The sequence below is a fragment of the Mixophyes fleayi genome, chromosome 6 (genome assembly GCF_038048845.1).
Source record: "Mixophyes fleayi isolate aMixFle1 chromosome 6, aMixFle1.hap1, whole genome shotgun sequence".
Taxonomy (NCBI): domain Eukaryota; kingdom Metazoa; phylum Chordata; class Amphibia; order Anura; family Limnodynastidae; genus Mixophyes; species Mixophyes fleayi.
The window spans coordinates 138,074,738-138,146,826 of record NC_134407.1 but is presented as its reverse complement, the minus strand read 5'-3'; the positions used below and the strand labels follow the sequence as shown (position 1 = coordinate 138,146,826).

General features: G+C 40.2%; 1 protein-coding gene and 2 long non-coding RNA genes across 4 annotated transcripts; 1 reads left to right on the top strand and 2 right to left on the bottom strand.

The window, feature by feature from the left end:
- Positions 1 to 11,449: 11,449 nt before the first annotated feature.
- Positions 11,450 to 27,876, bottom strand: LOC142094405 (uncharacterized). Of its 2 annotated transcripts, none has more exons than XR_012677658.1 (6): positions 27,632 to 27,876; positions 27,176 to 27,299; positions 26,045 to 26,144; positions 11,893 to 12,015; positions 11,724 to 11,804; positions 11,450 to 11,634 (listed from the first exon to the last, which is right to left on the bottom strand). It is a non-coding gene; the product is annotated as an uncharacterized LOC142094405 (long non-coding RNA). The 2 variants fall into 2 exon arrangements; XR_012677657.1 differs by having other exon boundaries at positions 27,218 to 27,299.
- On the top strand, positions 27,027 to 46,216 carry KCNK1 (potassium two pore domain channel subfamily K member 1). The gene is made up of 3 exons (XM_075176501.1): positions 27,027 to 27,887; positions 37,233 to 37,628; positions 41,935 to 46,216. The coding sequence occupies exons 1-3, from the start codon at positions 27,533 to 27,535 to the stop codon at positions 42,204 to 42,206; spliced, it is 1,023 nt and encodes a 340-aa protein (XP_075032602.1). The 5' UTR covers positions 27,027 to 27,532; the 3' UTR covers positions 42,207 to 46,216.
- Positions 41,864 to 61,912, bottom strand: LOC142094406 (uncharacterized). Its single transcript, XR_012677659.1, has 3 exons — positions 61,812 to 61,912; positions 46,009 to 46,058; positions 41,864 to 42,111 (listed from the first exon to the last, which is right to left on the bottom strand). It is a non-coding gene; the product is annotated as an uncharacterized LOC142094406 (long non-coding RNA).
- Between the last annotated feature and the right edge of the window lie 10,177 nt (positions 61,913 to 72,089).

Below are 72,089 nucleotides of genomic sequence, written 5' to 3'. Positions count from 1 at the left end.
CTCTCTCCACCTGGTGCATTCCTGCAGTTTGCTCGCTCTCAGTAAGGAACAACCCAATCTGCCCAGCTGCTCCCATCAGACAACACAAATTCTCACACTTCCGTAGTTAAAGTCATTAACACACTAACCCATATGCTCATTTTCTGGTTTGCAAGTAAGCTTCATAATCCCTCTTTCTGTTACTACTACTGACTCGATTACCAAAGTACTTTTTCTATTTTGAATCTTAAATGCTTTTGCTCCACAAAATTCTGTGTATATGTATATAGATTGCATTTTTTAATAGAATTCAGATTAGGGGTTGGAAGATCTGTGCATATGTTTCTCTGTGTCTTAGTGGGCCTGTGCGCAACAGTAATGTTTGTGATCCCATTTGTGGCAAGGGTAGAATGGTGGGGAAACACATGTAACTCTTCCCTTGTCACATATTGGCTACTACATTTAATAGAGACTGCACATTGCATTATTAGCCCCACCATATATATTAATAGCTCCCATCAACCCCAAATTACATTAATAATGCCCCACAATTAATGAAAAGAGAGCTTGTTAAATTAGTAGTACTAATAATTAGCACATTACATTATTATCCTCTAATAACACCATATTACATAAGTAGCCCACACCAGCAGCCACATTACACTATTAGTCCCCAACTTCTACATTACAGGGCATACATATGATTTGTTTAACACAGAAAGAAGCTACCAGATATTATTGATTATTATTGCCAAGAAAAGGCAGTTATAGTTTACTTTAATATAGTTTAATGTGAAAGCAATGGGAATGGAAAAGTCATGTGAACCAAATTTAATAAGTATTTTCTATGAAGTATATAATTTTGGAATCAAATTGTGTGTTTGATCATTCAAATTATAATGATGATACGTCCTAGCATTTATTTAATCTTTGTACATGATAGCTATTGTGTTACATTGAAAGATTTAGAGAAAGTTTCAATTACATTAACAGTCTCACAAACTATTGCTGTTTATTTTTACAAAATAGCATTATGGGTAGATTTACTAACATGTCTAAAAAAGAAAAGTATATTTTATCTAGTGCATTCTAGAAAATGATAGTTAGAATCTGAGTGGTTACTATGGGCAACATCCAGGGGCAGGCTGGGCTGGGGGGCAGGGGGGCATCTGCCCCCCTGTGCCAGTCCCATAATGGGCTACTTTGGGCTGGCTCACTGGGCCACCTGCATTTTTTTCCTTTAAAATTGGTTGCTGAGTCGAGTCTTGCCCCCCTGGGCCAAAATTTGCCAGTGCTCCCTTGGCAACACCTCCACTTTTCCTTTTAGAAGTTTTAGTAAGTATAGCCCTTTGTGTCTATAATATTATCTCCTATATAAAATGAGTTCTGGTTGTTAACTCTAAACTCATAGGACATCTAGCAGTTGTACTAAATTAAGATGATCTGTATGTTATGACAGCAATGTAATTATTTGATAGCTACAAAACTATTTTATTACTAATGATAATTTAGTATTATGTTTTTAACATATAGTGATGTTTATAATATTTGACATCATTTTTTTTTGCTATACAGCTGTTAATTAATTAGTGTTATATTATGAATGGCTAAACAGAATCAGCACAGTAATTGTTGAAATCATACATAGTGATGAAAGGAAAATAGTAAATAGTCTTAATTGGATCCGGAATAGACCATACTTGGCTCTGCTACCTGTCAGGAGTGACGAGCTTGAATACAGTAAGCTAGTTCATGTAATTGTGACACAATTAAATGTAGATGCATCCGCAGAAGAGGCGTATTTCATGTGGAGTTCAAGGGCTGGAACAAAGATGTGCAATGATGATGTTAGTGATCAGCAGCACTATACAGCCACTTCTTATTGGCTGATTGTGGCTATATTATTAGAAGTCACAGCCATTTATATGCAATTTTATGCAGCCATGTATATGGAATTAATTGACATTTCCATTTGGGCTACAACAGGAAAGACGATTCCCATTACGTTTTTAAAAGGGAAAAGCAACAAATGCTTGCATTTAGCAATAAATGAGGACCTGACTGGGGATGAATACTGTTAAACACTGGCTTGCATTCTCACCACAGCGCTTACCTCATAGTTGCCTACTTTCCCAGTATGTCTGGGAGACTCCTGAATTTCTGAGAGTCCTCCCAGACTCCCAGGAGAGCAGGGCAACCTCCCAGATCCCGGCCATTTCGGTAAATTAAATTGAGGGGACGGAGCTTAGTGACGGATTCATGCCTTAACGTTGCCCCACCCCCTGATGTTATAGGTCTGTCAGTATCAGCCTGCAGCCTTCTGCATTGCATGCTGCTTCAGTGCCGTAGCTAGACATTTAAGTGGCTTGGGTGAGACAGGGCACCGGTGTCCCCCCATTGAAGTGGGAGTGACATTAGCCAAGTGGGTGTGGCCAACCTAATGTGGGGGCATATATACAGTGGTGGGATTCAAATAAATTAACAACCGGTTCTCTGCTCTAATGACCATTTAAAGTATACAAAAATATATACAGGAAGGTGTTCTAATATTTCATGCATTTAATAAGAACAGTAAAAGAGATACACAAAACTAGATTGTTATAAGAAAGAGTTTTAAAATGTTAAAGAGAAAATATTAAAGAATACCTTACCTGACAAAAATCTGTTATTTAATATTATATTCATATTATGCCACAGTAATGCCCCCAGTTCATAATATGCCACAGTAATGCCCCCAGTTCATATTATGCAAAAGTAATGCCCCCCAGTTCATATTATGCCACAGTAATGGCCCTCTTCATCACACTCTGCCATGTAGCCTTCCTTTGCCTCTGAAAACACTCTGCTGTGCAGCCTTCCTTTGCTCCCCTTTTACACTCTGCCATGCTGCCTTCCTTTGCTCCCCCTTCACACTCTACCATGCTGCCTTCCTTGTGCTCCCCATTCACAGTCTGCCATGCTGCCTTCCTTTGCTCCCCTTTCACACTCTGCCATGCTGCCTTCCTTATGCTCCCCTTTCACAGTCTGCCATGCTGCCTTCCTTTGCTCCCCTTTCACAGTCTGCCATGCTGCCTTCCTTTGCTCCCCTTTCACTGTCTGTCATGCTGCCTTTCTTTGCTTCGTTTCTTCACTTATCTTTTCTATCGGCTTCTTTCTTCTCTTTTCTTCTTGTCTTCTGTCTCCTTGTCTTCTTGCTTGCCGGCGATATCGGTCAGACAGTGCGCTGTGTGCAGTGATTGAGCAGGGCACAGAGGCAGGTAGCGGGTGGTTGCTGCACCCTGGGCGACAGCACCGATCCCACCTGTCTAGTTATGGCTCTGTGCTGCTTGCATTGGCAGCTCCTGCCTCCTGAATCTTGGACTTGTGCTTTAATTTATTATCTGCAGTGCCTCTGTTCACCAGATGTGCTGCTATTGTGCCTTTGCTTTCATCACTGGGGTTAACTTGATGCACCAATTATCTCTTGCACCTGGGTGTTCCCTATTTTTACGTGTCTCTCTCTCTTTTTTCTGTGCTGGTCATTGTTGTTTCGTTGCCTTCCTTATGGTTTGTTCTCCCTGCTGCTCCTGTGCTCTCGGACTTCACATTCTGCTACTATACCACTTCTCCGGATCTCTCTCCACCTACCATTCTACCTGCGTCTGCAGTGTTCCCTGTGCAGTTTCAGCTACCTTAGTTTCGTACCATGTATATGTATTTTCTGAGCAATAAACATCTTTATTCTTCATCCCATCCCGGGCTCTATAGCTGTGATTTATATTGAAGCGTGACCATATAACCAGCCAAAAAGACAGCTTTGGAGCCATGTGAAAGATCCTGCTTCATATTTTTTTCTGGGACTCTCACTGCAATTGTTTTCATTTGTTTTCTCCTGCAAACATGTCTGTCTTACAATTGACTGAACTGCCTCTACTATCATCATCAGTTATTTTATATAGCGCCACTAATTTCGCGCTGTACTACAGACATTACAAACGGACATAATTTTGTTATTCTCTCAGCTGGCTCAATTTTCTCTTTACTCACGGACCCACTCAAAAGACTGTCAGATTTTCTCTCTTCACCTTCTAATGCTGCTGAATCTGTACAAACAACACCTTTTTATTGTGTTACCACATACTTGCATTTCATCAAGAACTACTGTGTAACAAACTCCAGGTTAGCAGGTGGTCCATGTCCCCATCTGACTGAAGAGGAGCGGCGGCGCAGAAAGACTTACAAATTATGTCTTTACTGTGCCAGTAATGGACACTTCCTACAAGACTGTTCTCTCCGCAGGCAACGATAGCCTACAGAACCATTTTCTGTTTTTTTCCCTCCTCATTCTGGATTTGATTGCACTTCACTTCCCGTTTCCACAGTAAAACCTGTTCTGTTCCCTGGGAGGCCCAATTCACCAACTCTAAATTCTGCCACCAGTCCAGAGGTGCCAGTTTCTGCTGCCAGTTCAGAAGCACCAATTTCTGCCGCCATTTCAGATGTGCCAGTTTCTGCCTCCAGTCCAGACGTGCCAGCTCCTGTCGCCTGTCCTGAGGTGCCAGCCTTTGTCGTCTGTCCTGAGATGCCAGCCCCTGTCCTGAGATGCCAGCCCCTGTCCTGAGGTGCCAGCCCCTGTTGTCTGTCCTAAGGTGCCAACCTCTGCCTCCAGTTCCGAGTTGCCATCTAGTTCCGACGTGCTTTCCTCTGCCTCCAGTTCTGAGTTGCCATCCAGTTCTGAGGTGATATCCTCTGCCTTCAGTTCCGAGGTGCCATCCTCTACCTCCAGTGTTTTTAGTTTTCATAAATGACCTTTAATACAAGTGTAATTTAAACATTGCTTTTTTAATTGATATAAATCATGAGAATTTGCCATTGAGACGTGATAATGTATATGAGCCACTTATAGATATTAAATAATTGCTTTCATCATTTTTATTGTTGCAATATGTGACATTACATGTTGCTAAGGTTTATTGTTCTATTTAGATGTGCATTCCAGTAACAGGCAGTGCATTGTACTTGTAAGACCACAAGATGGTGAGAGCACTGTGCAAATTTATATATGTGTTACTATTATTATTATTTATCATTATCATTATCTGAATATATTGTTATTATTATGTATCACTATTATTTATATTGTCTGATTATCGTATTGCTATTATTATTATTGTGAACAATATGAAATATATCCAATTTTTCTTCTAATTTTATATTTATTATCCTTTATTAAACTCAGAACCCTATGGCTCCCATTATATTGAAATAAAAATATGTGATCTGACATTTGCTCTGTATATAAAAGCTAGTTTTTTCAATAACTGAAAAAAGTCTAGATGCAGTGTGCCTGTGTGGCTTGTGTATTTAATATATTAACATCCACTTTGTATATTTCGGTGAATTCGCTGACTACTTTTCTGTAATGCTTGGGAGATTCCCAAATAAGAGTGGAGACAACCTAGACTCCTGAAAGAGCAGGAAATTCTTCTTATTTAAAAATTTTGGTGTATGTACATAGTTTTGAATAAACACCCTGGCCGCTTGGATAACCATTTACTTCTGAGCTCATGCACATAGTGCAAAAGATGACAGTTGGCTACATGATATAAATACACTTCTTACAACACACTTGTAACGCCTACTTCTGCCAAAATATAAAGCAAAGTTGGTATTTTATATACAGTGACACATTGCTACACAAATCACGTCAAAGTGGCATCATGGCATCACACAGCGGGAGGTGAGGCCAGTATTACACTATTCGCTGTAAATTGCATCATCAAGCATTGTGCCCACCCACTTCACTAGGGAAGCAGGCAGGAAGCTGGAGGGTGCACTGCTTTCCTGCACTGCTCTTCTGGGAATTTGAGAGAAGTCCTAGAAATTCGGGAGTCTAGGAGTAGGCAACTTCTTTATAAAATAGCTCACATATACTATTGGCAACTATTTGGGCTATTTTATAAATATTAAATACTTATTCATTTAAATTGCTTTGCAATGTCATTTGTATATTATAACCACTGTGATTAGACCAGAAAAGGGGGAAAGGAGATAGATCATTGCATTATTTTCAGGCAGGCTTGTCAACCCCTCACTTCAATCCCTGAGCCCATCAGGATTCCCAATACAAAGACCACTGAGAGAGTGTAAGTGGAACAAAGAGGTTTATTAGTAACACAGGTACACATGACAGGTTGCAATAAATGGTGTGGCAACAAATGCAGCAGGCTATGGCAATTATAGCATAGATAACTCGGAAAGCCACAGATGCAGAAAATGGTCAATAATATGGTTCAATGAGTCAGTGCTGAGAAGCTACATGATAAGGTCTGGTTCAGAGGCTGGAGAAGCAAGATAACCCACAGTGGTCAGGATACCTGGATAATTCAAGAGGCACGAGGCACCGGACGGGACACAGGTTTCAGGACTCAGGAGACACAAGGCACCGGAGGAGTCACAGATGTCAGGATTTAGGTTATTCAGAAGACATGAGGCACCGGAGGAGTCACGGATGTCAGGTTTTAGGTTACACAGGTGGTACGAGGCACAGGTAGGCAGACAGCCAGGAGATTGGATCAGATTCAGTGGTGTAACTACTGCAGAAATGGGAGCCAGATAGCTGGATAGCTGCTACAGACTGTAGAAGCTAGACTGCTAGGGGAGCAATACACTGCAGACACAGAAACACCGAAGAGTCAGACAAGCCAGGGATCAAAGCCAGACAGTCCACCACGATACCAGGGAGAAGCCGGTGCGCAGTCACAACAAAGCCGAGTCAGGGGTCATAGGAAGAGGTGCCAAAATGGAGGGACTAGCAGAGGTCAAAACAAGTAAAGCAATCAAGGATTATACACAGGAGAACCAGCAGAGGTAAAGGCAACAGCTAAACTGGCAAGTGCTGCTGGGGAAGGCAGTGTTTTATAGGCCAGGGACAGGTGGTAAGAGTCCTGGAGTAACAAGCTTAACTCTGGCAGATAGGAGAGCATTTCAAGTACCACAGTGGCCCCTTTGGTGGATCAATGGTACTGCAGGCTGGATACATATAATGGCAAAGTCCAGCAAAGATGTTGGCAAACAGGACCTGCAGGAGGGAAGCAGCATCCACAAGAGAGATGCTGCAGGGCAGCTGGAGGCAGATTGTGACAGCACCCTTTTACACCCATCATAACCTTGTAACCTGGTGCAAAGTTTTTTGCTCCTAAATCTCCCACCTACTGCAGTTACTTGGTCTGAATTAATCTACTGACATTTGAAATCATCCTCCTTGCTAGTTAATTACATACTTGTCTACTCTCCTGGAGGTTCCCGAATATCAGGGTGTCTGCCCAGACTCCTAAAGGAGTAGGCATCCTTCGGGTCTTGGTGGAGGCGGGGCTTAATGACGTGATTTGCGTATAAACTCTGCAGGTACATTAAGTCATCACTGACAGTGCTGCACTCCACTCACCTAGTGCACATCCTACACGCATCGGGTGTGAACCCAGTCAAGCAAAGTACTCCATCGATAGGTGGGTATTTACACCCCTTATATGCTCCTGCTACTGAGGACCATCTGTGGGAGTTTGATTGCCAATATCTCTCTGAACAATCCCCAATAGCTCTTTGACTGCCTCCCTGGTTGCTGTTCTATATGTGTACATAACAGATTTGTTTGTGTGACTCTTACCTATATTTTAAGAGGGTAACAAATTTGAAGCTCTCAAAAGGGAGATTAAATCTCCTCAACATTTTGGAGGTCTGCAGTCTTGTCGTCAGCACTTTCAAGTTTGCTTGTAATCAGCTTTTCCTTTCCATGCCTGTACCACAAGAGGGCACAAAAGGACCAACTATATACTTGGTGACACAAATCTCAGCAACCTAAACTTCTACAGTTTCCTATATATGTATAAGAGATAATTCTTCCTATCTCTGCCCACCCGGAACTACTTCCACTGCCTACAGGGCCGGTGCTAGGGTCCACGGCGCCCTAGGCATTTTTAAAAAAACAGTGCCCCCCCCCCCCCCCCCCCCCGCAAAAATCGCCACCCTCCTCTCCTTACCTTGTCTCACCAACGCCGCCTCTCTGCTCCGTCTCCTCCCCTCCACTCACTGACACTAGTAAGTGGAGGGGAGGAGACGGAGCAGAGAGGCGGCGGTGGTGACAAAATAGCCTCTTCCCCCCTCCCCCGTGCATCTGATGATGTGCGGCGGTCGTGACAGGTATGGTCAGCGGTCGCTGCACAGTTTTAATGTATTTCAGAATTCTGTGGCACCCTCCAGGTGCCCTCCAGAGCCCGGCGCCCTAGGCAAGTGCCTAACCTTGCCTAATGGGAGCGCCGGGCCTGACTGCCTATCATTGTTTGATACACTATTATCTATGCAAAATAAAAGCTCCAGATGCAAACGGGATATTATAACTCATGATACGTCAGGACTTTCCTGACACCGTTTCCCCCCCCCCCCCCCCCTCCCTCATCGCAAGTTTCTCCTGTGGCAACAGCAGATACCACAGATGCCTTGGCTACTATTCAAGATATGATGGTGGCTCTTCTGAACTCATTTACAGTTGAAATTCCATCATCTGATTTCTCTATTTTCTCTTTACTCTCTTCTCCTTTTTCTCTCCGACATGTTGGGAAGATAACGGAGGGCCTAATGTCACTGAAATTTGATACCTTAAAAGCTAAGGGACTAAACTCCCAGCAGATCACAAATCAAAATTATCTTCCCGCAGATTTCAGACCATGGAATATGCCTTCTTGCCTATCAAGAAATGTGAAGTTGCCAACATGATTCATAACACAGTGCCATTTCAACTTTCCGCCTCCTCCCTGGACCATGAGGGTCACTTTATTATATTTGTGGGCCAGGTAAGACACCACACACGTACCTTAGCTAATCTCTCTGCTCCCAATTCAGGTCATATTAGCTTTTTTGACACTTCTTGTTTTTCACCTTTTTTTTTTTTTTTTTACACATAATTGTAAAAGATACGCAAAGGTCTTTTATTGATAGGTGATGATTTTAACACTATCCTTTCTACCGACTTAGACAGATCAGGATCTCGACACATCTTGACCCCTGAAGTTAACTCTGGAGCATTACTCAAACACATGGTTGGGACTGATATGTTTGATTCCTGGAGAGCCCACAACCCCACCTCTCAGTATTAAACATCCCCTCAAATCTTACTCCAGAATTGCTATGTTTATGCACTGTAGTAAGATGATCAAATTACTTACAAACATGGACATGCTCCCTTTATCCTTGAATGTAGCGAAAACCACTCTGTGGTTTCCGCTACATTCAAGCTTTTGAACACTACGAGGAACTGTCCTTCTTGGCGGTTAAAACAGTCTTTGCTTAAGGTCCCTCAATTCAAAGGCCAAATATCTTCGCAACTCTGAGACATATTTTGATTTAAATTTAACCTCTAAATCCATACTCACAAATCAGTCATCAGAGGTAACATTGTCAAATATGCCTCTTATCATAAAAACAACAATCACCCACTCTCTTAACACCAAGTTACAGCACTTACAGCAGATTCACAAATACAATCATTCTGACTCAGTCTATCTGCAAATCATCTCTGTTAGAGGTGAACTCCAATCACTTCTAGTGGAAAAAAATGAAAAAGTCCTTGTCATTCTTGCAAAAAAGTTGAAAGCTAAAAAGCTGCAGAAGCCATCAAGGCCATACGAGACAACAAGGGGAAACTTAGCAATGACCCTGTCGTGGTTAATAAATCTTTTATCATTTTTATAAATCTTTTTACAGTACGCAAAAATATGCCTCTCTTCATAGACGTCTCCCAAGATTATTCAACAATATTTGAACATTTGCTACTTACCTAAACTAGACTAATCTTTAGCTACTAAGACGAATTTATACATAATGGACGAAGTCGGAGGAGCAATATTTAATTGAAGAAGAGGTGACAAAGGCTCATAAGCCCTTAAGACTTTCTCAAAAATATTGCTCCACATCTCGCTTCAACTTTTAGTCATAATCTGCAGGTGGGTAAATTTCACCCGGATTTTACACACTCCACTATTATTGTTATCCACAAACCTAACAAGGATCACACAATGTGTGCTAACTATTGGCCCATATCTTTACTAAACATGGACGTCAAGCTATTCGCTAAAATGTTGGCAAACAGGCTAAACACCCATTTGACTCAACTAATTGACCCTGACCAGTTTGGATTTGTCCCCACAAGACAAGCTCAGGACAGCACCAGAACAGTGGATCTGATTACTTATACAAAAAGATTCCTTCTATGATTACAGCCATATTTGCCAAGAAGGCTCAGGGGCGGGCTGGCCCGGGGGGCATCGGTCCCCCGGGCCGCTCAGTCTGACCGCCTGTGCGTCCCCCGGGCTGAACTGTGCCAGCCCGCACCTGAAAAGGCTTTTAAAAGGCTGTTATGGTTATTTGTGTTCAGACACTTTAAAATTTTCTGCAAATTTCTCTATGCCATTTGAGTTTTATACCATCACCCGTCCTCTTCATTTGCAACAAATGCCTAGACTTTCACCATGCTTGGTATAACCAATGGGACTAGACAAGGCTGCCCCCTCTCTCTTTGATTTATGCGCTATGTATTAAACAATTAGCAGCTAAGGTTCATCTGAATCTAGATGTACAGGATAAACAGATTAAGGCCAGTCAATATAAAATTTTACTCTTTGCTAAAGATTGAAAGTACTCTTAACTTTGTCCTCATCTCAAATATTCCTCCCCAATTTGTTTGCAGAACTTGAGTAATATGGCCAACTCTCAGATTAACAATTCTAAAATCTAAAGTGGTTTCCCTTCACCTCTCTCCGCAAGCCCAAAAATTATTCAACTCAATATATAACTCAACTTTGCTTTTCAATGGCGGCCACTTGGCAATTTGACATTTGGGCATTTTACTTACTAAAGATTAGTAAGCTCTTCCTAACTAACTAAAGCTGGGTACACACTACAGGGTTTTTGTCCAATAATCGGCTCAACCAGCCAACACACGACCGCTCGTTCGAAAGTCGGGTCAGTGTGTGTAGTGATACAATGGTCAAAAGTCTGCCCAAATGGACAATTGTCGCTGCATTCGGTTGGTCGTACCGTTCCATATTTTCATTCCAATCTCCTTTCCGTTGTGTAGTGTGTATAACTTTTCGACCGATCCACGACAATCCTCCGATACTTCTACGACCTGGGGGGGCGTATGTAAATTTGTGATGCCTGTACCAGTCCCATGTGGTGCAGTATCCGCACATCAGTGACTTGTGTTTTGTATAGATGTGTATTGCACCTGTCTGGTTGCAGACCATTAAACTTGTGTAAAGCACATGTGTTATTACCCTTTGCATCTATGTTGGGAACCTATTCATATTTACCCTTTATAAACGTATACCTTTGTAAACTATTAAACTTATAAAATCATATTAACCTTTACTAACTAATATTTGTAACATACCCTGAATAAACCACACAGTGTTCATGCAACAGTTTTATTGCAGGGAAAAAAGTACAATTTTTTTTATTGCAGAATATGACAAGTGGAAAAATTAGATTACACTTTAAAGGTGCTACAGGTTTGTGGCAGAACAGTTCCAAACAGCATACACATTTCAACAAAATTTTTCTCAAGGTTTTTAATTTTTTTCTTGATATCGCTTGGGTTTCTATCCCATTTGATTTCTTTACCTATGAAACAAGGAAATAAAAAATGTTTACCATTAAACTTACATATCTGTAATTTATATCCAACATCAGAAATACTCTCATTTCCTCACCTTGCACACTGCTCGAGATCAGTTTATGTTGTGGTCCCTGTGGCGCACTCGCAATAATAGCGGACTTAACCTCCATATATTCTGGAAAACAGGCGCCATTTTGGTTAATTATAACGGTACAGGTATGTGCCCAAAGCATTTAGTTGTCTATACATGTTCACTGAAATACCTTTGTGTATAACTTCTTTCATATCTTGGTATTCAACATCAATTTTCTCTTGTTTGATAACAGGTATTACATTAGTGGTATCAGTGGTATCTAAACTGGCCTTCTCATCGATAATTCTTCGATCTGACAAAAAAAAAATCTATGTTACAAATTAGGCGTTTACATTGTCTTGTGTGAAACTAGAATGAAATAAAGTCCTTCAAACAGGTACACTACACGTGCTAATCACTTTTTTTAATGTCGTAGTTGTACTGGTCCAGTACTTTTACCATCAGCTCCACCTCTCTTGGACTCATTGGCTTTGCTCTTTGCTCTTCTTGAGCATCTCCATCCCCCACCTTAACTTTTTCAACATTTTTTGGCCCTTCCAGCACCATCTCTGACTGCAACCCCCATTGACACCTTCTCCTCACCCGCAACCCCCACTGACACCTTCTCCTCACCCGCAACCCCCAATGACACCTTCTCCTCACTCGCCATCTTCTCACACTCCTTGGCGCCAGACAGGCTCCTGTCATTTTATACACTCAGACATGGGTGTTCGTTTCTGCTATGGACCAATCAGCGATGATGCCCGCAGAGAATGGAGCATTCCATTACATATGAAGGGATTTTATTATTAGGTTATAATTATTGCATTGCACTTTACCAGTTAAATGTTTTTTCTATATTTTATGTATGGTAATAAACTTCTATTTTATAGGAATGAATGAAGAGACAGTGTTGCCTTCTCTTTTTATGTAGCTTTGGGTGTTAACTATAGTGATAGCTCTGCCCCTTTATGCTAATGTCTTTGGTATATCGTTACATGCCCCGCAAATGTTGCTTCAGTGTGTACAAAGTTACAATCATTGCTCACGAAAACATGGCTGTAAAAAAATTGGTAACTGAATGGCCACTCTTCCCTTTATCGTCCTAAACAAGGCTAGTGTGTATGCAGTCCATGGACCAAGCGATCGGACCATCGAGCAAATGTAAAATTGATTGGCATAAAAAGTTGGTGGAAAATTCTGTAGTGTGTACCCAGCTTTACCCCCCATAGCTATCCCTTGTTAAAAGTGACCTTAACAACTGGAGTTCCCTTTACATATCGTGGTTCGGGAGGATTAACGCTGTTAAGATTAATGTCTACTGTATTTTTTCTCCACTCACTCAAATACCTTTGTGGTACATTTATTTGGAATAGCAGGAAACCTAGAGATAGTAGAGCTTGTTTAGAGACGTCCAAATACAATGACGGTCTCCGCCTACCACTTTTTCAAAAGTATTACTACTCTAATCAATTGTGTCACTCCTGGCAGGCTTTGGTATAAAAAAATGGGTTGATATTGAAGACGCACTATACAGAGATCAAGGAGTGCGATTTTTGCCCTGTGAGTCTCAGGTCAGCCCCAGCCACCACTCTCCCCATGGTTCATTTTACACTAGATATTTGGGATAAATTGAACAAACGTCTGGAGCTCACTCCATACCCATTACTGCTCAAACCCACTTTTTCCTTTGTGATGCTCTGCCACTCTTGCCCACCCTTGACTATCCATGGGTTCGGATAGATTCCATCTTATCATGGGAAAGTATGCTCCACACTCTTTTGCCAATGTCTGTGAAAAGCATAATCTCCCTCAAACACAAATTTTACTATATCCAAATGAAGAGTTTTCTGCAGGTCAGATACAATCCTCTCAGCTCCGATCCCTAACTCCATTTGAGCACCACTGCATTTATACCCCTGGACACAGGGGTTGAGCAAAGCAGCATAGCAGAGCAGCCGTGAACGGGTGCAGTACCCCTGTTACTAGTCCATGCTGCAGTGTTAGGAGGGGATGGAGCTAGTGCTTTACAGTGCCAAGCAGTCCTCTGGTGGAGTGCCAACACCCCCATCGGAACATGACCACGCCCTCTCTGGATGTGGCCATATACCCTGCCCTGATATCAGGGAGTTTAATGTTGGGAGGTATGGGTTATGTAGACAATTATGCTGCAGTTTATTCCATAGAAGGAAATCATGAAATTCACTGTTTTCCCTGTGCCAAACACAGAACTTTCAACTGACTGTTCTGCATCAGAACCTAACTTTCTCAGCTTAGGAACAAATGGCTCGGGATCACTGAAGAGCTTTGCTCACCTCCACTTTTTGTTTTTGGCTCAGAACAGTTTTGTGAGATGTATTGAAAAGAACATTTAAAACAGCCAACATTTCTGAATGAAAAATTAGGACAGGTTAGGCCACACACCCCATCAACCCAAAGTACACTCGATAAACACAAACCACGCCCATTTCCATTAGGCCACAATTCCTTTCCATAGTATACACACATTGGGGACAGACAAAATTAGGACTGCCAAGCTAACATTTGGATTGTTGGCAGCTGTGTTAATGAAAACAATACAACTTCTCCTACATGTAGAGATGAGTGAAGTGTCCTAGAAACTTTGTACAAATCGTATTTTGCAGCATAATAGTCCATTTCACAGAAGCTCACAGTTCCGGTGATTCAGTTCCACTTTTGCTTTTCCATTCATCAAAATGGCCATTTTGCACTGTATTTATAAATTGCCATTTGCTAACTTTCTAGTCTATGAATAGAGCTAAGACAACGACTGTCAATTCATCCTGTTGTGTGGTGTGGACAGACTAGAACTGGGAACACTCAAGGCCAAAATTAACTCTATTCTCAGTCTGACTTAAGTCAAATGCATAAGCACGAACTTCTGACCCAGTGGGATTACAATGTAGGCATGGATTGACTTCAATTTAATAAACAACACTCAGTGTGAAGCTTATCAAGACAGGTATTGAATTTATCAGAACCTGTCACGATAACCTCCACCTGGTGCTGGTAATTACTTAGTAAACTTTTTAGTAGGCAAATTTTTTACTGTAAATACAAAGTATGGTTGAGTCACATAGTTAAATAGGATATCTAATAACTAGAGTGAAACTAGCAATATATTTTTAAAAACATTTTCAGTTTTCCAAAGGGCCCAGAAGAACTACCTGAAATTTGTTCCTGCAGGACTGATGCTTTCATGACGTGATTAGCCACGAATTGTGTCATTTTGCCGAGCCACGTAACAAAATAACATGATGGAGGGGCGCCCTGCCCCCTCCACTAATGTAATTCACCTCCCATCCAGGATCTTCCAGAGGGCATATACTTAAAGTTGACAAGAAGGGTTAACTGATTACTGCAGGAAGGAAAATGTCTGCTAGGCAATGTTAAATCATGTGTGTTAAGTCTGTGAATCGTAATTCAATAAAGTTTTCTTAGTAACCAAGACACAGTGGTTATCGCATGGTTCTTTACTATAGAACTGCAGAAAGACATATTACACAGCAGGTAGAGTCATACACTAACTATATACAGCACAAGTAAAGATCCGGAGTAACCATTCACCGAACACACACACAGTAACAAGAACTACATATACCATACTCCTCCCAACATAGATAAATGCAGACATAAGAAAATTCTATCACAATACAATGCATACCCCAGAAGGCTACAGATCACGCCTTTGGAGTGCCTTACAAACTCTGTCTGGGTAACAATGTTTAAAAACCAGAGGGACAGGCTGCTCAACCGGAAAAAACACTAGGGGTCCAGGAGCAGATGTTGCCACTAAGGGAACCTCAAGATCTATAATAGACTCAAGAACAGTCGCTGTTGCAAACTCAGATGGGTATATAGTCTCCATAATGTCCTCAAGAGGCTGTTCAGAAACCCACACATCACTTGCTTGGCCATGTTCAGGTGCCAAATTACACTCCGTGTGGACCCTGGACTCTTATTGTTTGGTCAATGTGGCGTTGCCACAGCTCTCCTTCCACCTTAATCTCGTACATCAGAGGACCGGTTTTGGAAGAGATTATTCCCAGTTGCCATTTGTCTCCTCTGTAATCACGTATAGGCACTTCTTGATCAATGTCGAAGTTCCAAGTAGGTGTTTGATACTTAGTTTGAAATTGTTTGTTATGTATATTTTGTCTCACATCCTGTTTTATCACGTCCAATTTAGACCACAAATTCCTTTGCATAAAGAGTACAGCAGATTGCTAATTAGTAGTGGAGTACTCAGTTCTAGGGTATATAAACAGGAAGTTGTCAATATTGTGTAATGGAACATGTAGAAGATGCGTGGGCTTGATAGCTTTTTTGAAAGCTTGCAGAAATCTCTCAGCTAAACCATTGGTGACTGATTGATGCGGAGCGGACGTTAAATGTTTAATGCCATTTTTGCTGCATGAACTTTTGTAATTCTGTGGACACAATTTGTGGCCCTTTGTCACTGCACACTTGTTTCAACAGACCATTTCTTAATTTCTTGCAAAGATGGTTCCCAAGACAGCAGTTCTCATCTCTATTACCTTGGGCCATTTTGAATAAGATTCTACTGCAATAAGAAACACACCATATATGAATGGCCCAGCAAAGTCAATATGCACATGCTACCATGGGGATGATGGCCATTCCCAGGGTTGTAACCTGGCTATGAGCGGTAAATTTTGAACCCTCTGACATCCTTCACAATATTTTGTGAATGTTTCAACTTGGACATCGATTCCCGGCAACCACGTGTAGCTTCTAGCAAGACTTTTCATTTTCACAGTTCCCAAGTGACTCCCATGCCAGTTTTCCAGACCTCTGTTCCGCAGTTTTAGTGGTATTACCACTCTGGACCCACACATTAATGTTCCTTCACTGACTGGCAGTTGATATCTCCTGGCCGAGAATCCATAATATTGAGCATTGCCATGTTTAGGTCAACCTTTGAGAGTCAGATCCATTACTTTAGACAGTACAGGCTTCTTCCTCATTTCACAATTGATCATGTCATTGGTAATAGGTAGCTGTTCTAACAACATGTTGTGATACACTTCCAGTGGGTCTTTGCCGTTGTTCTCCTCACACTGGGGTAAGGGGGAACATGACAAACCATCAGCAATGCCATGCAGTTTTGTTCCTTTAAACTCAATGTCATATGTGTATCCACCCAGAAACAATGACCAACATTGAAGACAAGCAGCAGTCATGGCTGGAAAACCCTTTTCAGGGTTGAAAATTGATGCCAGTGGTTGATGGTCAGATAACGACATGAACTTTTGTCCATACAAATATTGATGACATTTCTTTCTCCCCATACTGGACTTATGGCCTCTCGATCAATTTAAGCATAATTTCTCTTTGCTACTGTCAAGGACCTTGGAGCAAATGCTATTGGTTACTCACTTCCATCTCTCATTTGAGCCAGTCTATTGGACAGTTTTGGATTAAAATGAGTATGCAATCAGATGTATTCAGTCTTTTTTGTTTCTGAGAATGTTTTTTCACAGTCTTTTGTCAATATCCAATGTGCCTTATTCTGTAGTAGAGCTTTTAGTGGGTGTAATACTGTGGAGATGTCTGACAGGAACTTATGGTAATAATTCACTAGGCTCAAGTAAGAGTTCAGTTGAGGGTGCTTGCAGTACTTCCTTAATTTTATCAGTCGATTTGTACAGACCCTCTCTATCTCGAGTACATGCCCACAATAGGAAATATTTTCTTGAAAAAAATTCACATTTGTCTTTATTAACTCTAAGTCCATATTCCTGTAGTCAGGTTAATACTCTTTCCACATTGTTTAGATGGTTCTCATCATCTTTGCCTGTCACTCTTTTGTCACCCAGGTAGCATTGTGTACCTGGTAATCCTTGTAGGATTTGATCTATTGCTCTCTGCCATAGCACTGCGGCGGCTATTCCAAGCACAAGGCAGTGGTATTGGAGTAAGCCTTTGAATGTATTGATAGTCAGGTATTTCTTGGACACTTCTCCTGATTCATTAAGGAAAGGGAATCCAAAAATATCCATCTGTAGGTACACTTGATCTAGTTAAATTTTGGAGAAGTTGAGAGAGCAGCAAAAGTGTCCTCTATTTTAGGCAAAGGATACTGTACAGTGTGTATCACTGGATATATTGTCGTTTTGAAATCTCCGCAGACGCCAGCTTTATGAAATTTTGGAACAGCATTTGAATCAAACTCTATACTAGCCTTAATGCCCTTTAATGTGCCTATTGCTTTTTCAAAAATGGTTTGTGTGGCAGCTTGCAATGGCAATCATGCTGTAATAGTTAATCCTATGTACACTGAACATAGATGACTTCTTCCCCAGGTGTGTCCATTTATCCTCATTTGTAAAAACACCAAACTTACAGATCTGAGGCCTGATTCATTAAGGAAAGTAAAGCAAAAAAAAATGAGTAACTTTGTACCTTGGCGAGATCATGCTGTATTGGAGGGGGAAGTAAATTTAAAATGTGAGGACAGATTTATAATTGGAATAGAGCATGTCCTAGATCAACTTTTAATGTCAGTGTAAAAATAAAGCTATCAAGTATTTGCGTCCTACATGAAAAAACAGCCAGTATTTTCCTTATGTGCAAAATAATAAACTCATTTGCACCCCTTGCATTGTAGCATGGCTTTGCCAAGGTTCAAAGTTACTTATTTGTTTGCTTTACTTTCCTTAAAGAATCCGGCCCCTGCACTCTAATACATTCTTGCTTGTTGCTGCTCCCTGAATTGTTTGTATTGTGGAGTCCTAGGAGTATATTTACTAAATGGCGGGTTTGAAAAAGTGGAGATGTTGCCTACAGCAACCAATCAGAATCTAGCTATCATTTATTTAGTGCATTCTACAAAATGAAAGCTAGAATCTGATTGGTTGCTATAGGCAACATCTCCACTTCTTCAAACCCGCAGTTTAGTAAATCTAGCCCTTAGACTGTGCGCCATCAACCGGTAGGTACCCTCCCAGATATGATTAAAAGAAAAATAATGGAGCAGTTTTGTATATATAGTATAATGCATTCTCCTTCAGTAAATTATAGGGATATTAGAAGTAAACCTGGGTACACATTTATGCAATTATGGTTCAGATATTGCAAGTGTTTGTACGCTTCCAAGATCATGTTTTATCATAACAAAATTCATCATATCTGTGATTTGGTTTTATTAACGTCCTAAAAACCACAATCAAAGATGGAATGAAGTGGAAGTGTGTATGCACTCACGACCAGCAACGTAGGCAGATATCTGTAGAGTGCATAGAGTCAGGATCTATTCAGCAACGAGTTATGAGAGATGAAGATCACAGATGTGAAGGTAAATTGTGTAGGTGTGTACGCATGCATTGGCATGCTTATCGGGGCTTTCAATCATTTGTGAAATTGTTGTAGAAATTGCATCTGAAGTAAGATTGCATAGGTGTGTACCCAGCTTTTCTGAGGAATCCTGAGATCATATAAAAGCACAAGACTGCAGGTAACTTTTGATCTCCTTACATTTAAAAATTGTGGGTTCCTAATTTCTTATTATAAATGATATATATTCTTATATTTATGAAAGCTGAGTATCTTTAGTGAACATATATATTGATGACACATGGCGTACAGCAATGTCTGCATAAACTGTACCAAGCATGATGATGAGGTTAGATGTCTAGCAGCAAAGTGTACCTGAAAATGATTTTAAAATGCTGACAACTATGTTATATTATTATTATTATTTTGAAATGATGTATTTTTCTATGAAACAAAAAGTTAAACATTTTGGTTAAACCATAGTAAGAAATCAGACATTTTCTTTCATTATGTAAGTTGCACAAGACATATAAAAGCTAATTGCTGATTGGCTGCTGTGGCTCAGGGCAAATTTTGCAATTTGCCCAGAAGGCTCATTAATTAACATCACTGTAAATATAATGTTAGTAAATGGGCCTAACTGTGTCAAACAGGCTGCTATGTAGGGCTGGGTGCAGGGATAGAGCTAGGTGTGAAACTAAAGTATATTAGTATATTATATACTAATGTTCTTAGCTATGCAAGCAGGTACCATGAGTGTGACACAAAGTCACAGTACCCTCCACCTATTTGGAGATATGACGCTGTTGTAGTTCTTCATCATCATCATCTATTTATATAGCGCCACTAATTCTGCAGCGCTGTACAGAGAACTCATTCACATCAGTCCCTGCCCCATTGGAGCTTGCAGTCTAAATTCCCTAATATAGACACACACTCACACAGACACAGACAGACAAAGAGGGAGATAGACAGACAGAGACTAGGGTCAATTTTTGATAGCAGCCAACTAACCTAGCAGTATGTTTATTTTGGAGTGAGGGAGGAAACCGGAGCACCCGGAAGAAACCCACGCAAACACAGGGAGAACATACAAACTCCACACAGATAAGGCCATGGTTGGGAATCGAACTCATGACCCCAGTGCTGTGAGGCAGAAGTGCTAACCACTAGGTCACTGTGCTGCCCAGTTCATGGCAAGGTGCTGGGGACACAGGAATCTAAAAGCTAGGAAAGGTGAGTAAATGTGAGTAATGGAATGAACCTGTGTGCAGTGGAAGGGAAGCAGCAGTATGGCCAATAGGGAGAGAAGAGGGAAAGAGAGCAGGTGGAAAGAGGGGGAAAGTGTGCTGAAAGTCAGCGGTAATTGTGAGGAAGGAAATGGAATGTGCGGCAAGGTATGAGAGTGGTAACAGTTGTGGAATGATAGAAAATGGTGTCATAGGCTAAGGGGGTTGTAGAGGCATAAGGGCTGTAGAGGCACAGGGTGAGGGACAGTGATGGAGGAGGACAAATATGAAGTTGGGCTAAAATTGTGGAGAAAGCAGACATAGTGAACTGGCGTAAACTAATGGATAACTGGGTAGAAGCAAAACGTGTTTTGTCAGTAAATGGTAATAAGTGGGCCTGAGGAATAGGTAGGATGTTGATCTAAAGGCAAGTATGGCCGAAAGAAGATGAAATATAAAAAGGGAGATAAATAGCTAACTTGTGATTTTAATATTGGAAGATGGATAAATGTGAAAAATGCAGGATTGTGAGCAAAAGTGAGAAACAAATAAACAAGTGGAAATAGAGATAAAACGAAGTTAAAAAAAAAAGATATCCAAATTGTATGGTGATTGTAGATTCAGTACATTGTGCAAGATATATTTATGGTTGTATTGTGGCTAGGGTAAATCTGACTGTTCTTCTCCTTCATAACACTGCTCCCAGCCTTCATCGCACTGCTCCCATCCTTTGTCGTACTGCTCCCATCCTTTGTCATACTGTGGCCCCTCCTTCATTACTCTGTACTTTGCTTACCTTCCTATACCTTCTTTTCTTCTGTCTTCTTCTCTTCTTGCTCCTCTCTGCATGGCTCCATACTGACAGTGTCAGGATGTGATGATGATGACATACCCGACAGTGAGAAGGAGAGAGCAGGTCACCAGAGCTCATGACACCCACAGATACAAGAGTGGGAGCGATGCACTGTCTGACCACTGGGTCAGACTATACCTCAAGTTGCCCCTATGTGGTGACCCCTGCCACAGGCTGAATATCTGTTTGATCCCTAGGTCTTGAATGCACCTTGAGCCAGCCAGGTTAGCTGGCCAGTAATGGCAGGGGGCACGTCCCCCGGATCCCTCTCCTGAATATGTCACTGGCTGCAGCTAATACTAGGCTTCCTAGGCAATACTGGCATAGAATGGTGAAGGCGAGATTACCACTGTCACACTTCAATGCAGAAATCACAGCTAAGGAGCCCAGAATATGGTGAAACACACAATGTTTATTGCTGGAAGGTACTGGATGGTGTAGAAATGAAGATTGCAGGAAGATGCAGAAAGCAAATACCAGGAACACGGCTAATGCAGGTAAACAAGTAGTATGAAAAAATCCCAGGGACCAGGTGAACCAGGAGCACAGCAAGGAACAACAGGGAAAAGAAGAGCACAGCAACGGCGACAACAATGACCAACACAGAAAAGAGAGAGAGGCAGGTATAAATAGGGAACACCCAGGTGCAGGAGATAATTTGTGCAGCAAGTTTAACTCCTAAAAGGCAGAGAAGCAAAGCACAATAGCAGCACCTCTGGTGGATCAGAGGTACCTCCGATAATACATTCAGAGAAACACAATAATAAAGTCCAATCCAATCCCTGAGGAAGGAGCTGCTGAGATGAAGCAGCATCCTGACATGATGCTGCATAGGAAGTGAGGCAGATCCTGATAACCACTTTGACTGGGGCAAAGATTGCTTAAAAGGTGATCCAGCCCTGACCTCAACTCATCTCTAGCAAATCAGACACTGTAATACAGAAATTGGTGGCCTATGTGAAACACAATACACAATTCCTTCCCCTGCCTAGGAAAGTGGGAGATCAACATGGGTGAAAATGTGTACTGCATGAAGTCTGAGGCTTAACTGCTCCCAGCTCTATTTCTACAGGAAGGAGCAACAAATGTAACACAGAGGGCTGGGAGATCATTCAACAAAAAGCATGGCTACAGAAGAGCTAAACACCTTCTGTGCTGCTGTGTTTTGTTTTTGGATCTGGATTACCGTCGTGTTTTGGTTTTGCAAAACCGCCATTGCGTGTTTTGGTTTTGGTTTGCCATTTTTGAAAACAGTAAGATTTTTTTGGTCTAAAATAACCTAATTTAGTGCTCCACTAGTTTCTTGGATAAGTGAGGTAATTCTAAAGCTAATAAATTATGAAAAAAACAGTTTAAACCCTGGTAGGCCGTACTTAATGTGAACACCTGCCTGCAAATTATACAGACAAACCTGGTTGTCTACCTCCTCCATCTTTGATTATTGGCAATGTAGCCATCGTCTTTGGGTGTATATTACACCCTCCACTTGTAGTTGAATAGAAAAAAAGCAGCCTGCATAGACTGTGGAATTAGAAAGTAAAAATAAATGGAACACGGTATGAAGTGGAAGCCAACCTAAATGACACAATATTGACTACTTATGGTTAATATTGTTTCAATTAAGCAATACAATATTCTTATGTTTTATATGTCCAATTCTTTTCTTTTTAGAATTCAGCTGGAAGGGGTCAAAGTTTGACATGATTTGAGCAGATGTATTCTTAGTGCAAAAGGACAATCTTATTTACCTATAAGTTTAAAGAACAATGAGAAAGGTCAAGCTAAATAAAGTGAAGTGAGATTTACAATCCCAACAATTATAACAATGTTGGTTTGTGTGGTTTCCTTATCTCAAGGTAGACAATGTTCAATAGAAACTTCTTTACCATATTAGCAAACTGTAAATAAGAGTATAGATCTTTACATTGTCCAACAGATGCTGTTAAAATGTATAAAAGCATGTATTTGTGTGCACCATGCCACACCTCTCTCTGCTTGAGAGGTGTCCACATCTGATGTGAAAGGAATAAAGACTTAATACTTACTTCAGAAGACTTTGAAAATACTTTTTGCTTTATCAGGTAGCTTGGTGGCTATCTATGCTCCCCCCGCCCTCCACTTATAGTTGAATAGAAAAAAAGCAGCCTGCATAGACTGTGGAATTATAAAGTAAAAATAAATGGACCAAGGTAGTTTGGTATCTGTCTGCATCAGACCCCCTCTGCACTAGGAATAAAATAGAAAACGATTCAGCCGTTATATAATCTAGCCGTTATTATAATCTAGAATATAAATAGCAATTGAGAAAGGCAATTTGGTATCTGTCTCCATCATAATCATCAACATCATCATTAGTGCCCTCGTCGCCCACACAAATCTCCCCCTCATCCTCTTCTAATTCAAAAGTGGCATCCTCAATTGGTGTATCACCAACTACACTCAGGCTGTTAAGGCACACATCAGCAGAACTGCTGAAAGGACACTTCTTTATGGGTACACTATCACTAACAGAATGCTCACGATTAGACATACCACTGGTGGATGGACTCTCCCCAGGGATTGGTGTCATTTCTGATTCAGAGCATACATTATCCTCTAATGCCTTACTGTTTTCTTGCAGCTCGGCTTTCACGCGTAACAGTACTTGTGCACCACTTTTAGACTCCAAATTACTTGGTTTTGCTTTCTCACGAGTGTCCGTACAAGAAGAAGGCTCAGTAACATTTTTGGATCTGCCACTAATAGAGAAAGGTGAAGGCCTCATTCTCTCTTTGCCACTGCGTGTGTAGAATGGCATGTTGACAATTTTTTTATTTTTTTTTAATCGGCACTTAACTTTTCCTCAGTTACACTTCTTTTTCGCTTCAACACAGTAAAAAAATTTTTGGGGTGTGTTTTTTTGACTGATTTCAAAACACTGTGTAGTTTGACATTGCCTTGCCCAGATGACATACTGGGAACACTACCATCAGAACTGGTGACAGAACCTGGTTGCTCATATGTGGACTGCTTTGAATACATTCTGAGCCCAACGCACTTGTAGTGCTACAAATTGTTTTAGATACTGCTGACAAATATGACTTTTGACAGCCAGAAATATTAATGCAAAAGAATGGGGGACACCCAAAAAGCACTTGTAGTGCCAAATATTGAAGAAAAAAAAAAAAGACTCCTCTATCCTCCTCTCTTCTCTATCGATTTGGAATCAGAATTGTATTGTCTGTCCCTGCTCTAATCAGCCTGTGACTACACCCAGCTCTGTCCCTCTGTCAAATGGCGATGGATTGCTGTGGAGGCAGGTATTTATAATTTTCAAGTATCGCGAGAACCGAGCCCCGAGATCCGACGACGTTACGATGACGTTCAGCCTCGATTTGGATTCCGAGCGGACGGGAGAATACCGAGCCTGCTCGGCTCGGAACTCGGATAGCCTAAATTCGGGTGGGTTCTGTTCTCTGGGAATTGAGCCCACCCATCTGTACTCTATTCATTGAGATGCATTCTAAGTTAATGTACAGGGTTTGCTATTATTCATCAAGAAAAGCAGATAGAAAAGTGAGAATAAAGATTATGTACCGTAGAACGTCTGACACCTCTTGTGACACGGATACCCCACAGACATCAGCACAAACAGCTTCTGGCTTGAAATCAACAGTGCTTTTTTATTCACATCACATTAAACAGCAAACTCTGTCAGGATGACACCAGTAAACATCACGTTGCCTACACCGCCTTGTGGCCCTAATGCTAACTAACACAGTGCCGCTCTCTAACCACTGGCCGACTTGTTCATTAGTCACATCTTACAACTGATAAGACAGGCTTAAATACACAAAGCTCCTCCCTTTGGTCTAGTTACCCCATTAAGCCCTATTCTCCATATGTGTGTATTAAACCTAGGGTTCTTCATCTATGAAAGCTTGACTCTGTATGCACCTTTCCCCTACAGACTTCCCAGGACCTCACCTGGCTGTCCCTATGCAGGTGAGGCAAATAGGCCTCTTTGCCACAGTACATACATATTTTAAACTGTACCAGATGTACACTCCCAACTGGACAGATACTACAGTAATACTCCTCCATCCAAGAGGATAGGTGCCCCAGATCCTGTTCAGGCTCTAAGTGCTCCCACATTACAGTAATACTGCCCTATTCCAGAGTATGTGTGCCAGACCCTGTCCAATGTCTGTGTCCCCCACATTACAGTAATACTAGTATTACATTAATACATTATACTAGTACCCATCTATAGTCATGATTCGGGTAGAAGCCCATATTAACTATTTTATGCATTTTATATTTTATCTATTGTTTGTTTTATGTACTTGTTTTGTATCACCTTATAAATAACTAAATGACCAATATGATCATATATCAACATTGAGCCATTGCTATTATAATTTAGACAGAGTTTTTTTATTTTAAACTTTTATATCATAATTCATTGACATTAATATGAGAACATTTGCCTGCACAAACATTTACTGAGGTCTGTGACATAGTTACAAATTCTGTTTCACACTCTGCACCTTACACCTTCTGTTACTAGTTATAAAGACATGTATATAGTTTTGGGGAAGGGGGGGGGGGGGGGGGGGAAGTATCGTAAAGCCACAAGAGATGTGGGGGTCTGTATTTTATAGTAGCCAGAACAGAGTTGGCATTAAATAGTAGTCAGTAGTATGCATTGTGTTTTATACACCCTTTGCTCCTGTTTAATAATACTAATCACCAGTAAGTTTTGGGGATTTTTTTTGTTTTTGTTTTTTAAAGTGTCAGTAAAAAATAATGAAATTGCCAACACTGTCAGTAAAAACTTTTTTGGTGGGTATTTGAAATTGTTTGAGGCAATCCTCCATCTTGCATCTGAAATTATAAACATATCTTTATACACTAAACCCTCCCAATTTTTGAACATAACACAAACAACCTCCTATACATACCCAACAGAGATGATCTTCATACATAGCATCACAACATTCCAGAACCTCTCGTTCAGCTCGGTATTTCAGCTGTGTGACGTGGAAGATTTCTTGGTCCTCACTAAAATAACAGTTACACCCAAAATGACTATACACATATGAATCACACGGATAATACAAACACATCCTCCAGATATTAATGTCATACAAAGCGCTCGTTCCCTGCCTGTAAAATACAACTTTGCTGTATTGCAAAAAGGATTCTGTTAAGTTCCCGTTTTTCAGTGGTATTCTGCTTTTAAAGGGGTATTACTAATTCAAGGTCAGCTATTTAAAACCAGAAACATACAAAAATGCACAAGCTAGGTGCCTGCAATTGGTATTTTATAGTGTGATAATATTCTGCTTCTGTTTTTTCTACTTAACTTTCAACTGCAGTAACATAAGTAAAATTAACTAGAATTGTTTTTTTAACTAATTCAATCTAGGTTATTGCATTTGAAAAATAAATAGGAAAATCAGAAGCAAACTAATATACTGTCAAAAAGAGATTGGTAGTTCTCAATGTGTGGCTGCTTCTAAGTAGCTGACCTAAATTCTCTAGTCTGATTGCTTCCTCATAACCAAAACCTGCAGAGTGTATGCTGCTATCACTTTAAACCTCTTTCAGTGTGAGTGTGAACAAACCTTAAAGGGAACCAAGAAGTGGGTGATAATAAATGTAAAACTACGTGGAAAAGCACAAAGATGCCATTTCCATCAGTATGTAAAGCTCAGAAATAAGGTGTTCTTTTGTGAAGGTTATTATCTCTTTACATAAATATGAGCTATTGTAATTTCCCCATGATACTGTCTCTTTAACAAGTTTCACAAAGAACGAGACAGGAGGCAGATAGAGCTATTGGTTGCTGTTTGGAAAAGGTACAGCTTGCAAAGACCAAATGCCTAAACCAGTAGAACTGGCTTGTTCACCAGGAGGAGTGGCAATCATTGGTACAGTAATTCATCTGCTCTCATTTCCTTTGCCTAGTTCCCCCTGTGTCTATGCTAATGAGGTGTGCTGTATCTATTCTCAGGGCAGAGAGCATGAGGCATGATACGCCCTGCTTAGTAACAGTGTACATTGTGATACAGTACATTCAGCAGTTGTACCTGGAGGGGTAAAATGAGCCTTTGTCTTCATCTCTTTGTTACCTGAGAGGGGTTGGAAGGCTACGTCAGCCCAGGACTTTCCTGTCTGCCACATCAGCTGCCATAACCTCTAGTAATTCTATCACTGGAAAAAAAAGAAACAAGGAAAAGAAATTTAAACTCCCAGTTTCATGCTGTCCCATCTCGGCTCACAAGGGCAGCAGTGTCAATGTGTCTCTCTCGCAATGGCTGACTCTAACACTCCTGTGTATGGCCACGTTCTTGTCGAGCTCTACAGGAAATGAACATCAGTCTGGGGGAGTTTGTATTGCTGTACTGTAGTGGTTGTTAGGTGGGTGCTCTGCCCTGTGCAGGATCATGCTGCAGACCATGACACGAAGCCGGTGTGTGCGGCTGATGGACAGGAATCGCCCAGCCTGGTATTTCGCCTTTCTCATATTCAGCTACATCCTCTACCTGGTGTTCGGGGCTGTGGTGTTTTCCTCGGTGGAGCTGCCTTATGAGGACCTGCTCCGGCGGGATTTGCTGGAACTAAAGCAGCGCTTCTTAAGCGAGCACGAGTGTCTGTCCGAGCCGCAGCTGGAGCTGTTTTTGGAACGTGTCCTGGAGGCCAACAATTATGGTGTTTCTATACTAAATAATGCATCAGGGAACTGGAACTGGGACTTCACGTCATCACTGTTCTTCGCCAGCACAGTGCTGTCCACCACAGGTAATATTGGAAACCAGCTCAAGTCTTGTGATAGGACCAAATGCACATATTGGGTTGTTATTGTGAGATGACAATATTTTAAATGATAGTTTTTCCACATGTATTAGGAAGGGGTCATCTTGGCACTTGTATTTCATTCCCAATCTGTGCTCCATGGCTCACAGGGGTGCTGCGGCAATCTCACAAGGGTGCTGCGGCAATCTCACAGGGGTGCTGCGGCAATCTCGCAGGGTTGCTGCGGCCAGGGCCCGAGGTAAGCTGGGTAAGCAAAGCAGGGAACTGCTTTGTAATTATTTTGGCTTAGCGGTGTCTTGGAAAAGAAAAAAATGATGGAAACCCTAACGGTGCTGCGGACTGAGAAAGTTTGGGACCCACTGCCTTAAGGGTTGGTGAGATAGGAAGCCACCTGTCGCCACAATTTATCAATAAATTCTCAAAGTCAGCTTAGCGAATTCTCAACTGCCTCAATGATACTGACCTGGAGCGGTAAGACTTAACTTCGCTAGGTCACTCTTAGGGGAAATGCAAGGGTGTGAACCAGCTAACCAGTTTGCGAATGCGCAGGGGAATAAATATTGGTTTAAAAATATTTTCAAAGAATCGCCAGGTGGTTACATCTGTCGATAGCAGTGTTGTCGATGGCATCACCCTTGGTGTATAGGGTGATGCCAAACAAAATTCCATCTCTGGGGAAAGTTGGAATCCTCCTGTCAAAATCTTGCCCTTGCTACTGGAATTTGCTAGCTGAAGTATTTAGACTACGCAGGAGTTTGATATTGAACTCGTGAAATTTTTCTGCACAGTAAATTTTGAAAATAGATTAGAGCGCTCCTATGTTGCTGCCTCAGGAGTGGATCTGGATATCACCCATCGGTCCAAACACAGAATAATAGATAAACAATATAGGGTACCACACCTATCGCCTATAGGTGTGGTGCCCTATATTGTTTATCATGAAATATTTCTGTTGGATTTTTGCTAGTGGAGACTGTTCCACAGACATTCCAATATACAAGGAAGACAAAAACTCCCAAGAAATTGTTGATTTAAAGACTAAGCAAGATTTAAACAAGTGAACTTCTGCTTTAACATAGAGGAGGCAGCTTTTTTATGTGCTGGACCAGTAGCAAGTCTATCCATTCACTAGGAACAAGTTATGGCACTCGGTGAGGGAAGAGGTGAATTGATAGGTTAGATTCTAACAGTTCAGCCCACAAATGGCTGCCTCCACTGTGTGCAGGTGATTTGTCCACTTTAAAATAGCAATAGTGAAATTGCCCAAACTGATATTGAGCATATGACAATGAACACAGGAGATCAGTGAATAGATATATTATTTTGCGCGTTATATATATTACTGATATGGTTTGGCTCTAAAACCAAAATACAGCGTATCTGTTTTCTCTCTTACATCTCCTTTTGTGTAGACGAGTATACAATGTATCTCTATGGCCCTGATCAGTTTTCTGATTACTTGTTAAGGATGGCAAGCTAGTGTGACTCCAACTAGAAAAGCACTAGCTTTCATAGCGCTGAATTACTCTCGTGCTAACACAATAAATTGAATGAGGAACTATTCTCCCTGGTCACACTGGAGAGCTTACAATCGGAAAAGCACACCTGTGTGATGGGGTGAGCGTTCCCCATTCACCTCAATGTGTCAGCATGAGGGCGCCTTACTCTCACTAGCGTGTGCCAGTGTGATTCAACTCTAAAGATATGTGTCTATAGTCAGAACAGAATGGAACTCCGCTGATGATTCATTATGGGGGAATGTTCAATTGCTGGCACTGTGGCGAGCGGACATAGCAGCACGCACGTTTCCGGCAGTTACAGTAGAAATCTCTGCTCATTTTCGGGAAAACTGAGTGGAGATTTCTGTTAAATCTCCACCTTGAAGTGTCTTGTGGACGTTCCAGAGACGATTCACAGCTAATTGAATCTCCCACTATAAGTCATCATGAAAGGAAGTTATTTTTTGGGCGAGTTAAGATATGTCAGGGAGCTTCTGTTCTTGTGAAACATACACCTTAGTGCACCTTGGGCTGAATAATAAAATAACAGTGGCAGTGTAAGTCGATCTATTATTTTATTCTTGAGATTATGATATCCCTGCTCTGTTTAATGCAATTGCAACAAAAGCTTAACTTTATACTGATTGAGTTTTCTTTTCTATCAGCTGCGTCAGAGATGTTACTGATTTCTAGTGAATTTAAAGCCTATTTGTTATAAATCAACGATAGGTCTGGATTTCTAGTGCTGCTTCTCGCAGCAAAAGGAAGCCTCCTATCGCCTTAATTCATCAATGACAAGGCAGCTGAGTGATACTGGCCAGCAGCACTGTGACTTACCTTACCACTTTGCCAGACTAGTACGAGGGGACCCGGCTCGCCAAATTCATATCTGAGCCGTGTAACTAGAAGCCCAGACATGAGCTTCCAGGTCCACTTATTAAAAAAAATTGATAGAGATGAGACCCATATCTGGTGAAAACACACATTTTTGCTGGAGATTTGCTTTTCTCCCTTTCGTAAATATTTGTAAATAGACCCCTGAACAGGGCCTGTTTAAGGATTTAGGCCGCCCTAGGCTAATACACTCGTAGCACCCCCACACCAGGATAAAAGGGAGTAGGTTAAAACAAACTTGTTCTTAATGTAAAATCTGGTTTATATCTCTCTCTCATAATTTTGCCCCCCCCCCCCCAAAAAAAAACAACAACCTTGTGCCCTAGGCCGCAGCCTAGATAGCCTATTGGATATTCACGCCCTGCCCCTGGATATTTGTTCAGCCTTCAAACTTCAAATTGGCAGCCTCTGCTATATGTGGGTGACAGGTCTGCTTTCATTATATTGGCTGTATTGCCTACTTATCTGCTTACACGCCCAAGATAAGAAATGTGTGTCAAGCTTTTATAGTTCATGCTAATCAGATATGTGTAGACTTTAACCTGAAACAATTTAGAAAATAACACATAAGGTCAGAACTATATTGGAGATAGTGCCCTGTACATGGGACTTGTCTCTCCTAACTGTATGTTCCTTAAGGAACTGCCTACACTTGATACTGACTCTGGTTATTCTCTGAGAGTCACAGGGCTTATACTGCCATATTACATGTGATTTAGTTTTAACACATGTAAACGGGGGTGGCAGTTGAAACCATTGGTTCTAGAGCCACCGTACCCGCTGCTGTTGTAACTAGTATTTGTTAGCATTGCAGAAGTGTTCCTTTTGTACTCACATTTTGTAGTGCAGCTTATTCTGTGCACAAACATTTACCATGGGTAAAAGTATTGTGGAAGTCTACTATGAGCTGAAACGAATGTCAAATGCGTTTGCATTTTACATGTGTTTTCAGTAGTGTTAAAAAACAAACAAAAAAAACACTAATTCAATGCCAGTGAGTACCTGGCAGCCCCTCTATTCAGCTGTTGGAAAAGATTATAACAGCAGGAACTAAAACTATTCATTTAGGGATTGTCAGTTTCTATTGAACTGAGATACTGCATGTTCTATGTTCATAAGTTACAAACTCATCATAGTATAGTCATTTTAGGCGTTTCTGCGTTATCAATTCACATAGTCTTTTTGCAGCCCTGATTTTAGCTATTCTAAGTACAATGGGGCATATTTAAGAAAAAGTGATAGTGCACTTACCGTGAAATCCAGGTCCCAGACTGTGTCCCGTATATTTAAGAAGGGTGCATCACAGCAGATATCATGGATATCTGTTGCTTTGCATTCCTTTTCGTTTTTGGGAGCAGTCGCCATTCTACAGTATGGTGACTGCTCCCAACCGCATTCTAACAAGTTCGGAAAAAAAGCTTTTTTCGGAAACTTGTCATGTTAATGTATGCCAGCTGAAACTGGTGTACATTAGCATAAATGAAAAATTTCAGTGCTGTCAGCTCTGCTCCGAAGCGCATGTGTGGAGGGATCACATCATCCCTCCATGTCACTCACAGCTCTCTCATTGCAGAGACAGCGCGGAGATCTTTGTGCGCATGTGCTATTGATGTATGAAGAGGAGCGAAGAAGACCTGGAGGAGATCTGGAGACCAAGCATTCCGAAGAGGGTGTGTTCCGTTTTTCATAAATTTGAGAAATAGTTCAATCCTTATCAATGCGATAAGGATTGAAAACTATTTTTCACTTTATGAAAAGATTGATCAATGTGCCCCAAAATGTGTAAACTAACCCCACCTAAACTTTTCTGTTAAATAAATACTGTATACAGGCAAAGGGGTTTCCATAGTATCGAAGGGACCTACATATTAATTGACCTCTTACTCTGGCGATAAGTAAGATATTTTTTTTTTTAATGTTTACAGGACATGAGAAGTGGTTATGTGAGTAAGAATAGACCCTGATACATGTAGACAGGACAAGGGAAGTGTTTCTGTGCAGTTATCTATGCATACATACAGGATAAGGATACACACAGAGAATTGCACGCAACCTGTAGCACACAAGAAGTGCTACTGATTAAAATAACTGAAACTGTTGTCTTTTGCTGTAATTTAAAGCCCTGGACAAATCTTCAAAAAAGCCTATGTTTCTGGAAATCAAGATATGACCGCTATATTTTAGAGATAAAAAAGATGTTCTATTGTATCGTACATTACTGGAGAGTTTATTTATAAATTCTATTCAGTGATTTTAGGTATTATGGGTCTTGCTTTCACAGATATAGCAACTTTTAATTTTCAGGTTACATGAATATTAATATTATTATTATTGTTGTAGATTTGTAAGGCGCCACAGTGTTCCGCAGTGCAGTAGGGAAAACAGGACATACATAAAATAGTAACATACATAAAACAAAGACATAAAAGGCAGACAAAATAAATACAGACATGAGAACAAAGAGTACGGAGGATCCTGCTCATTAGAGAGCTTACATTCTAGGTGGAAGAGGGCACAGCTGAAACAAGAGGAGCGAGTGTGGCTCAGAGTGAAGATTGGGACAGCTGTGAGGGTGTATTAGTGTGAAAAGTATCATCAGGGATAATGTAAGCTTTAAAAAAGAAATGGGTTTTTAGAAAATGTCTAAAGATTTGGAGGCTGTGGGAAATCCTGATTAGGCGCGGTAGGGAATTCCGTAAGTGGGGGACAGCGCGGGAAAAGTCTTGTAGGTGTGAGTGAGAGGTGTTTACAAGGTGCAGGTCAGATGTAGATCTAAGAGGGCGGGAGGGAGAGTATATTGATATGAGGTTTGAGATGTATGAAGGGGTGGTGTTGAGGGCTTTTGTAGGTAAGGGTGAGTAATTTTAACTGGTTTCTGGAGGACACAGGGAGCCAGTGTAGGGATTTGCAAAGTGGTGCAGCAGATGTGGAGTGGTGAGAGAGGAAAATCTATTTTGCAGCAGCATTAAGAATGGTTTCAAGTGTGGATGTATGGGTGTCGGGAATGCCAGATAGCAGGAGGTTGCAGTAGTCAAGACGGGAGAGAATGGACAAGAATTTTGGTAGCATGTTGAGTAAAAAAACGGATTTGAATAGATGAATTGAATATACATGAATATGAATAGATGGGTATACAGTACAGATAACCCTGTACTTCATCATATCGATAATAATTTCAAAGTACAGTGTTCTGATAACTCTGAAAACATTTGTGTGATTATCGTATGTGTTCACACAGGATAGATCTGTAAAATATGGCCTGTTGAGGGTAAATCACTAATAGGCTGCTGTTTTGGGACTCTTGAAGGTAAGGCATGCTGGACTTGTGGTATCCTAGCTGCTGTTGAGCCACAGGTTGCCTATCTGTGAGGGTTTAGGAACAGAGGGTTCGGAAACCCTGCTGTGAATTAAATGTCCTTCAATTTCCTTTAGCTCGGTGTTTGTCTGTTCCCTGTGCTGTACATGCCCCTTGCTCTGCGTGCTTCCATTATTCAGTCCAGTGACTGTAATGAACAGCAGTTTGTTACGTCACTCTTGGCAGCTCTCACAACCAAGATGCTTTTGCAGAGTATGTGACCTTTATGAGCATCCAACACAATGCTGAGTCTCTGAATGCTTTGTAATGTCGGCTTGTTTGCCTCCCTCCCCTGTGAACATCCAGTCTGTTCAGTCCAGAACAATGCAAACTGTGCATTCTCCCACTTACACCTCTCTGCAGCGTAAGAGGAACACCTGATCTTTCTTAGAGTTGAAGGTCATTCATGCTGTGCTCTATGATGGAAAATCAGTACAGTCCTCTTCCACTGTCCCCACAGCTCTTATATAAAACCTGTTTCTGTCCTGTTTATGTGGGCTTATTTAATAACATAGTACTATGTGAACAAAGGTGCCATAACAGCCTATCCCCTTAAATTGAATTGCCTAAATCGCACAAGAAGTATTATCGAATGTAACTGAATTAAACATGCCCCAATTCTTTATATGAGAATTTAAGGAAAGCAGCATACACCGTGTATTGGAGGTAATGGATAAAGTATGCCAGGCATTATACTTAGAGTGTAGAGAACACAGTGTGTGAGATGCATTAAGTAACTGTAAAGTATTTCAGTCATCCGGGTGCTTTTACATTGGAGTCTTACCTGTAGACAAACACCCTTAATACCCCATATAAAAGGCAGGGATCGGGATCATTGATCCCTGTGACAACTGCTCATGCCCATTTACTGTTTATTAAGTGTTAAACTCCAACATGATGAAACATGTAGGGGAATATTTATTAACCATTGCTTTTTCAACACTATCCATTTCAATCCTTATCACAAAGAAAAGCATTGAAATATTGTGACTATTTATTAAAATTCTTCACTAGGAACAGCAATCACGTAAAACTGCTGTTTCTGCTAAGACCTGTCTTAACTATTGCAAAGTGGTCACCTTTGTGATAGTGACCAGTGTGGAGAGCAGGAAAGATGCGGTGCGGTGAGAGGTACGACGATCCCTCTAGCAATGCTCTCCCCATAGGCTTCAGTGGCTAACGCCAGCTTCAGCCAGCATTGGCTATCGGGTACAAATTCTGAAACTCTCTTGGTATTTGGAACTAGTTAAATGTGCAGATTATCAGTCTCCATTGAAACCTATAGGGACTGCTTTTACGTTTGAAGTGACAGGGAAAGCAACAGATATCTCCAAAAACTGCTGTTTTAGGGGGAATGCAGTGAAAATGACTTTGAGAAATATGCCCCATAGTATTTGAAATGTTAAAGTTTAATAAACATGATGAATGAGCAAAAGTGTTTATCGTAGTGATCAGTGATTCCTTTGCAGCTACATTTACACACAACATAATTGGATGCAGGCAGGGCTGTGTTTTGCATATAGGCCAAGGGTGCACAACATACAACACCCCCTCCCCCCATTTCTCGGAATTTCCTCCTACCAGTATTCACTGTATAGATGCGTTAGCCATCTACTGACATCAATTTCTCCAGTGGGCACCAGCCATTGCTCAAGAATTTCATTCTTGGGATCAGTTATTGCATAAATTTCTGTAGTTGGGACCAGACATGGCTTAACTATTTGGTGTCAGAATGTAGTTGTATCTACTCTCATTAAACAGAAGCTATGGATATGCAAAATAAAAGTTTATTTAACCAATTGGTGCGAACAAGGATTTGCTCAGTTTGAGTGTGGTCATCGTTGTTGTGACAATCTCACAAAGAACATGGACTTTTGTTACAACACCTCATACGTACATATATATATATATATATATATATATATATATATATATATATATATATATATATATATTAGTGACAGGTCATGGCTTCATAATAAAGCAGAAAACCATTACAATGTAGGAGTTTTGTACCATTTTATGTAAGCCAATTGAAAAGAAATGAGACGCCTATACGCTGACTGATATCTCAAAACATTGTTTACGTGATTCTGAATTGTCTCATATTTAGAGCATTGATATATACTTTAAAGGAGAAAGAATGAAATATACATGTGTATATGTATATTGTGCCTTGTAACATACTGCGTTATCCTACTGTAAGTAGCATTTAGATTGGTAGAATGTGGCATTAAAGGGTTGCACATGGTCAGCAACAATACTCGGGTAGCCTGGGGTATTTAAACAATGTTCAGTTAGTATTAAGGAGCCTTACATGTGCCAAGAAAACATATTTACTTATACCATTACACTACAAACGGTAGCCTGCACCGTTGGCACAAGGCAGGGTGGATCCATGAATACTGACCCTATCATCTGCTTGTTGCAAAAATGAAGGTTACTAAGACCAGGTGATGTTTCTCCAATCTTGAACTGTCCAGTTTTGGTGAGCCTGTGACCACTGTAGCCTCAGGTTCCTATTCTTGGCTGACAGGAGTGGAACTTCGTGTGGTTCTCTGCTACTGAAGTCCATTCACTTGGTTCAACATGCTGTGCATTCAGAGATGTTCTTCTACATATCACTGTTGTAACACATAGTTGTTTGTGTAACAGTGACCTTCCTGGCAGCATGAATCAGTCTGGCTGTTCTCCTCTGACCTCATTAGCAAAGCGTTTTTGCCTGCAGAACTGACACTCACTGGATGTTTTTTTTTTGTTTGTTTTTGTACACAGGCGCTCCATCTCCTCAATATTGGCCTGTTAGAGGGTCCAGCATGTAGAACAACCAGTATTAGAATCGCTTGTATGCTGGACATTAAGAACACAGTACACTCTGCAGTAGAGAGACTTTGAGAACACAAAGTTAAAAGCAGGTTTTGTCTACACGGTTAACTAGCGTTGTTCTTCACAAACTTTGTCTATGAGCCGTAATACTTGCCAGACCAGTTGCAAAAGGATAGGTTTATTGTAATATATTTAATCTAAGGGATTATTTTGTGGGAAGAGACACTTAACATTTTGAGCCATTGTTGTTTGACTAGAGAATTACTAGGTTACTTCTTGTGTAATGTATATTTCAGGTTTTTGGCATCATTATCTGAAAAGAAAACTATGATGAAACTGTAACTAAAATATGTACAAATTGATAAAATGATTTTTCTGATTTGCTCTTCGTTAAAAAAAATAAAAAAAACAATCATACATTTACACAGGGTAAGCTACTGCTCATCCTTTCTCCTCCTTTGGCACAGGGCACCAGCCTGTGGCCTCCTCTGTAGCACAGGGCACTAGCCTGTGGCCCCCTCTGTAGCACGGGCACCTGCCAGCCACTAACATGGCACAATTCTATGCCCCCCATCACAGCACACTGCAACATCCTATGGTCTCCCAAGCCCCTACATGCAGTTTTAATGTTTGTTTCTCTTCTTTGCAGGAAATTATGATAATTTCAGTGTATTATAGCTTTGCAGATCATTATTATATTTATGTAATTTCCAATACTAAATATACCTTAATGAGTTTCATTTTATCTGGTTTTAGGGTATGGACACACTGTTCCCTTGTCTGATGGAGGTAAAGTGTTTTGTATTATTTTTTCCGTCATTGGGATCCCGTTCACTCTACTCCTATTTACAGCGCTGGTACAAAGGATCATCATTTACGTCACCCGTCAGCCCATACTCTACATTCATCTCCACTGGGGTTTCCCCAAGCACATTGTCGCTATTGTTCACGCATTGGTTTTGGGGTTCCTCGTGGTCACATGCTTCTTTTTCATCCCTGCGGCTGCGTTTTCTATACTGGAGGAAGAGTGGAATTTCCTAGAGTCCTTTTATTTTTGCTTCATTTCCCTGAGTACCATTGGGCTGGGGGATTATGTTCCCGGAGAGGGGTACAACCAGAAATTTCGCCACCTCTACAAGTTAGGAATCACCTGTAAGTATTTTGGTAAAGTAATATTTGTGTCAAAAAATTTGAATGTATTAGGTTTTTCATTGCATAGAATGCTGATTATTAAAAAATCACCCCATTTATAGTATAAAAATCAGGACACTTAGCTTAGTCATAATAAAATAGGCTTTTCTTTATAGCTTTTCAAGTAGATTTAAAATGTACAGTGGAATACAGAGACTACATGGAAGAGGTCACATTGCACACAGTCCATTGTCTGCCACATTGCATAACCCCATTGTCAGCAACGTTTACTTGCTTCAAAGGAAAGCACCAGTGAAATTTGTAATGTAACACTGTGATGTTAGAGCATGTTTCTGTATACCAAATAATATATAGGGCTAGATTTACTAAGCTGCGGGTTTGAAAAAGTGGAGATGTTGCCTGTAGCAACCAATCAGATTCTAGCTTTCATTTATTTAGTACCTTCTACAAAATGACAGCTAGAATCTGATTGGTTGCTATAGGCAACATCCCCACTTTTTCAAACCCGCAGCTTAGTAAATCTAGCGCATAGTCTTCAATTTTTTTACCTGACTAGGACACTGAACCTAGAAAGTTTATGATTTCCAGCAAACAAATGTGCTAGCAAAGTGAACTACTGTTCATACTGCCAGTGTTATTGCTATACTCTGACTGCGTAAGTCTCCAGAATATCAAATCCAGGAGGGACTGATGGCTAGGTACATCTGTTATCTACGACGATTGTACCTACTGGTCTAGAGGTTCATGCGTACACGACACGATTTACCTTCAGATCTATGCTCCTCAGAATAACAGCACAATATGCACTCATTCATTCCTGCCACTCTGATTAACCGCCTTATTGTAGCTGTCCACGTGTCCTTACAAATTTTGTTAGCTTCTGTTACTCTGAAACTAAATATTCAGTCTCAGAACAATCTAACAAATTATTCCATTTACAACACTCTACATTTAGTCACGAGGACATGTTCATTGCTGGCATCGGCTGAAAAGACTGACTCTGTAAACTCTATGGAGATCATGATCGTGAGTGCATACACTCTACGTGATTGGAAGATGATTGGAACAAGATGGTTAAACAGTACGACCAACCAAACGAAACGACAATCGTCACTTTGGAACGATTGTCGATCATCGTATGATTATACACACTAACGCAATATGTGGGCAAGCATTTGTTTATCATGTGATTAGCCCGATAATTGGCTGAAAAACCTCCAGTGTGTACCTAGCCTTACAGTATATTTCAATTAATTTACATAACTGTTGTTCTGAAGATTTAAAACAGACTGTCCCACAATCCTGCTGAGCTTCTTGTTCACTGTCTAAATTGCCCACAAGCAAATGCACAAGCTCCACAGGCAGATATCTTCCAGACTCACTGGGTCCTATTATTGCGATGGGATGTTTCTCTTAGCATAGCTGTCATCACCATCATCATTTATTTATATAGCGCCACCAATTCCACAGTGCTGTACAGAGAAAATTTAATAACATGTTGCACCAGCATAATCTGTAGCCCTTTACAACTGCATTTGTCAACATGCCACATAAAAATATAATAATAATATTCCTACCAATTTTAATCTCACTATTGGGTTTGTAATGTGTTCACAAACACTGCAGTAAATTGCCTGTCATTGCAGTGTGTGTGTAAAGCTGGGTACACACTACACAGTTTTCATCCAATAATCGGCTAAATCAGCCGACATACGACTGCTCGTTTAAAAGTCGGGTCAGTGTGTGCAGTGACACGATGGTCGAAAATCTGCCCAAATAGACGATTGTCGCCTCATTTGGTTGGTCGTACCGTTTAATATTTTCATTCCAATCTCGTTTCCATTGTGTAGTGTGTATAAACTTCCGACCGATCTACAACAGTGAGTACGAAATTACAGTCATTGCTCACGACAACATGGCTGTAAAAAGTCGCTAAAGGGACGTCCACTCTTCCCTTTTATCGTCCTAAACAAGGCTAGTGTGTATGCAGTCCATGGACTGAGCGATCAGAACATCGATCGCATGTAAAATCGCTCGGCATAAAAAGTTGGTGGAAATTTCTGTAGTGTGTACCCAGCTTTAGCAGCTGTACATTGGATATGTTATCAGTGAAAGCAGAAATACAATTTAACGTGTGACTTTCTTGTTACAGTCTATAAGGGTAATATATATATATATATATATATATATATATGTGTATGTATATGTAGAGAGCCACAGGTTGCATGAACTCGATCATTTACAGGATACCAGCATATTTGCTGAACTACTCTTCATTACCCTTCACTGTGTTTTCAGTCATTTAATAGCAAACGTGTTCTCCTGTTTTGTTTCCAATGTCTAAAGTGTTTTATAAATAGTTGGCAATAGAGCTGCCTGTTGCTTAAACAATTTGCAGCTTATGTTTTTACAAAGGAGACCACTATTTATACATGACCTCACAAATGACAGCTTCTCCTTCAGGGTCCCTTTATCTGTGTTAGCCCTGCAGCCTTGTTTAGGCAGTTTTAAATGAGTTTGTTTACATTTACCTTTTCTAAAAATATTCAGCAGAATATGTGGTTATATGTCATATGTTCTATTAACTACTGAACATTCTATGCTGTAATACCAACTCTTTGGGGAGAATTAAATTCTGCCAGAAATAAAGTGACACTAATAGTATACAGTAATTTTAACCGGGATTTCTACCGCAAGCAAAAATCAGCAATAAAGATTACCGTACTAACAGTAATAATGCACACTAGAACGGTAATAGTGCACAGGCCGCGTTACTTTCGCTGGTAACACGCCCAACTGAATCCCCCGCCCCCCCTGTGTGTGCTACTTTTAAGTGAGTCTAACTTTATATTTTTATTTTCCCTTTCTATTATATTAATATTTACAGAATTTTGTATAAAAAAAATCTTGGTACAACATTTTATTTTTTATGATGGTAATATAAGTTTGCTTGTAGCACTCAACATTCAATACAGTGGCCATTGTTGATTTTCACATCTCTGTACTGCTTTTTGTCTCCTCCCAGAGCACTCCTGTCAATCTTGTTGGGGCGTAATAATCCTCTCAAAAAGAAATACATTAGGGATGTGGCCTAGTGGCAAGGAATATGTGTTATGTTATTGGGGTGTGGTCAGGTGCAGAATGGAGCAATAATATGGCAGTAAGCAGGCAAAAAGAGAGTGGATACAATCCATCTGTTTCCCATTTTCTATTTAGAGGGATAGTATAAAACTACTTATAGCAAATACATTGTTCAATACTAGGTATAGTTATGCAGAGAGAGGTTTTGAGGTTACAGTCTCATTGAAAAGAATAGTATTGAGGTGGTATCTTGTGAATGGGGGTTATTTATTAATACAAATGCCTCCAATTCACTCAATCATTGCTACCGACAGGCTGCTCCCTTTTTGGCTGCTGGATTTTTTGGGACGGTCAGGCCTGTTTGCAGGTATGCTACAGGTAGAGTCATATGATGCCTGGTTAACTGCTTTTACAGTTAGAATTTAATTGCATCATACATGGGATCTATGGAGAAATGTTCCTCTCACTAGGGGTATTTTCTGAGCTTAGGCGATCTTGTCTGATGTCTGAGTAGCGGTTTCCTTTTACCACATATGTCACTATGTGAGTGAGTGACCTATTATTATGAACGCCGCTCTTTTCTAGATGTGACAGCACAGTGTTCAAACACAGCCTTGGGACCCTACCATATCTTCTCATTTGATGGAATTCCTAGTTTTTGTTTTCCGGTTGTGTTACTCTTTAATTAGCACCGTGCACTGCAATGTGCTGTCACATAACTGTAACAAAGGAACTCTGAGAAGGTGCAACTGAAGACCACTGTCAAATAGAAGCGTTGTACAGTCATCAGCAGACAAATGGTCTGTAGCAGGGTTTCCCAAACCCAGTCTTCAGGGCTCCCTAACAGTGCAGGTTTTCCATATCTCCTTGCTGGAGCACAGGTGTATTCATTACTGACTGACACATTGTAACAGATCCACAGGTGGTCCTAATTATGTCACATGTGATCCAGAAAACCTGCACTATTAGGGAGCCCTAAGGACTGGGTTTGGGAAACCCTGGTCTGTAGTGTTCCCAGCCATCACAGTCCAGAATGAAACCGCTTAAGATGGTCAGTATTTCAGGAAAAACTACTATATAAATTCTGTTGGCATTAGAATATGGAAAATTAATTTTTAGGTTTTTTTTTTTCAGTTAAGAATGCCTTTAAGGAATTGTAATTTGAATGTAAAATTTTATTTAAATAAACCTCAACCATATTAATTTGAGCTTTGTTTTTCAACAGGTTACTTGATAATTGGCCTCATCGCGATGCTTGTTGTCCTTGAAACATTTTGTGAACTTCAGCAGCTGAAGACTTTCCGTAAACTCTTCCACGTGAAGAAAAACAAGGACGAGGATCAAGATAATATAATTGAACATGACCAGTTGGCTTTCTCTTCCATTTCAGACCAGGCCGCTTCTTTAAAAGATGAACATAAATTAAGCGAACCATTTGTGGCTCTTCAGCCGGTGGTTAATTACACTGGTGAGAGCCCTTTAAACAATGAACAGTAAAGTTGTTTGAAACTCTCTGCTCATGAGAATATACCTCTATTTTAATTGTTATCACAATTGTTGCACAAATGGGTCTGTTTATCAAAGTCATGGTATTTGGGGAAACATTTGTAAAAATCCTGCTTCCATAAAAGCAAAGACTGGTCCTCCCATTCACACACTCCCTCCCCACTGCATTGTCACACAGTCCTGGTTTTCAGCCAAGTGTGTGAGATAAACCAAAAAACCCTGGGAGAAAAGGCTGCATGGAGCAAACTGAAAGAAAATCATATATACAAGTGTGAGCTAACATAATCTTTAACATGAATGTTAAACACCAAATTATTTTCCGTGACAGTGTAGGATGGACTTTTTAAAAAATATTACTGTTAAATATAAACATTTTCACCTTGCAATTAAGTGTAAAATAAAAATGTTATTATTTATTACAGCTGTTTTAATATCAATATTTTTGTTAGTATTAGTTTTAAACGGAATATCCAAATTTATATTTAATCAACATCTTCCAGTTGACAATAGGATTTGCAAGTTGTTATTGCTCCAATTTCTGTTGCCTTCTGGTTGAAAAATAACTTTATAAAAGTTGCTTCTACTCTGAGTTTGAAATTAAGCGAGTATGAAAATTGAGGTGGAACATCCCCATCTCCACCTCCTTTCCTTACAGGACAAGACAACTGTTAGTTTTTTTTTTTTTACTTTGTTTCCACTAAGCTGAACAATGAACCTTTAGGACTATTGAGAAAATAAGTGTTAATTGCTTTACAATGGATTGTATTGGTAACAGTGCAATGCATGAAAATCACAGAGGAAAAATCATTTAAACATTTTCAAGGAACCCTCTCAGTACTTCAGTGTCTGCCTTTCTAGTCTGAATTTAATTCTGTTTAATGAGGTTACACTTAGAACTAATTAGGCTATTTATCAACTGAAGTTCATGGAGAATGTGTCACTACAAAGCAATTAAAAATATATTTTGTATCAGAGTACGAGTCACAAAACGAATAATAGCTGCTGTGAGATTAATGTCTTAACTTCACGTGACTACAATTCACCAGGACAACCAAGCTTAGGTCAGCCAAGAGCAGGGAGGACATGTATATTATTTCATAGAGCAGTATAGGGTAACACAGTATCTTTAAATATCCCTATTGTCTGTCATTCCTTTTAAAGAGACCTTGCTATATATGACTGCTCTAATTCACACATTATATTGCTCAGTGCCTCATGCCTCAGTGATGCCTCTAGTGAATTGATTGGCTCAATATTGGTTCACCCTGCAGAATGTCTGCATCCACTGTGACAAGTTAATTGCACTACCAGCAAAGGAATGTGAATCAACCTTTATTAAATTGGCATCACCAGTCTTCAGAAACAATTTGGCATTTATCAACCTTACCCTGTAAAGTTCAAAAATTGTGACTTTGATAAAATGACCCCTTTTGTAAATGCTATTTTAGATGCTGCAGATAGAAAGGGAATTTATTTGCAACATACAAGTAAGATTGATTTTGACAAATATATATTGCAAATCAAAATTCTCCATTTTGCATTGTGTGTCAGAGAGCTTGGCATACAAACTTATAACTTGTTTGAATGGTCTGGCATTTTTATTAGTATAATTTATTTTTTAATGCATGTTGTTTATAAAGTATTTTTGTAGAATATAAACATATAGCAGAGGATTATTGTATATAGGAATATGTTTAACAATATGATTAAAGCTTTGTGTTGCGGCATCAGACCCTTCCTGATATGGAGAGAGCAACGCTGAAACTGAACAGCTGAGGTCTTTCTCTATATGAGATTGCTGGAACCCTGTAAAGTACAGCGAATGGTGAAGACCCCCACCAAAGTAATATTAAAGGAAAGGTAGGGGATTTACTACAAATCTTATTTAATGACAATCTGGACTTCTCTCCATGCAATGATCTACTTACTGCAAAGTCTAGGGGCTAGATTTACTAAGCTGCGGGTTTGAAAAAGTGGAGATGTTGCCTATAGCAACCAATCAGATTCTAGCTGTCATTTTGTAGAAGGTACTAAATAAATGAAAGCTAGAATCTGATTGGTTGCTATAGGCAATATCCCCACTTTTTCAAACCCGCAGCGTAGTAAATCTAGCCCTAAGAGTCATTTCTCCATACTCATTCTCCTGGACCTCTCTGTTGTTTTTGACACTGTTGATCACTGTCGACTTCACCTTAAAACATTGCCAGAATACGCCCTTTTCTTACTCAACATGCTACCAAAACTCTTATCCATTTCCTCATCTCCTGTCTTGACTATTGCACCCTCCTGTTGTCTGGCATTCCTGACACCCATATAGCCACACTTCAATCCATCCTAAATGCTGCTGCAAGACTGATTTTTCTCTCTCACCACTCCACATCTGCTGCACCACTTTGCAAATCCCTACACTGCCTCCGTGTGTCCTCCAGAAACCAGTTAAAATTACTCACCCTTACCTACAAAAGCTCTCAACACCACCACTTCATACATCTAAAACCTCATATTAAAATAATCTCCTTCCCGCCCTCTTAGATCTACCTCTGACCTGAGCCTTGTCTCTTCTCTGGTAACCACCTCTCACTCCCGCCTAAAAGACTTCTCCTGTGCTGCTCCCCACTTACGAAATTCCTTACCACGCTCAATCTTTCCCACAGCCTTCAAATCTTTAGATGCTCCTTGAAAACCCATCTATTTATGTTTTTTCAGAGGTGACCTTATCCTCGATAATACTATTCACTCGAATACACCCTCACAACTGTCCCAATCTCCACTCTAAGCCACATTTGCTTCTTTTGTATCAGCTGTGCCCTCTTCCACTTAGACTGTAAGCTCTCATATGAGCAGGGTCCTTCATACCCTTTGTTTTTATGTCTGCATTTATTTTGTCTACCTTGTATGTCACTGTTTTACGTATGTACTGTTTTCCCTACTGTACGGCGCCGCGGAGCAGTGTGGTACCTTACAAATCTACGATAATAGTGCAAACCTTTTTCTGATGCAACAATACATAAATATATTATACAAGCAGAAAAGTGACTGTTCCCTCATTTCTGCACTTTGCTTTAGAAAAGTATTTCCAATGTACCTCACAATAATGTGCACTGTATTGTAGGATATTAATATTGTAAATATTTTGATGCAATAATTTGGAACATCCTGACTCCCTTGAATTATCAGACACTTGAATGATATGTAAATAAATAAACTTGATGGTGACATTATAAACTTGAAACTGTTACACTATGACATGTCACATAGGAATGAGTGTTATGTAGACAATTGTTAAATACTACACTTGTGTATCTTACATGTAGAGATGCGTGACACCCCCCGATTCAATTTTTGGACTAGTTTTGTTTCTTAAACCCATTATTGAGCCAATGATACGGAAAATGATTTGCTGCACTATGTCTGGAACAGTTGGCATTGTTCCATCCACTAACGCAACATTTTTGTTTTGTTTCACGTTATAGAAAGGGACAATGTGACTTCCCAGCATTTTACTGGGTTCATTGTATGCAAAATATGTTCCGAACCATGAAGTTTGCCCTGCATGGGGAAACCTTTTTATTTGCTATGTGGTGTAGGACAGTGATTGTCAACAAACGGCCATAGGACTGCATTCGGCCCTTCTAGACTTCACCTGAAGCCCCCAGCTCCTTCCTAGTTTTTTGTAAGCTTTGTTTATTTTAGCTTGCAACACTTGTTTAAAATGCCTGGCTATATATTATGACAGGTTAATCTTTCTTAGTTTAAATGTATTTTCATATGTAACAATCTGCTTTAACATTACCTGTTATGCATTTGTTCTGTGTACCATGAAGTCAGGTAATATATGATTTTCTGTGAATGTTCAAGGTAAAACAAGAAAAAAATTGCTGTTATACAATTCATGAGCATAGAACTCACTTTAGGTTTTAAATTGGTAGGAAATCCCCGGAAGCATTGCAACATTTATCATGATGTGGCCATAAGACTGGAAAACAGAGGGAGATAACTTACAGAAGAGGGTGTCCCAGGGTTGGATTCACAGATTCCATAATGGGCTCACAGGCTACCCCTGAGATATCTACTTTCCAGCCCCGGATGCATCATGATAAATGTAGGTATGAGACGGGGTTCTAATCCCTTTAAAAAAACATAATCTGCATATTTAATAAATTTATCATAGAGATGTTTTGAACAAAATATTTTTTATTTGTAAACAAATATATTTTTTGCACTTAGTTTTTATCTAAGCATAGAAATGCAACATTAAAATAACCAAGTAATGAATGAAAATGTGCAATATGCATAGCCTTTTTATTTTTTTATATTTGATTTATACTTTCATTTTTATATTTATACCAGTTATCAAATTCTACATTTTTATTATGGTGTCCTCAGAATAAAAATCGGAGTATTATTTATGAATATTGCTCAAATGGTAGCCGCATTTAGGTATAAAATATTCTCAAAGGTACAAAATATGCACTGAGGTCACAGCAACCAATTGGCAATTAGCACTTCTTTGTTTAGTACAAGTTAGAAAACAAAAGCAAGTGTCTGATTGGTTGATATGGTTTTGAGGAGAGTTACACTTTTGAGTAATGTTAAATAACCCTCTATGTGTTCTATATTATTTGTTTTCCTTGCAAATCAATGTGTTATGCTGATATGATTGGATTCATTCATCAATCAAAATTTATATACATTTTAATTGTAGGATGAAATTGTTTATAATTTAAATTTACAATTAAATTTAACATTTGTAAATGTATGTGATATCTATGGATAAAATCTTGTGGGGTTTTGTTTGCAGCTGTGTTATAAAGCTTTCCACACACTATATTCTGAAGATTTAATCCAGTGGTACAGCTACAAGAGCCCCTGAGCTTCAGCAAAGTTGTCTCTTCTCAGGTCATTAGTGTGGCTTCTTTATCATTATATTTGTATTATTCTACAATATTTACATTTGTTCATTCCAAGCTAAAAGTGTGAATGCCTTTTAAAATCTGTCTTAAAAGTCAATTCAGGGAACATGGCCTGACTACTAAATGAAGATAATATGCAAGGAAGCTCCTTCAATCTTCACCTATTTGCCAATAAAAATATGAAAATATTAATATCCTCTGTGGTAGTTCATATCCAATTACCCGCTGTGGACTTAATATTCTTGCCACTAAGGTCATCAGGTGTTGCATCAGGCCTATTGCAGTTCGTCAATACACTTTGACAAAGCTGAAATATTGCCAGTGTTCATCAAGCAGAAGACACCAGTAGTACTTTAGACTCAGAAGACCCAGATCCAGTGCACAGACATTTGCTGAGCACATAGTATTCTATTGATCTGCCCACGCACGGTTCACACAAATTAATCTCCAGTATTGGGCCTACTACTGTTCTAAAGGAGGTAAAAAAAAATATCTAATTTTACAAACCAAGGCACATACAATACTGGCTCCTATCCGGTTTATCTCAAATTATCCTATGTGGGCTCTGTTAAGAGTGTGACCTCAGTTCTGGCCCTCCTTTGATACATCATATTCTGAAAAACTATACACCTCGTTCCATTCAGAATATGACTTTGTTTGCTGAAGCTCAGGGGTTCTTGTACCTGTACCACTGGTTTGAGCGGGGTTGGTTTCCAACTCTGGTTTATAAGTAAGCCAAATGGCGCTGGGCCTGGTGCAACCCTCTACCATCAGTTCATAGTCAAGTAACAACAATGTTTCTACAACATAATTATTTATATTACTCTGTATATCCAAAAATGTGGCTTACCTATCGTTCCCTTCAAATCTACTGTTATGGACATAGTTAGCAGAACTGTGTTCAGGTCATATAAATATAATGGTTACCTTTACCTTTGTAATATCTAGGTCAATATCTTAAAAATTATCTTCTAGGGCAGTGGATCCCAAACTTTCTCACTTCGAGGCACCCTTGGGGTCTCAATAATTTTTTCAAGGCACCCCTAAGCCAAAATAATTACCAAGTAGTCCCCCGCCTTGCTTACCACCGGCCCTGGCCGCGGCACCCCTGTGAGATCGCCGTGGCACCTCGGGGAGCCGTGGCACACAGTTTGGGAACCACTGTTCTAGGGGTTATAAATATTTCAGTGATGAGGCCAAAATCAAATGGATATATGAAAAAATATGCTTTAAATTAATAAAGGGTGACTTATTTCATTGGGTATATTTAGACATAAATGTCCAGTAATTTTCCTGTAGAAAGGATAACCACAGACAATACCATATAAAATGCACACTTGCTGATATAAGCATTTCCATTCATTTTAAGCTCTATGTTTATAATGCAATGGTTCAATTCAGCTGTATTTGTGGTCTGTAGTGATAGGCAATGCACCCTATATGGACAAATAGGAATTTAAATAGCCTAATGATTAATGCTTTCTTAGTATGGACAGTATTCTAACAAGGACATTAGACAGAAGAACACATTATTATATTGTGTGAACCCCCTTTGCTCTTGACAGTCCAGAAGAGTCTAATGTTTTATTTCTTTTTTTTTTTTTTCTGAATCTGCTAATTTACTTTAACATGTTTTGAAAGATAATTGTCCTATTTCTTAAAGCAGCTAATGGGGGATGGTCTTCTAAAGGAGACTCAATTTTCTGAGAATAATCTTTCCAAACTTTTTTCTAAGAGGTATTCTGCCACCTTCCATGCATGTGATTCCAGAGGGGTAAAAAAGAGGGGTGACGACTCCCATTACTTATGCTCTCCATTTCAAACAGGATGAAGTATTCATAGATAGATTGGGGAGATAACTTTTACTCTCTGCTACTGTGAATAATCTCCCGGTTATATTTGTTGCCCTAATGAAAATCAAGCATCTTTCTTTCTCTCCTTAGAACAGAAATTAGCCCACAGTAGTAAGGGTGAAATGCTTATAGAGGGGGACTTTAATACTATGCTAGATCTTAAACTAGATAGATCAAGACCCCCCTCACACCCATCATCTCTGTAAGACTATACCATCAAAAAGCCGAACTTTTGTAAAATTTATGAACACAAGCGCACACATTTATCGCCATTGGGAAATGTTTACACACATTCAGCTGAACATTGAAACATTTTGCTTTGCTCCATTTCATAATTCATAGAGAGATCAAATAGAAAAAGTTGTTTTAAGAACTTTGTCCAAGGTATTTTTTGGCACACCTATGCATGTTGTATAAAGAAGTGAGAGGTATCATATTTTATTGTTTGTACAAGGACTGAAAGAAATTAGATGTTTTTAAGTCTCCATACTGTATACTGTCTGATAATAAGGTTGATACAAGTGTTATGATAAAAGTTATGTGATTCCATTTATAAGCCTGCTATCATAAGATACACACAGTGTGGGCAAACATCCTCCAGTGGTCTTCTCAGGGTGGTGGCCTTGGTATCCCAAATTTCAAATGTTATTACCTATCTGCCTATCTTGCTCAATGTGTCTTATGGTGTGGTCCTATGGCCTCTAAGGTATGGGTGTCTATTGGGGCTGAAGGTCTGGGTTTATTCACCCCTGCTACCCTCCTCTGGCTCCTGCGAGCTCGTCGCCCAAACCAGGTCTTCACTCATCCAGTGGTAGCCTACTCCTTAGCAAATTGGGATTCTTCATCTCTGTGATATGGTTTCTCCACTCACTCCTCACCAATAATTCACCTGTTCATTTCTCCAGAGTTCCAGCCAGGTCAGTTATCCTCCACTCTCTTCCTGTGGCACACCTGAGGATATTGCTATCTAAATGCTATTACTGTCCCGAAAGCCAGATAGTTGGAATGGTCTTGATCTCTTGTTGAGTGACAGCTTACCCCCAGAGAGGTGCGAAGTCTAACAGAGGAGAGGTATTCACCAGGGATTCCAGCAAGGTAATATGGTCTTGGGTGCTCTCAACCGCAGGTCACGGTCCTCGAGGGGTCGCAGAGCAGATAATTCAGAAAACCACAAAGTAACTATAAAGCATAATGCAATGTAGCCTCAGGTGTATGGGAATTTGGGAACAGGACAGATGTTGTGCGATGTAGTATAGTCACAGGTCTTAACAGCAGAATAAGCTGAACGATGAGGCTGTGCAGCGATGAGCTGCAGGACTCAGAAGGACTGAGGTATACATTAGTGTAGTAATTCAGGAACAGGACAAATACTGAGCGAAGCATTCTAGTCACAGGACTTAACTGCGGAGTAAGCTGAACAGGTATTGCTGTGAGCGTTGAACTGCGGGGAGCAGAAGCACTGAGATCCACACAGGTGTTATAACTCTGGAACAGGACCGACGATGAGTGAAGCTACAGCCAAAGAATGAAAGGCCTAACTCGCGAAGACCAGAGCAGGGTAAATATGAGCACGGACAGGAGTCCGAGAAGATGCTTCCAATCAGATGGGGAGATCTGATCTGACACCCATAGAAAGGAGGAGGACCCTTATAAAGTGATCTAGCTGGTGATCGTCCTATCACCGTGGAGCTGAGGTTTTAAAAGTTTCCCGGGTTGTTCATGTGCAGAATACTTGGCAAGGTGGCGTCCTAGAATAGAGGGATGCCAGGCTGTACAACAGATAGGAGTAACCACGGTAAACCCATGTACACAAGGATCAGAATGGGACCAAACCCGTAATATGCATGATAAATACCCGCTCCACTCTCACTTCTCAAATCACAGACATCCAAATGGCTTTAGATATCCCAACTAGGTACTTCTACCAGTATCTGCTGATACGCAATCTCCATACCTCTGTTAAATCATGAATCACGGCCCATGCAACATGTTTGAGACGCTGTCCCTGCATAGAGGATCCACGTCCTGTTCAATCTCCACTATATACTCTGAACTCACCCTCCCAACGGAATCTAATCGGGAACCCCAGAAAGTAACATTGTGTCATGGTTCTATAGCCTTGGATCTTTGGTGTGTCCAATTTAGCACTACTTCCAGTAAGGCGGGAATATAATGGGCAGATGGTGTTCACCAGGGTCCATCGCAAAGTGGTTTGGTCTTTGCTGCCTCTGCCCTTACTGGGAGTTCCAGGCGAGACCTATAGGGAAGTCGCTGAAACGAACAGTAATAGGACACCGACTACGGTGCGAGCGAGTTAAGGTAGATATGTTACTGGAACGGTAGAGTTGTCACCTGAGATGAATCAGTCTGAGGACGGCAGGTTTACCACTGGGATGGTGGAGAATACACAGGAGGTATAATGGTCTGCGGACAGCTGAATCCCAGGAGAGGTAGAAATCAAGCAGGAGAAAGATGAAAGGAGCCACGTCTAGCACCTAGGGTAGGCAACTAAAGAACAGGTACTGAGCTGCTGATGGAAGTGCCTATTATGTTTGTAGCCAAATTAGCCAGCCAATGAGGAGGCAACAGAGAGAATAAGCAGATCGGGTCTAAGCATGTACAAATACGAAGAGATGATGGCGAGTGGCCAGGACGGAGCGCTGCGGGGGGCAAGTAAGTGCGTGGGCTTTGGTTATGGAAGCCAAATGCCCAGTGCGTGACAGTACCCCCCCTCCTCCCCTTTTAAAGGTGTGCGCTGCACGCATAGAGTTGGGTTTTGTGGGGAACTTCTTATGAAATCTCTTCAGCAGCTAGGGTGCATTGATGTCTGCAGCGCGGACCCAGGAATGCTCTTCATGACCGAAACCTTTCCAATCTACCAAATATTTTAGGCCACCATTATAGAATTTGGAGTCCAATATTTGTTTGACCTTGGGAATGGTGGATGTGGTATGGGCGGAGGAAAATCGATTAACAATTAGCCGTTTTAACAAGGAAATGTGAAAGGAATTTCTAGATACAAAGGGAGGCTGGTAATGATAATTTAACACAGATAGGGTTGAAGACTTATGAAATAGTATAAGGACCAATGAAACGATGGGCAAGTTTCATACAGGGAACTTTCAGGCAAATACTTTGGTGGAAAGCCATACTCTATCCCCTACTTTAAAGACAGGAATTGCTAGACGCTTCTTGTCAGCCGAGAATTTGTAACGCTTGTAAGATTTTCTAAGACACTTCCTTACTTGGTTCCAAATGGAAGATACTTTTTACTGCAGTGAGTTAACAGTAGGTACCTGGGTAAGATGGAGGGAAGAAAATTTGGTAAACGACAGATGTGCCCATAAACGACTGAGAAGGGTGACACAGGTGAACTCATGGAAGGCATTGTTGTGCGCATATTCAGCCCAAGGTAGGAGATCAGCCCGGTTATCCTAATTGGCAGATGACTACATCCTGAGAAAAGTCTCCAAGTCTTGATTGACTCCCTCGGTTTGTCCGTTGGATTGTGGATGATATGAGGATGATAGGTTCAGCTGAATTCCAAGGAGTCTACATCGTGCTCCCAAACTTTTACACAAACTGGATGCCTCGGTCCGAAACTATTTCTGAAGGACAACCATGTAGGTGGAAAATCTCCTTAATGAAATGTAGAGCCATGACTGGCAGGGAAGGAAGACCGATGAGCGGCATGAAATGGCCCATTTTAGACAATCGATCGACCACTAACCAAATGGTGTTGAATTTCTTGCTGGGTGGAAGGTCCTCTAGTCATATCTCTAACACCTAATATATAATTGTATAATCGCCAAATTATCTAATATTTAACAATAATGACCACTTTTAATATAAGACAAGACTTAAGCCAGAGGCAAGACAATCGAAATGATAACTTGGAAAATCTATTCAATATATCATATACTAGTGAAACATCCCAACAACATTGGATGGATGATCTAATAGACCTAAAACACTTGTTAATAAAAGAAACTAAAACATTCTGGAACAAGATTACTTTTGAAAACTATATCAAACAAAATTTAGTACCCCGAGGTCTTAGACCAAGAATTTATCCATCATATGAGCTAGCTACCCCACAATTGAAAGAAGAGTGGGAACAAACACTACTCAGATGCTCACATGATCTTATAAAGATCTTGATTAAAGATGATGAGACAAAACTTGTAAAGCTAACTAATGATATATCACAATTAGGTGAGAAATTGAAAGAATATGAAAGTCTGGATAAATTCCAAAAAACATATGAAAAATACAAAAAAGAGGTTAGAGAGATAGAAGAAATAGTAAAAGACAAGAAAAAGAGAAAATTTGCACGTGACCAATATGATTTTGAACAGAAAAACATATTTAGATGGAATCAGAAAAAAGGACAGCCCTTTAGAAAAGACACAATGCGAGGATACTCCACCTCAGAAACAGAAACATCTGACGGGGAAACATCAGAAACCCCGAATGTCAATAGAGCCACTCAATCTCTTCAACACATTAATTTTTTAGGCAAAAGTATAAGATCAGTAGAAGAAGGTACGGACATAAGAAAACGAGAAGGGCTAGGAAGAAAAAGAGAAATAAGAGAATGGGAGGGAAATCAACAGAGACAGAGAAGGAAACCAAAATACTAGAAGAAACAGACAATTTGGACAATGCATTGAAAATTATTAATTTATCTGATCAACCACTCACACAAACCCAAATAAACGTACTCTCGAAAGGGTTATCTTTTTCACCAACTAATAATATGAATAGATTTGAAGTAGAAAAAGATCTCCATCTATTTGGGAGAAAATTACTTTTAAAAAAGTTCTTCTGTAAAAGAGAAGAAATTACAGTAGACACTACATTAGATACTCTATCATCTCAAAAACAAGATGTATCTTTAACAATGCCAATGTCTCAGTTTGATACACAAGAACACGATATAATCTCTGCTCTTGAAGAATTACAAAGAGAAGCATTACTAGGCACGAATCCCAGTCAGAATGTGGACAAAAACCCGGAAATTAAAAAGAAATCTACTTTCTGTCCTAACCCCATGATCTGTCCAGAAATTATGATATATATGGAACTGGTATCCAAAGATCTGGACACACTAACAACTTCCACACAAAAAGGGAGTAATAATTTAACTTTTGAAGAGAGAAAAATACTAAAAGAAATGAGTGAATGGAATAATGTCGTTATTAAACCCTCAGATAAGGGCGGCAACATTGTGATCTGGCCTATAACAGACTATAAGGGAGAGATATACAAACAATTAAATGATATTAAATGCTATCGAAAACTAAGCAATAATCCCACAAATGTAATTCTAAAGAACTACCAAAATCTAATAAAGGAGGCTTTGGATAACGGCTATATTACTAATAAAGATTATGAATTTTTATGGGTAGAAAACCCTAAAACATCGACATTTTATGTACTCCCCAAAATTCATAAAAATGAGAAAAAACCACCGGGTAGACCAATCATCTCGGGTATCGATAACCTGACTGAAAAAGCCAGTATATACGTGGATAAATATCTAAGAGAATTTGTATATACCCTACCCTCCTATGTACGTGATACATTAGATGTTCTAAGCAAAATTGAAAATATCACAGTAAATGAAAACACCTGGTTATGTACCTGTGATATTGAATCATTATATACTAGCATAGAACATTCCATGGGTATAAAAGCAGTGAAACAATTTCTAGAAACCAAAGTCAAAAATGATCACAATTACTTTCTTCTATCTCTTTTGGAATTCATCCTGACAAACAACTATTTCACATTCAACAACCAATTCTTCCTACAAGTGAGAGGTACTGCCATGGGGACAACATGTGCCCCAACTTATGCCAACATATACCTGGGTTGGTGGGAACAAAAAATGGTTTTTGTCGAGGAAAATGATATCTACACACAATATATCTCAGTTTGGCTGAGATATATCGATGATATTTTTATAATTTGGGAGGGACGAAAAGAAACCTTCATAGAATTTGTTAATCATCTCAACAAGAATGAAATCAATCTGAGACTTACCTTTGAAATTAAAATGGATAAAATAAATTTCCTAGACCCAACCATAATCATTAACGACCAAAAAGAACTAACAACAGATAATTTTAGAAAGAATACAGCTACGAACAGTATACTTCATGCATCTAGTTCACATTTCCCACCTACAATAAAAAGCATACCCAAAGGAGAATTTTTACGCATAAGACGAAATTGTGGCGATTCAGAAATTTTTGACAAAAGGGCAAATGAACTAAGTGAAAGACTGCTAAAAAGAGGATATAGCAATAAATTGATTGGCAAATCATACAGATCAGCCAAATCAATGAAAAGGGAAGAATTAATCTTCCAGAAAAAGACAAAAAGTGATCAAGAAACAGAACAAATTAGATTTATAGGTACTTTTAACAATAAGTGGAAAGAAATAGATAAAATCATACAAAAACACAGCCACATTTTGAAATTGGATCAAGATCTCAATAAAATTCTCAGAGAAAATATAGCTATAAGCTGGAGAAGATCTAAAAATTTAAAAGATATATTAGTGCATAGCCACTTTCAGGAAAAATTCAAACAAATAGGCACTATTCATCACACCACAGGATTTTATCCCTGTGGAAAATGTAAAGCCTGTAAATATACTAAAAAAACTAAAGAATTTACTGACAAATATAATCATTGTCACAAAATAAATACCTTTATAAACTGTGACACACAAGGCGTAATCTACTGTTTGAAATGTACTTGCAACCTGATGTATATAGGCATGACAAATCGAGCTTTCAAGCAGAGACTTCTAGAACACATTGGAAATATTCGCAATGCCGAACAGGATACCAGAAAAATGAAAACAATTACAAGAGTAGCCAAACACTTTCTCAAAATACATAATAGTAATCCCAAAGATCTGACAGCCTTTGGTATGGAAAAACTAAATTTAGGTATAAGAGGAGGTAATATAAAACAAGAACTTCTCAAAAGAGAAACCAAAATGATTTTTCAGATGGGAACGGTACACCCAGGTGGCTTGAATGATAACAATAACTATATGGTTTTTCTCTGAACAATCAGCTAGAGATATATAAAGGAAAATAAGTATACCTCGATGAAATATAACCTTATATACTCTCTTCATGTGGGGATTGTAAGTGTAACACAATACAACATATTAGGGAACGACAATAGAATATAAATAAAAGCTTGTAGAAACCCAAATAACTCAAAACAAATTACAAATGATATTAACATATAAATAACTAATAAAGAATTTATTAACTCAAACTTTAGAAATTGACTGATTCTATCATTATAATATATTAATACTCACATATGTGGGTGTGTGGTTGGTCTGGTAAGGTCCGGTGTTCTTGTTTACATCTAGGATAAAAATAACCTGAATTCACATATTTACATATTAAGTTATTTTCACATCACTTCAAAACAAAAATAGTAAAAAATAAAAATGAAATAAAAATTAAAATAATTTAAAATAAATAATAAAAGATAAAAAACATAAAAAAATAAAAAAGATCAATGAAATCATGATATTCACTTGAAGTAACTGACACATGTAATAATATTTCTCACTATCAATGTATACACAGTAATTTTTGTCAGTCACTTATAATATGTTTATTTTTACTATAAACCCTAATCACATATCTATCACTTTTTAATTTATTACACACAAGTTAGTTTAAAGTTAGTCACTCATAGAATTAATTTATAGTAAAAGGACAGGACCAATAACATATCCTATCAATCAATAATATAAGACTGTAATTTAAATAACCTAAAATCAATAAGAAAATGCAAGTGGAATCTCATAGCCATAAAGCACCAAACATTTTGAATCTAAAAATCTAACTGTTAAAGAAACATCAATTGGGTAAATCAGAATTAACAAATATTTAACATACCTAAATAAGCACCATACATAATAGAGAGATATGTATCTACTCAATATAATCCAAAGGAAAGACTGGATAAATAGAGAAAAAACAACATTTAATAAACTTGATATACTCTTAAAAAGATATATAGCCAGACTGAATCCAGCTATGAATAAATCACGGGGAAACATGACCCCTTTAATATACTGAGATCACCAAAGTGATGAGCCTAGTGAAACTTCTCTTCTTTCCCTTTTAAATGAATATCTTAAAATACCTTGTGATAAACAAAGATAGAGACTGATTCCAAGAAGATATATAAAAAACGAGTGTTAATAGCTGAAATAGCTGAAATATAAGACAGCGTATCTGACGAACACACACCTCCAAAATAACACAGTTGGATTGGACATAGTTCCGATCACGTGACTAGGTAGGAACCTCTCATAGTGTATAAAAGAGATGTCAGATCATTGCCTCAGCTTGCCTTGGACAAAGCAGACCATAGCGAAACGCGCGTCGGCGTCCTCGCTATCTGTTTATCTGATTTCTCTTTAACTGGCAGCTGTAACTATACCCCGATATATCCAGAGTCAGTTCGGTGGTATTTATAGGTAGTTAGCAATACACTCCCCGTATGATGCATTTCCTCTAAGATTATCCTATACTATGTGCTAATTATTATACTTGGCACTTATAAACAGCGCTATAGCCTAACATAATACTATGGGAATGGTTTAATAGGAGTGGTCATGAATAATAAGCATACTGGTTAAACTAATTACTGTGATGCTACTACCATTTTGATCAGCACAAGTCCAAACATTAACAGGGAATATACTAACAGATAGCAAGTATTTTTATTCCTTTTAATATATATTTCGCTTTATTTTAACCTATACCAATAAAAGTTATATTTTATTAATAAAATACGATCATTAGAAAGTATTAGTGCACCTACAATACAACTTTCTCTCTTTCCTTTTCTACAATGGGTGGAAGGTCCGTAATAAAGTCCATGCTGATATGAGTCCATGGTTTAACCTGAGTGGGTAATGGAAGTAAGTGACCAGAAGGAGACTGCCAGGGGGACTTATGCTGGTTGCAGGTGTTGCACAGTGCGTAAGCCAGGCCACCAGTAACTCCGGGAGTTTTATGAGTACCAGTGTGACCAGAGAAGCAAGTAGAGTGGAGCTAAGCCAGGAGCCTTTTCTGGAAACCAGGAGAAACAAATGTCTTCCCAGGCGGAGTCATAGGGGTTTTGGCCAAGGTGGAAGAACAGGAGACACTTGGGATCCAAAATAGGGTGGCAGGATACATTTTCAGACTTAGCATCGGGAAGGAAAGCGCGAGACAAGGCATCAGCTCTTTTGTTCTTCTCCCCAGGTTTGTAGGTGATATGAAGATCAAAGAGTGAAAAGAAAAGCGACCATCGCGCCTGTCAGGGATTTAAACATTGTGCAGACTGAAGATACAACAAGTTCTTGTGGTCAGTAAAAATAGTTACAGGGTGTCAGGCTCCCTCTAACAGATAGCACCACTCTCCTAAGGCCCCTTTAATGGCGAGTAACTCCTTGTCTTCAATAGCATAGTTATTTTTAGCTGGAAGGAATTTCCGGGAGTAAAATGCACAGGGGTGAAATTAATTTAGAGGAGACTATTGCGAGAGGGCGGCCCCAATGCCTACCTTGGAAGCATCAATTTCCAGAAAGAATGGTAAGGAGGTGTCTGGTTGTTAGAGGATAGGAGCTTTAGAGAAGGTGTTCTTTAGGAATTCAAAGGCTTCTCGGTCTTCGGTAGACCAAGATTTAGGATTGAAGCCATTCCGAGTGAGTGACACAATGGGAGCCACAATGGAAGAGTAGCCTCTAATGAAAAGTCTGTAGTAGCTATAGAAACCTAGGAAACGCTGAATGGGCTTGAGACAGAGTGGAAGGGGCCAATCGAGATCCATTTGGAAGCCAGTGCCTGAGACTATATAGCCAAGAAATGACATCCGTGGGAGTTCGAAGAAACACTTTTCGAGTTTACAAAAGAGTTGATTTCTGCGCAACCTAGAGAGAACCTCTGCTACGTGAAGACGGTGAGAGGAGATATCCTGAGAGAAGATTATCATCTAGGTAAACGACTATAGAGACATGGAGAAGATCCCTGAAAATCTCATTGATGAAACTTTGGAACACGGAAGCGCATTACATAAGCCGAACGGCATTACAAGATACCTGTAGTTGCCATCACGGGTATTAAAGGCCATCTTCCATTTATCTCCGGATCTGATTCTAATAAGATTATAGGCCCCTCAAAGGTCCACTTTAGTGAAATCCTTGGCTCCTTTAATACGGCGAAGAGTTCTGTGATGAGCGGAATGGGATATCGGTTCTTGACTGTTATCGCATTTAGCCAATGATAATCTATACATGCCTGTAATGTCCCTTCTTTATTTTAAAGGAAAAGAAGCCTGCTCCGGCCAGAGAGGTGGAGGGCCTGTTGAGACCAAGATGGAGATTTTATGTAACATATTTGGACAAGGCTAGTGTCTCGGCAAGAGACAGCGGATATACATGCCCTCGAGGGAGGAGTCTTGCCGGGCTGCAGGTCAATAGGACAGTACCATGGCCGATGAGGAGGAAGATGTTCAGAATGAGTTTTATCAAATGCATGGAGCAATAGAGATGGAATAAGAGTTTGTATACAACGTTGATAGACCTGGTTCGTTCTCTTGAAAATTAACATAATCCTGGATGATCAGGTGGATGGTAGATGCATACTGACGCATTTCGTTTGGCTCTGTCAGATTTTATAAAGACACCACAACAATATCCTTAATCAAGAGAAATAAGTGTTCCACTATATACCGTATTTCCCCAAGTATAAGACGCACCTTTTCCCCCCAAATTTTGGGTCTAAAAAAAAGGTGCGTCTTATACACTGCAAGCGCTACTTACCTTAATGAAGAAGTCGGCACCTGGTGTGAGAAAGAAGTCCCCGCTAATCGGAACAGCGTGTCCCCGCTGGCTGCTTCACACAGCGTGTCCCCGCTGGTTGCTTCACACAGGATGTCTGTGCTGGCTGTTTTACATAGCTTGTCCCCGCTGGCTGCTTCCCATAGCGTGTCCCCGCTGGTTGCTTCACACAGCATGTCCGTGCTGGCTGTTTCACACAGCTTGTCCCCGCTGGTTACTTCACACAGCGTGTCCGTGCTGGCTGTTTTACACAGCTTGTCCCCCGCTGGCTGCTTCACACAGCGTGTCCCCACTGGCTGCTTCACACAGCGTGTCCCCACTGGCTGCTTCACACAGCGTGTCTCCGCTGGCTGTTTTCACACAGCTTGCCCTCGCTGATTGGCAAAAGGACCTTAAGGTCCTTCAGGCGCCTCCCACAGTCTCGGAGCTGTAAGTCTTTATGTAATACATTTTTTTTTTCATTTTGGGCCCCAAAATTAAGGTGCGTCTTATACAGGGGTGCGTCTTATACTTGGGGAAATACGGTATTATCTGGCCCTATATTTTATTCCTCCTATGTGCTCTTACATTTCTGAATATTGTCAGTGATGTTTGTGACATTTTAAGTCCATGCAAGTAAAACTTAGAGCATTAGGAGGAAAGCCCTACCAGCTCTTGGTTTTGTAGCACTAATATTTCATTGATTTCCTTGTTTTGCCTTTTTGCAGTCTCCTGCCAGCTATAGCTGCTTATAATGTACTATACTATCATATAGAACATTTAATTACAGAATTACAATGTGACATCATAATATAAAAGCTGAAACAGCAAGCTCTAGATATGTCACATAAATATTAGTCTCAAATTATACTTCAAAAGTCCATAAGTAGATGTTTCTTTCTGTTTCCTCTTCTCTCTTGTCACCTTTTCATCCTCATCAAGTATACATATCGATAGGGAAAGAAGAAAACGTAATAATAGTGAAGTACGTCTCAATGGGATATTATAGGGATAACCAAAGCCCAGTACCTCACCAAGTGGAAAAGAAGGAGCACCCCGATTCTTATTGGTGTAGTAATAGCATATACAAAGTCAGTCACCATAGGTTCCAGTGAACCCCTTATGGTAATATGCCTACATCAAACTTTGATATTGCTGGCATAATCATATCCTCTTTGACTGATTTTTCACACCACAGGACTCGAATCTTCCCTTATATCCCTTTTTACAGGATCAATTGTACTATTTTTCTTCCCTGGATGTAACATCATAGTACAACCCATTATAAATAGATGACAGAAGAGTGTATGGAAGCTGGGATCCTGGAAACTGTCATACACTTCAAGTATAATAGCTTACAGTAAAGACCCATAAGCTGTGCAGTGTGATAAGTGGCAGTAGCTGAACTGTAGTTACAAGGTAATTATGTGTTACTGTCTCATTTTACACACATAAGTTATTGCGGTGAGACACCCTTTAAAATAGATATCTAGTTGATTGTAATTGTAAAAACAGTTGATTGTAATTTTCCTGTATCTACTTATACTGTGCATATAATATTGGGCAGCACGGTGGCTAAGTGGTTAGCTCTTCTGCCTTACAGCGCTGGGGTCATGAGTTCAATTCCCGACCATGGCCTTATCTGTGTGGAGTTTGTATGTTCTCCCTGTGTTTGCGTGGGTTTTCTCCGGGTGCTCCGGTTTCCTCCCACGCTCCAAAAACATACTGGTAGGTTAATTGGCTGCTATCAAAATTGACCCCAGTCTCTCTCTCTCTCTGTGTGCTAGGGAATTTAGACTGTAAGCTCCAATGGGGCAGGGACTGATGTGAATGAGTTCTCTGTACAGCGCTGCAGAATCAGTGGCGCTATATAAATAAATGGTGATGATGATGATTGAAGGTTGAGTCAGAATTTGATTACAAGGTATTCCAAACGTATGCTCAATTTTCCAATTTCCAATTTTGAACTGACCTGCAATTTCTACAGTTGTTGGTCTGAACAGGAGATGCGCACTGTCACTGGGATCAATCATCTCGATATCTGCACAATATTCAGAGCAATTTTTTCACCTTACATTTCGTTTGGAACTCCAGGTGAGCAAATAGTGACTCAACGTCGCATGACGCTCATGGGTACAAGTTGTAGCCAGGAGTTAAATTTTAAACTAGGTAGAACAAATGAGTATGGACCTTTGAAACTATAACAAATATTCAGCAATGGGGATAGAATCATTTTGACTCTTTAAAAATACATAATAATATTAATATGTCTATAAAAACATTGCATTTTATAACACTTTCCATTTGCTGCACCAAATATATCTAAAAAATTGGCAAATCCTAATATCCAAATCTAATAGATATATTAACAACAAAAAAAAGTACTAAAGTGATTTTATATAAGGGTTCCATAATTCTCTCTTAAAACATGGCATCATGTGTCAAAGAAAATTCTGTCTTTCCTTTTCTGACTCCATGGCAGCCCTCACAATGGGTTAACGCCCTATTCAGCTGAGTGTAGACAGGAACAAATTCAACACACCTGTGGGGTAAATGTATCAAGCTGCAATTTTTACCCTGATCTTCAAAATAGCTGGTAATCTTTGGCGCTTTGCTGCGATGTAAAATACTACCGTGTTAGCTAACTCTCCTGTGTTGTAGCAGCGTGTTCTATAAACCCACCACTGTTACACTGTCCCTGCCTATAGAGCCGGAGCTCCGGCAGCTGTCTAAACTAAAAAATAGATAAAAGTTTTTTTTTAAAAAAAAAGCATGGTGAATTTGCGTGGGGTCCCCCCCCGATTTTCAAGTAACCAGCACTAGGCAAACCAGCCAGGGTTGGGTGCACTATAGCAGGGGGACTCGGGGCATGGGTCCCCCTGCCGTAATGACAAACCAGCTCCAGGCTGTTCAGTGCTGGGCTGGATTCCCTAGGGAGTGGGTTCCGCCGAAAAAAACGAGCAGGCTCCCCCTCTAGGGACACCCAGTCCAGCACTGAAAGCACTAGGGCTCTTCCTACACCCCTGGGCTGTGGGTGTAGGGTAACAAACGGCAATATAAGTAGAAAAAAATAAAGACGCCATTTTGTTTTGTGGAACTACATGTCCTAGCCAGCCAGGGTGCCATAAATAGTGTGGGCATGCTGCTACTTGTATAACTACAAGCACCAGCATACCCATGGCAGCCAGGGCATGTTGGTACTTGGAGAACCACAAGTACCAACAAGCCGTGACACCCAGGGCTGGCTGGGACCTGTAGTTCCACAAAATGGGATGTGGGATAATTAATGTTCCATGTTTAATTAGGCAGCCTGGGGGTGATTATCAGAGCTAGGCTCTGATTGGCCACAGTCAGTATTTAAGGCAAGGACGTGCTGTTGGTGTATACCCCTTTTGGATTGTCTTTGTCGTGTATGACCCCTGCTTGTACCTTGGATTTGCCTCTTTACCTGTGACCCGGACTAATCTTGCTTGTGCCTTGGACCCCGCATATTGCTCGTGACCCCGACCCTTGGCGTGTTTCTCATTTATTCCTGATTGCAAGTGACCCCTGACCTTGGCTTTCGTTTGACCATTCGCTGCCTTCTACGCTGCCTCCTGGCCTGCCGCTACGGTTTAGTATCACAAACTCACACTACATCTGGAGATAAGTCCTGGAGGCATCTGAATACTGGTGAGCGTATAAAGCTCTATGTAAAAGGCGGCTGCTAAAGGTGAAGACCTCCGCCTACTAGTTCTGTGAGTTTGTGTACTGACTATCAGCATAACATTATGACCGGCCATAAAGTTTGGAGAATTTGCTTCCATGGATGATAAAGGGGCAAACCTTTCTCCAGCCCAAGTTCTGGCAGGTCAGATCCAGTCCATCTCACAAGTGGTCCAGAATCTGGTTCAACATTTGTCTGCTCAGGAAGAGGCTACCAGGGCCGCGCAAGTCCAGCAAAACCCGTCAGCTCCCGTCGTGGAGCCCAAGCTGAATTTACCGGACCGATTCTCTGGGGACAGAAGTCTGTTCCGTAACTTTAAGGAGAGTTGCAAACTTTACTTCCGTCTTCGACCCCGCTCCTCCGGCTCTGAACAACAGAGAGTGGGTATAGTGATTTTGTTACTTCAGGGGGACCCGCAGTTTTGGGCCTTCAGCTTGCCTTCTGACAGTCCTTTTCTGAGGTCAGTGGATTCCTTCTTCGAAGCCCTAGGCCTCCTGTATGACGACCCGGATCAGGTAGCCTCTGCTGAGGCCCACCTCAGATCCTTAAATCAAGGCCGACGCTCTGCGGAAGAATACTCTGCCGAATTCCGGCGCTGGTCCACTGACAGTGAGTGGAATGACCCAGCTTTACGCAGCCAGTTCCGTTTGGGGTTGTCGGAACAAATTAAGGACTCCCTGGTACAGTACCCTTCACCTACCTCCCTGGAGGGACTTATGCAGCTCACTTTCAAAATTGATAGACGCCTTAAGGAAAGAAGAGCTGAAAAGGAAGCACCTACTCCCTGTACATTTCTATCAGTGCCTCCTCCTAATATGGAACCTGTGGAACCTATGCAGCGAGGGGCCTGTCGCCTCTCTCAGGAAGAGAGAACTAGGAGACGCACCTTAGGCCTCTGCCTATATTGTGGATCCAAAGGTCACCTTCTGCATTCCTGTCCCAGCAAGTTGGGAAAAGATCAGGCCTAGAGAATGTGGAAGAAATTCATCTAGGTCTGCAGTTTATCTCTTCCAAAAATGCATTACTAGTTCCCGCTCACATTTTCTGTGGATCACATTCCTCTGTCATCTCAGCGCTCATTGATAGTGGTGCTGCAGGGAACTTTTTGGATATCCGTTTTGCCAAGTACATTGGAATCCCTTTCATGAAAATGAATTCTGCTATCACTGTCTGTGGTTTGGATGGGGATCCCTTACCCGGAGGCAGGATTTCCTTCACGACTCCGTCATTACAACTTACAGTTGGGTCTCTTCATTTCGAAACCCTGTCTCTCCTCTCATTGATTGCCCTTCCGTTCCAGTCATTCTGGGTCATCCCTGGCTCCACCTCCATAACCCTGTAATCGACTGGAATCTTGGAGAAATTATTCGCTGGAGTACCCACTGTTCTCAAAATTGTTTGGCCATGTCTCTTTGGCTTCTGCAGCCGCTACCGGAACAACTGCCTTCTGCTTATCGTGAATTCCAGGACCTGTTTTCCAAGAAGGTAGCTGATTCGTTACCTCCGCACAGAGACTTCGATTGTGCCATTGATCAACTTCCAGGATCTAAATTTCCCAAAGGAAGGTTACACTCCCTTTCTGGTCCTGAGACTAAGTCAATGCAAAATTATGTGGAGGAAAATTTGCAGAAAGGTACCTTCAAAGTCTCCAGTAGGAGCGGGGTGTTTTTTCGTGTCCAAAAAGGACGGTAGTCTACGGCCGTGTAACGACTTTCGTGGTCTGAACAAAATGACCATCAAAAACACATACCGCCTACTAGTTCTGTGAGTTTGTGTACTGACTGTCAGCGTAACAAATACATTTGAGAACTTTTGGACTAAAATCGCAGGTTATCACCCGCGATTTGCCATGATTTTAACATGCTCAAAAAAATCGGACCTTGATGCATTTACCCCCTGGTCTTGTCTACTGTAAAAAAATTGACCAAAATTAGTGACACCTGTGCTGTAACTCCACCTGCTCCTACTATCAATTATCAACATCGAAAGAACGGTTGAGGATTATTTTTAATTTTTTTTAAAAGGTATAAAGACAAGTTTTATTAACAAAGAACAACGTTGCTTGCAGCAGTAATGTAAGCATGGATGTCTAAATGTATATGTATTACTCAAACCTTCCACTTTCCTGCTCTCTCATCAGTAGTGCACAAAGTGTTTGTAATCTGCACCTTACGTCAAAGGTACCAAACAATATAATTTTTTGGGGGGAATTGGGGCTAATTCAAAGCTCAGTGATGAACTTGCTTTTTGTTGTGAATTTCAATGGCTCTTTGTAGTGCATTGTCTGGCACCCTGGATTGGTCTTGGTTTGATAAAAGCACGCATCCTGGGGGGGGGGGGGGTCAGTGCTCGTCGCCATGTATTAGCTGTAGAATTACCACAGCTATCCAAGGAACAGGTGGAGCGATCAAATGAACCATAACTGATTTCATGATTCATTCTCAGTTTCACTGTACCGGCCATGTGCTCAGGGTGACGGTGATCTTCTCGTCTTCATCTTCCAAAATTTAGTCTGCAGGAGTCAGTGACACACCCATTTGTTTTCTCACGTCTCTTAGCTGTTCTTTAAACTGGACATATTTATCATCCTGCCTCAGGGCCTACTCTGTATTATTCTTCTGAAGCGCAATGTATCTCTCTTGTACAAGCTCTCTTAAATCCTGGATCTCATCTGGTGGGTCACATTTTAATTTAAGTACGGTATCCTCAACTGCATCTATATATTGGTTTAAATCTCTGTTCAATGCATCATATTAGGGGCAGCACAGTGGTCATGAGTTCGATTCCCGACCATGGCCTTATCTGTGTGGAGTTTGTATGTTCTCCCTGTGTCTGCGTGGGTTTCCTCCCACACTCCAAAAACATACTGGTAGGTTAATTGGCTGCTATCAAAATTGACCCTAGTCTCTCTCTCTATCTCTCTGTCTGTGTGTGTGTCTATATTAGGGCATTTTAGACTGTAAGCTCCAATGGGGCAGGGACTGATGTGAATGAGTTCTCTGTACAGCGCTGCGGAATTAGTGGCGCTATATAAATAAATGATGATATTACAACATGATGAATTCCATGCTGCCCACATGTTCCATGTCAGTCTATCTGAAGCAGATCTAATGCCACTCCAGTTGTAATATCCATTCCTGTGTCTACATAAGTTTGGCAGCTCTTCAGGGAAGAGAGGGAGGTATCCAGAGAGGAGAAGGAGATTAAAGATGCAGCACAAGCAGACATGGTTTAATAATGTAGAGTTCATTGACAGCACTGTTGGGCTTAAGGCAGCTATGCTATTAGTAGCTTGTTTTGTGGTGGCCCAAACAAACCAAGCACTTCAGCCACAAAAGTGGCACTGCTTGTCAATGGAGTGCTTGCTTTGTTAAACTGTACATGTCCTTTTCAACATCTTACATAAGGGTGGATGGGAGGGTCTAAGGACAATTCCATCTTGCACCACTTTTCCTTTCTGCCACTGCCGTGAACTGCCGTTTGTTTGTGTCATTGCTCTGTCGTTTAGCATCCAGCCAGGTCACTGCAGTCTTTGTTTGAAAGTGTATGAAAATAATATTGTGACCTGTGAGGTGGTCAAAATTGATTGCAAATGACTTGAAATTAGTGCTAATGAGGTTAATAATAATGTAGGTAAAGAAAGAGCAAAATTATGTGATTTTAGAAAAAAATAGGGATCAAAATCAAAACCAAAACACGCAGAGGCGGTTTTGTCAAAACCAAAACACGAAGTTAATCCAGATCCAAAACCAGAACATGGGTTGTCCGTGAACATCTCTACTTATAACCCTCCCGACTCATCATAAGCCCCCCAGATACATCATAAGCCCGCCTAGCAGACCCATCATAACCCCTCAGACAAATCAAACCCCCCCCCCCCCAGAAACATCATCAGCCCCCAGTAGATACATCATAACACCACCCCACAGCCCCAGCCCAGTTACCTAAGCTGAGGTGGAACTCCTCCTCCTTGCTCTCCAGGCTGCTGGGACAGTGTGTGACATCACATGCTGTCCAGGGACTGGGAGCTGCTGACAGCTGTCAGTTCGGTACCTCCCTCCTCCTTAAAACCCCCCACACCCCCAATTAGTGGGTATGCGTGCCACTGGCAGATAGAAAATATAATAACAAATAATTTAAAAAAAAAAATGCATTAGCAGACTGTACCCACTCCCCCTCCCCCTCTCGACACCCCTGGTAACAAGTCTAACTTTACTTTCTGTTTGTATGCTGTTGAAATGAACAAGCCACAGCCTGCGCAGCACCCCTGGTCTCAGAGTAATGTTGAGTGTATAAAAACATTATTTAATACACTTGACTACACCTATCAGTGCGATAAAACATTTATAGGGCTTGTTTTTGCTTTGCTCTATTTATTCACCCTGTTATCACAAGTGATTGGGTCCCCATGCTTCTGACAGTAATTTTCTCTGACGCACTGCATGGTTATCGCCGGTGTAGCCATAACATTTACTGTAAATTAAAAATAATCTACCCTTCAACCCTGCTACTCTTACAGATTTTTGCGATGTGTCATCCATACACAAGCCCCCTCTAGCTGCATTGCTGCACATAGTATTATAGGTTCCACCAGATGGTGCTGGATGAAGCTAGACACGCTGCTTGGCCAGAGCTGAACATATCTCTTTGGGTGTTGTATCTTGGTGCTGCTTACACAAATCCTCTAACTGTAGCACTTTGGGTTTTTATTTTGTTTTATATTAATGCATAAAGAAATAATTCCTCTAGACACCAGATGGCACTGTATTGCACTAATTATAGCAGTACATACTGGGAAATGGAAGTGTAGTACCTGTTGCAGACAAGCTAATTTTTTGTATTGAGGCTGGTTTGCTCATCATTCATATATGTCACATAACTGACGTGCTGGGACAGAACTTTCCTGATATACTACTGAATTTTTTTGGGCACAGGTATGTAATGTACAGATATGAGGGAACTGTTTCTGATAGTATTGAGGTGTAATGTTGGTATTTCTGCATATTATTTTTTCCTATTGGACTTTTTTTTATATATGGATATTTTTTAAGTCTCCATTGTTTCCCAATAAATTTTAAACTCTACAAAATATGTATGGTCTATTATTAATAAGTGGAGCAATATAACTGCATTTCTAAATAAAATCTATTATATATGTACTAAATATAATGTATATTTAAACATGAATATATTAAAGGGGTGATATTATTTTTTTTATTTCAGTGGGACGACATGTTAGTTAGTTGATCTAACGATTGTAGTTAACTGGTTTATGGAATGCAACATAACTGGAGTTTGGAATTCCTTCTGCTCCTCCACGTATGTATCACACCCCAGACTTACCTACTCTCCTGGAACGTCCAGAAGAAACCTGAATTTTGGGGAGCCATCCTGGACTTCAGCTTCTTGATCTTGTGAAGGGGGTGGGGTCTTGATGATAGGGAGATGAGTCAATTATTACTCACCCTGGTTTATTGCTACAGTCTCCGCTCCAGGTGCTGCTGCTGTTTGGATAACTCAAGAAAACTAAACTTGAATGTGAGGACTATATTGGTTTGTACATGCTGCCTAGACAATACATTCTTCTGCAAAAATGTTCTCTGCTTTTTGGCCCTGTATCATGTGGCAGTGTTGTTTACTTTTGTTGCCCTAAGATATACCACAAAACTGCTCACTAGATACAAGTGTAGAGAGCAGAGCTGTGTAAGACCCCAAAGAAATTCAAATAGGTAACTTTGTCTGATGGTATAAATATGTGACTGAAAAGCACAAATTGAGTTTTAAAAAAGATAAAGTACAAGATAATGAATGTACAGTACCAGGGAGGAGGAAACCAGAAACTCCATACCCTAATCAAGCCTTAGGATTAACTTATTAATTTAAAAAATACCAGCACTGACTGCAATTATTATTGTTGTTTATATAGCGCACCATAAAATACAGGGCATAACAGAGAATATGTAATCATTCCCATCAATCCGTGCCCAGTGACTAGTTTGTCGTCACATCTTGAACGCTGGGCCTGACGATTCAGGCGATTTGGTGTCTAAGGTAGAGATGGCGGCTTCCTCTACCACAGCAGCCGCTTCCCGGACAGTCTGCGCTGTTAAACCACTTCTTTGCCGAGACCTAAGAGAAGCCAAATGGAGGGTGCAAGATTTGTACAGAGCCTGGTACCTGTAGGTGCCTAATACAGTGCATGTTTTTCAGTTGGACATCAGTGTGAAACAAGGAAGGGACAAGGTGAGAGAGATGTCCCAGAAAAATGCACATGTCACAGACCCAAGGGTCATACATCTATTTTGTCATCAGCCAATTAACCCACCAATATGTTTTTGTAGTGTGTGGGGGGAAAGATACAAACTCCAGAAACGAACCCATAGTCCCAGTTCTGTGAGACAATACTAACACTGGGCCAGGATGACTGCTGCCAACTGATTCCATCAGTTACAAAAATGGTACAGGTTCAGTAGCTGCTTTAAACCAGGTACAGACTGATTACAATCAAGTCAAATAACTTGTTATTCTATAAATGTAAGAAAATAAAGGAATTGGTTGACCGTGCAGGAATGGCTGGCATGAGTGGTGTTTCGCACCAGGACTACAGCAAATGTTGGCTGTGCGTAACACGTACCTAACTCCAGCCTGTATTGTAAAGTGAATCTGTCACATGTCACAGATAATACATGTTTAACTTACTACCTAGTGTACTAAGTAAGTGTAAAAAATTAGTTATCTTGCATTTTGCGCTATACTCTCGCCCAGTGTGCTGCCCTCCTGGCAGAGAGTATAGTGCAGAATGTGGGACAATTTTAGAGATCTGAAACGTGGCATGTTCTGTTTAAGTAATATGGACACGGAAAGCCAATGTTTATTTAAACAGTTTTTTTCACTTGCACAGCAATATCCAATATATTTTAAGGGAGGTTAAGCAATTATTTATTGCATAGACATGACTAGCTGTTTAAAAGCTTATGCAATTGTCTTTCTCAATACTTGGGAATATTTTTCCTTATTTAAGTGCAGAAACCCAGAGGTTGATTGAATTGCAACTCCAAGCTTTTTTCACAAAATAGGCTTAGCAGAAACTGGTTGTGGCCCTTAAGTATTTCAGGCAGCTTTAATTTCTATTTGCTACCTTTTATGCTGCAAGTCATACGTTTAGAGGCTTTAATATTCTATTCTAATACAAACATGCATGGTATCCAGTTAGACACTTGGTTTAAAGCTTCACTACCAACCTACGGATAGATTTTACGAACATGCCCCTCTCTCTTATCAGAGCTCCTATGTAAAATATTTCACTAAGGTGTCCTTATCCAGAGTTTTGGGGGCTGCTACATGCAGTTGTTTTTCCTTTTAATGTTGGTGGATGGGGGTTTGAGCAGGAGAGCAAGTCACAAGCTGCCCATGACCAGGCTGTAAGTGGAATGGAGAAATCCCAGGAAAATCTTATGCATATAGCAGCCCCCATACTCTGAAGAGGGGGTAGGACACCTTAGTAAAATATTCTACATAGGTGACTGTGCAGCTTTAAAGTGTCTTTGCCAATTACATTCCGAGGTGGAAGACATTTAATTTGCTTAAGCAATAGTCATATATCACTACACTAGAACCTAGTGCTGATTGACCCTAGTCTGTGTGTCTCTCTGTCTGTCTGTGTGTGTGTTAAGGAATTTAGATTGTAAGCCCCAATGGTGCAGGGACTGATGCGAGTGAGTTCTCTGTACAGCGCAGCAGAATTAATGGTGCTATATAAATAAATGGTGATGATGATACATTCTCATAAATATTGCTTTTACCCACAATGCTATTTGTCATATCTGTCTAAAATAACAGTATTTTATCTATGAGTTGAGGCTATAATTTGTATTGATGAATGATTTATATTGACGTTAAATTATAAATAGCTAAAGCTAACTATATACTGTTATCTATACTTAATATTAACTTTGGAGGCTGTAAAAGTAGTTCCACCAGTGAAATGTAAACTGTTGCTCAACCTGCGGCTCAGCAAGTTCATCGACACCTGTATGAGGACGCTGGTGGGAATAAAGTCTGCAGTCTTTCAATATTGTATTTTCTCTCTGCTGATGACCTTCAAATGTGTTTCTAAGGTCCCAGTAATTGTATTAATTCCACAGAGAAATCATATTTGTAGACCCCTATTGCTGTATTTGTTATATTAATGATATGCCTCTCCTCTTGTATTCAGTTCTCTTTATATGTTTTATATCTGCATGTTTATATAGCTGAACAGGGCTACAGATCTTGCCAGATAGAATTCCCAGTATCTGTTTTTATTTTGTGTCTGTAGAAAAGTATACAGTATAAAACTTTTGTTATGTATTCTGATCGAGGGACATGTACTAGGTCGTCTCTGTGCACAAGGTGTACTTCTTGCTAGTGTTTATTTTGTGTTCCCATAACAACAGCACAGTAGTACGTCTCTTGTTCAGGATGCTAGGTGTACATTTCAGAATTTGTAGGTTTTAGAATTACTGAAAATTAGTATTTGTAATATAATTGTACTAAGTAAGCAAA

Coding starts and splice junctions, on each gene's coding strand:
- KCNK1 (XM_075176501.1), top strand. CDS start 27,533: ATGCTGCAGACCATGACACGAAGCCGGTGTGTGCGGCTGATGGACAGG. Junction 27,888..37,232: donor CACAGTGCTGTCCACCACAG/GTAATATTGGAA, acceptor ATCTGGTTTTAG/GGTATGGACACACTGTTCCC. Junction 37,629..41,934: donor CTACAAGTTAGGAATCACCT/GTAAGTATTTTG, acceptor GTTTTTCAACAG/GTTACTTGATAATTGGCCTC.